At 37.1% G+C, this 66,449-nt stretch overlaps 1 protein-coding gene across 1 annotated transcript; it reads right to left on the bottom strand.

Moving 5' to 3' along the window:
• Positions 1 to 14,909: 14,909 nt before the first annotated feature.
• ATP6V1A (ATPase H+ transporting V1 subunit A) lies at positions 14,910 to 40,900 on the bottom strand (the record flags this gene model as incomplete). Its single annotated transcript, XM_084232207.1, has 14 exons — positions 14,910 to 15,002; positions 17,323 to 17,494; positions 18,762 to 18,856; positions 23,449 to 23,652; positions 26,033 to 26,096; positions 26,693 to 26,807; positions 26,907 to 27,029; positions 28,401 to 28,509; positions 29,036 to 29,198; positions 33,987 to 34,138; positions 35,817 to 35,954; positions 36,199 to 36,413; positions 38,674 to 38,802; positions 40,816 to 40,900. 14 exons carry the CDS (start codon positions 40,898 to 40,900, stop codon positions 14,910 to 14,912), a joined length of 1,857 nt encoding a protein of 618 aa, XP_084088333.1.
• Between the last annotated feature and the right edge of the window lie 25,549 nt (positions 40,901 to 66,449).

The raw sequence follows: 66,449 nt of genomic DNA, 5'->3' as shown, positions 1-66,449 counted from the left end.
GCAGACTAGAGTATAGCATTTATTCAAAATGTTTTAAATTTACTATTTGATTACTGTGCTATGTTTATGTATGAGAATATCCTTGTTTTATGAAACATACTGATATATATTATTTAGGTTTCAATGATGTATTTAGGTTTAACTCACTCCCAAATTATTCAGAAAAAGAAATTATACACAGAGAGAGAATAATATAACAAAGCAAACATGGAAATGTTTGGGGAATCTAGTAAAGGCTATCAGCCTTTGTACTGTTCTTGTAACTAAAAATTATTAGAACCAGTCAGAAAAATAAACAAAGGGAATCCAGTTGCACTAGTCTGGGTGCGTTTTGCACTTTCACAAGTACAAGCACAAAATGAACAGAATTGGATTTAGAGTTGATTTTCCCTTGGTGTATGTAGTGAAGCAAGAGAGGAGCAGGGGAGAGCAATGCATGTGCAAGTATGTGACACTTACGATTGTCCTTGGAGTACAAGAGAGGTAAGAAGCAAAGTAAATTTGCAGGAAGGTGGAGGACAATGAAAATGTAGGGTGAAAGGTATGCAAATCTGGGACCTCCCTGGTGGCCAAGGGGTTACTCTCACTGCTATCATGCTATCCCCACTGGGACCTGAGTTTGATCACATTCAGTGAGCTAACCCACATATGACCCAGCAGACCTCTCCTGTCTCACCCGCTGCTCCCCGTAGCAGTGTGTTTCAGTGGATCCGTCTGTTCTTCTCCCCACTATGTCTCGGGTGAATTATCTCACTCCAGCACTAAGTTCTTCCATGCATAAATAAACCTTTAAAAAAAAAAGTTTACAAATCTGGTTGGGGGTGAAGAGTTGCTGATGATAGAGATGACAAGTTGGAAAGATGCTTGAATATGGACAAGTTGTAACTATCATGATGAGTGTTTTGATATAAGCAAGAGGGTGGGCACTGACTAGCGTGGTAGGTAAGGTCATTAACAAAATAAGAAGCCATGCATGGGCCTCCTCTGGTGGCACAGGCGGTTGAGTGCAGCGCTGTGAAGCTGTCCTGCAGACAGCCTCTGCAGCACCGGTTCGATCCCGGCCAGCCGGCGAGTGTCCCACATGACGCAGCAGACCTCTCCTGTCTCGCCCGCTGCTCCCTCAGCAGTGTATTTCAGTCAATCTGCCTGTTCTGTTCCCCACTCTGTCTCTGGTGAATCCTCTCATCCTCCTGTGCATCTGGCCTGTAGCCCGGTTCTTTTATAAATAAATAAATCTTTAAAAAAAAAAAAAAGTCAAGCATTTAAGAAAAATCTTAGAGGATACTGAATGCTATGTCTAAATGCATCCCCTTAAACCCCATTCACATGTTAAGGCCTAAACCCCAAAGGTGGTAGTGATTGGGGGTGGAGATTTTGAGAAGTGCTCGCCTCAAGGGTGGAGCCTTCTGACCCCCATTTTTGCTAAATATCTAATCTCTGGGCCAGCTGCTCAACTATGGCGAGCCCTGTGCGTGGTAGGCCTCCCTCACTTCCCTGCCCACTGACTTCCCTAGTAAGGATTCTTGAAATGCTCAGGGACCCTGCCTCCAAATCATGACCCATGGACTCGGCTGAGTTTCTTTCCTCCTGGAAGTCGTCATCTCCTAGTGGCAACGCCATTCTTTGCTTACACAGGAATATCCTTGCTTCCTACTATGCTATTCTTTCCCTTTTTTTTCCCACCTGAGGAATATTTAATTAAGAATATTTGTGTCATGAGTCTATAAATTAAAACAAGGGATCAATGAACCCAAACGTTAGAGTAATGTTTACTTTGTGGGGTAAAGAGATGGATGCATTGGAGGAGGGACAAACAGTGCATTTCTATGTCCCTGAATAGTCTACCTAATCTAAGTAATGGGTACATACATATATATGTTTTTTTAATTGTTCTCGTAAATGTTATATATTCTTCTGTATGCATGGCACATTTTCTAGTATTTTAAGTAAATAAGACATTACTTAATTAACAAAAGTAATCCTTTTATTTAATTGTTGCTCATTGAATATAGGATTGACATAGTGTAGTTTTTATAAGAGTCAAGCGACTGGAATATATTTTTAACCTAAGTGGAAGGAGCCAATAAAGAAGAGATTAAAGCTACAGAAAGGGGTAATATTTTCTGGAAGAGGAGAATGAGACAAAACAAACTTTAGAAACCAGTAAGAGCTAAGGGTACATGTCAGGTAACATTGGGGTAAAAAGGGAGAAGTGTAAGCTGAGAGAGTTCTTAATCATTTGCTAAAGGTATTGGGTTTCTAGATTCAGGTTTCATTAAACTATGAATTATTTAAATGGGCCCTGAATCAATTTCTGAAATGGGGTGCCTTATGTTATCCAAAGTAGCACTATAGGCTATGGTGTTCAATAAATAATCATATCTAAATGTGACAGGCCATCTCTCTTATCCCTCTCCTATCCCTTTGCCTTAATGGCATCTATTAACCTCACAGTTTTAGCACTGCTATATTAAAAATGTTCTTCTCTTACAAATATATACATAAAACTTTTCTAATAGACTATTGATAGTGTAATTAAATTTAGAGATAATCAGACAAGTTGAGATAATGTTTTCCTTCACATTATATTCTTTCTGAAAATTAGGCATATTTAGAAATACATTATTTTATTGAATCTAACAGGCCACTGGGTTTTTTTGTTTGTTTGTTTGTTTTTGTTTTTTAGAAATCTCTCTAGTAATGGGTCTCCCTGGTGACCTGGGTTTAAGTCTCAGCACTACCACCACGACAGCTCTGGGCAGCCTGAGGTCCATCCCCAGCCAGGGACCTGACCCACATGGCACAGCAGACCTCTCCTGTCTGCCTGCTGCTCCCCTCAGCAGTGTATTTCAGTCAGTCTGCCTGTTCTGCTCCCCACTTGGTCTCTGGTGAATCCTCTCACCCCACCCCCACCTCTGGCCTGTAACTCAGTTCTTGTATGCATAAATAAATAAATCTTTTTTTAAAAAAAGAAATCTCTAGTGAGATCATTAGCAATTTAACAGTTGTTATTCTTGAATAAGTGTTAATTCTGACTACTAAAGATAAATGAATTGTGTTCATTGTGATTAGAACCGATGCTAAAAATATATAAACTGTAAAATATGTAGTACTTTTTGTGTAACTCTGTTAGTTGAAAAATAAAGAAAAAAACACACTAATATCAGTATATTATCTTAGACCACATCATGTTGCAATTAAAAATAAGCACAATTCGGGGGCCTCCCCGGTGGCGCAGCGGTTGAGCGCTGGGTTGCGAGGCTGCCCACGGCCTCTGCGGTGCCGGTTCGATCCCCGGCTGCTCCCCGGTCACCAGAGGAGGGTCCCACATGGCGCGCAGACCTCTCCTGCCGCCCGCTGCTCCCCTCGGCAGTGTACTTCGGTCCTTCTGCCTGCTCTGCTCCCCGCTCTGGCTCTGGTGAATTCTCTCACCCTCCCGCGCTTCTGACTGTACCCAGTGCTTGTATAAATAATAAATAAATAAATCTAAAAAAAAAAAAAAAAAAAAAAATAAGCACAATTCCTGGAAAATAGCCTCTATATGGGATTCAGATCCTAGAACAGAAGATGATGGTTAGAATATGCTCCACAGGTTTAATGGCAGGAACGGGGGAGGTCATCATGGACTAGGACATGGAACATGTGTTGAGAATAAAAACAGAGCCTCCCTGGGGAAACAAAGGATTAAGATGCAACCTATGAAGCTATCCATAGCCTCTGCAGCACTAGCTCCCTGGCCAGGCTACCAACATGGCGTAGCAGACCTCTCCTGTTTCGCCTGCTGCCCCCCTCAGCAGTGTATTTCAGTCAATCTGCCTGTTCTGTTCCCTGCTCTGTCTCTGGTGAATCCTCTCACCCACCACGCCTCTGACCTGTACCCCAGTTCTTGTATGCATAAATAAATAAATCTTTTTTAAAAAAAGAGAGAGAATAAAAACAAACTTGGATGTCTGAAGATCATTCATCCACTTTACAGTAGAGAGATGCTTACAATTATGTGAAAGAAATCAACTTCAATCTTATTTTACTTACATTACTTTGGGGGGCCTCCCTGGTGGCGCAAGGGGTTAAGTGTCTGCACTATGAAGCTATCAGCAGCCACTGTAATATGAGTTTGATCCCCACCCAGGGAGCTACCCACATGGTGCAGCAGATCTTTCCTGTCTGGCCCATTGCTCCCCTCAGCAGTGTTTTTCAGTCAGTCTGCCTGTTCTGCTCCCCACTCTCTCTCTGGTTAATCCCCTTACCTCCCTGCATCTCTGGCCTACACCACAGCTCTTGTATGCATAAATAAATAAATCTCTTTTAAAAATACATTACTTGGCCTCCCTGGTGGCGCAGGCTGTTGAGTGCCACACTGTGAAACTGTCTGCAACCTCTGAGTGCGGGTTCGATCCCAGCCTGCTGGTGAGAATCCCACATGATGAAGCAGACCTCTCCTGTCTCGCCTGCTGCTCCCCTCAGCAGTGTATTTCGTCAGTCTGCCTGTTCTGTTCCCCCCCCCCACCCCATCTCTGGTGAATCCTCTCACCCTCTTGCACATCTGGCCTGTACCCAGGTTCTTGTATAAATAAATAAATCTTTAAAATAAAAAATACATTACTTTAGATTTCTGTCATTCACGCTGAACTTAATTCTGACTAAAATAGGTAGGTAGTTTTATCATCCCTATTTTATAGATGAGAAAATTGAGAGGTTAAATTGATAGCCCAATGTCAGACAGCTAGTAAGTAATAGAGCTGGGATTGGAAACTGGACAGACTAATTTAAGAGCTTAAGCTCTTACCCAGTGTGACATTTTGTTCCTGATATTAGATAAGGGGAGTCTGCTGGAAAAGGAGCAGCTGATGACTGCTGGTAGTAGTTGGTGCAGTTTGCAGGGGATAGTGGGGGTAGTAATGACAACTATATTTTTAAGTTCTAGAAAGAAATACATATATACATATAGTCAGTTAGACATATCACGTAGCTATAATTCAGTAATTATTTTTCAAGAGCAAGTGGTCTTTCTTCTTGCTCCTATCAAATTTATGGAATAAGTTGTGGGCTAAGTTATTGAGTAAATATAACTAAGAAATTTTCAATACATAACATTTAAATCAATATTGTTTATTCCGCAACCCAATTTGCTGTAAAATGAAAGCATATTTTCCCTTCTGCTGAATATATAGATTTAATACACTGTGTTACTGTTTACAAAGTTTCTAAGAGATAAATTTAATCTTCTCATTAAAATAAATTTTGAGGATATCCTATAAATGATTCTTGTTTATGACATAGCCCACTTTTTTTTTTTTTTTTAAATAGGGAAAGAATTGTAACTGAAGTTATGACCTAATGAATGGAAGTCTCAAATAAGTTGGTCACAGAATTTGGGGTAAAATATAAGCAATGTGGTACATGCAAAAGTCCCTTTGGGAAGCTCAAGAGACAACACAAAGAAATAAAATAGCTATAGAAATATATTTGCAAGCAGCAGACCTCTCCTGTCTTACCCGCTGCTCCTTTTAGCAGTGTATTTCAATAAATTCTCCTTTTCTGTTCTCAAAAAAATATATATGTGTATGTATATATAAATATATATAATAATTGCAATTGTGTTATTTGAGCAGCTCTACATATACAATTTAATTATAGTTATCACAAAAAGCATAGTACAAGTGAACTCTCAAATTTACATGGCAATAGTTTAATCAAATATCAACAGATGTTGCTATACATTTGAAACAGGGTCTTGTCAGTGTATTCTATTTTATTTATTTAAATTTTAATTTTCCCTTTTTACTAGATAACAGTCATAAGATTGAAATGTCAACAAATTTGTTTACTATTTTTTAATTAGTCACTTCATGAAGATTTTTGCATTTGATGATGAGTTTCTAAATGAAATCAGGTCAAGATAAGGTTGATATTCTTTTAAAAATACGAAGTAAGTACTTATATTTCAACAGGCACTAAAACTATCAGCCCATCTTTTCACTTAAAGAGTTGTAAGTTACAATTTCTGTTTTGAAGACTACTGTCATGATTTTTGGTACATATTCTTATTGACTGTAATTTTCTGTAGTTAACATATCTCTTTAAAAATGGCTAATTAAAATACTTATGAGTTTGGCATCCTTACCAGGAAAATCCTTGAAATTTTGGATATGAATTATGTGTTTGCCTCTATACATTAAAATGTGTACTATTCATCTGTCTCCTAAAATCATCTTATAGACACACACAACAGTAGTGTGGGGATCCCCCATCAAGGAAATCCATGTCATCCCCCAGCCAGGATTGTAGTCAGCAGACAACTGTCAGCTGTCAGTTCTTTTTATATGTGCAGATGCTGAGAGCCACCTGATTATATGTCACAGCCTCATAGAGGACACTGAATCTGGCTGGAGTCTGAAGGTTTGTGGTAATAGGCCTGGCCAAATCAGCCTCACACATGTTAACTCTGATGAGCAATATTTGCTCCAGGGCTTCCCCATAGGAGTAACAAGGCCTTACAGATTTTTAGTTTCATTTCGATCTCCTGTATGTCCTATCCTTCTTGCCCCCAACTTCCTTTCTCAAGTGTTGATCCTTAAAGATCACTTTGTACTCCCCTCTCCATCTCAGCATCTGTTTACCAAAACCCAACTTGCAACACCATGTTTGAGGAAATGCTAACACTGCCCTAAATTTTATTTATTTATATTTTTTGGACAAGTGTCAAAAGGTCTTTAAAAGACTTGAAAATGAAGCATGCAATTTAAAAATAAAGACCATGTATATGATTTTGTGTTTAAAACAATTTGACTTTTATAAAAAGTGTCCAAATATTAGTACAATTTTTTTAAGATACATTTTAAAAATATTTTTTCTTTCTTTTTTTAATTTTGCAAAGAAGAATTGGGGTGTAGGCCAGAGGTGCCGGGGGTAAGAAGATTCACCAGAGACAGAGTGGGGAACAGAACAGGTGGATCTAAGGGGAGCAGCAGGCGAGACCAGAGAGGTCTGCTTTGCCACATGTTGAAGAATGGAACTCAAGCCTTAGCAGTGATAGTGCTGAGACTTAACCCTTAGGCCACCAGGGAGGCCCTTAGTACTTACAATTTTATTTTATTTTTTTAAAAAGATTTATTTTTTATTTATACAAGTTTAGTTGGGGTACAGGCCAGAGGCGCAGCAGGGTGAGAGGATTCACCAGAGACAGAGTGGGGAGCAGAACAGGCAGACTGACCAAAAGCACTACTGAGGGGAGCAGCGGTGCGACAGGAAAGTTCTGCCAAGCCATCTGGGATTATCCCTAGCCGGCCGGGAATCAAACCTGCACTGCAGAGGCTGCAGACAGCGTCACAGTGCTGTGCTCACCACTGCACCACAGGGGAGGCCCAGTACTTACTATTTTAAGCCATCAAGTAAATGTCTAGTTATTTGGGAGTTGTAATAATATAAGAGTTATTCAGATAATGATTTAAAATCACATAAAAATTATCTTAATGGATTAAAGAAAAAGGAATTTGGAATCTTGGGACAAATGCTGTTTTTGAAAAATGGAATTAAATTATCTTTTTATAATTATATTCACAAACAGCCTATGTATGATAGAATTCAAATATGTTGCAGAATTTTGATTCCTTTTAAAACTTTTCTACTTGTAAGAACTGGACACATTTTACTGAGTGCTGGTTCGTTCAGTAAATACCTGAAACACTGTAACAGAATCCTGTTTGAAATCCATAGTATAAAAATAATTAGCACTAAATTTCATGATTTAGGGAAACTCTGTTTCACTAGACTTTTCTGAATCTAAGTTAGTCAGAATAGATGTGAATCAGTAGAACACTGTCCAGGGTCACTATAAAGGGATCTAAGCACAGAATAAAGATCTTATATCCCCAAACTTGCCCCTATGCTAAAAATTATGTGGCATATTTGTTAAATTGATTTCTAAACCCTTTCCCTAGGATATAATATAGATTTCAATTCATCTGGTTTGGTACAGATCCTGGGAATCTGAATTATTAACCATATGTTAACATACGTGCCATATGTCTTTTTATATTCAGACAAGTTTTGGAAACAGCTAATTAAAACATGTATAGTTATTTGAAACATCAAACATACTTTTAATAGCCATCCATTGCTGCTTTGAAGGCTGTGATATGTATTCATAGAGATCTGAACACATATTTGTATGTGCTGGCTATAGCACTATTAATGTGCCAACAGCTTCTACATTGTATGTCTGTGTGGTCTAGTTAGCGTCACTCTGTTCCAAGAACAGATTATTCCCCATATCCTGATCAGCTGTCTCACAAAGTAAGTTATTGGTTGCAGAGAACTGAGAGTTCCTGAATTGAAAAATTCAAATCATGAAAAATGTTATCTTATTGTTAGGAAAAATCTAAAAGCATTTAAAAACCACTACTATACAATTTCATGGTGTAAAATTACGTTAAATAATTAGAAATCCCTAAGTGTAATCATGACTTTTGGGTAAACTTAAGTATAACTTACATATAGAAAAATGCTTGAATCATGTGTGTGAATTTTTATAAAAAATGAACATACCATGTAAGAACTGATGTTAAGAACCAAAATATTGGGCTTCCCTTGTGGCGCAAGGGTTTAAGTCTCAGCACTATGAAGCTATCAGCAGCCACTGTGGCATGAGTTCAATCCCAGGCCAGGGAACAGCAGACTGCTCCTGTTTCTCCTGCTGCTCCCCTCAGCAGTGTATCTCAGTAGATTCACCCGTTCTGCTCCCCTCCCTGTCTCTGGTGAATTCTCTCACCACCCTCCCACCTTTGGCCTACACCCCAGCTCTTGTACGCATAAATAAATAAGTCTTAAAAATAAAGAAGCAAAATATTAACAATACCCCAGAAGCCCCCAAATACCAGCCTTCTATTGTCAACACACATTTCCCCACCACGTAAAGCTGCTGTCCTCACTTCATATACCACACTAGCTTTATGCTTTTAAATTCTATGTAAGTGGAGTAGTACAACACATATTATTTTGCTTGATTTCTTCTACTAAACATTGTGAGATCCATGCAGGTTGTTGCATTAACTCTCATTTCTGTATAGTATTTCATTATGTAAATATACTACAATTTACTTATCCTTCCAAACTACCACTTAGGTAATTTTCAGTTTGGGACTACTACAAGTAGTGCTGCTATGAACATTTTAGTTTGTTTTTGGTAGATATATATGTATGTATATGCATTGTGTATAGATAGTCCTACAGAATGGGTTCCTGTGCCATTATGTAGCAGAATCCCCTCCATTTTGCAAAAAATTAAAGAAACCTTCCTATCTTAACTAACAAACAGGAATATCGTGACCTAGTGGTCTTGCTACCTAAAACACCTCTTCAAAAGACAACAAGAGAGGGTGTCTCTGGTGGCGCAACAGGTTAAGACTCAACACAGTGGAGCAATCGTAGCCACTGCTGCACAAGTTCCTGCAGTCCCCGCAGCATTAGTTCGATACCTGGCCAGGGAGCTAACCCACAAGGCACAACAGACTGCTCCTGTTTCATCCACTGCTCCCCTCAGCAGTGTATTTCAGTCAATCTGCCTATTCTGTTCCCCACTCTGTCTCAGGTGAATCTCTCACCTTCCCTCACAGCCCCCTCCCCCCACCTCTGGCCTATACCCCAGCTCTTGTATGCATAAATAAATAAAACAAATCTTTTTTAAAAAAGCAAAAGACAATGAAAGAGGACCGCTGACCACAGTCATCCAAAAAATAAGTGAGGGGCAATCAAGACCCTAAACTGAATTACCATACTAATTCTTTTTCCTTCTTTTAATTTCTAGCTACTCTTTTCTCTTCCTCCAATAGATCTTTTGAAAAAATCTACCATAAGATTCCTCCTAATTGTTACCTCCTTATTGCTGCCCAAGGGGAAACTTTGTGGGTAGTATCATAATTGTTCCCTTGAGTAGCACAAAATTATGCTTTCATCAAAATGTATCAGTTCCTCACCAACACTGGGTACTGTGTCCTGTTTTAGTTTTTCTAGTGACTGAAAAGGTGTCGTATTATAATTTTAATATGCATTTCCCCATTGACTAGAAGCTAAGCATGTTTTTCAAATATGGCCATTTTTCAAGATGCCTGTTCACATCTTAAATACACACATCTTAATCACACATCTTAATAGTTAAATAACTATTAAGATCTTTGACATTTTTGTTTTTACTTGCAGTTCTTTATATTCTGGAGACATGTCCTTTGTGAGACATTTATTATTGATATTCTTGTTCTTCCCCTATTTAAAGACTTCTATGTAATTTTGGTGAAAATGGTTATTTCTAGAATCACCTTCCTAAATTCTGTTTATCATTTCCCTTCTTAAAATGAGCAAGTTATCACATGCTCATGACCACTTTGTCTAGTCATTTCTACCCTACTTTTTCTCTGGTCATTTTATCTGACTTAGTCAATATTTCTTGGTTCTGTCTGAAAAGTATACACATGTGAACTATACACAGAATGATCAGGTGCTGTTAAAAAGGAGACAGGTCCAAAGTTAAATTACTTGTGCTAAGTCCCAGGGCATCAAACCAATTTAACAACTAAGTTAACTTCCTTTCAACCTCTCCCAGCAGTGGAATTTTTAACCAATCAGTCTGGAATTTCCTGATCAGCACTAGTCAGATAATCTGCCAGCCTGATAGGGAGCCCCTGGCTTCGCCTAAGGGAAGGTAAACTGACCTGAAACAATCCTTTCTTTTGCTAAAAACCACCGTGTCCTACCCTCTTTAGGTTCATAAGAAATCTTCCATTGTGTACAACTCCTCTGGAGTGTCTTTCTACTTGCTAAACAGGGCATTGCTCAATTCATGAAGTTTAATAGAATGGATTGGATCCTCAAATTTATCAGATTATATTTGTTTTTTTAACAGTACAGATACACAAGAAATCTGGAGGACTAAATTCCTATACTAAGTAGCTGTAAATTAGTTAGCCTTGATGGACTTCAATTTCCTCTTCAGCATTAATTAGGGAGTGGAATAATCAAAATATCCCATGGGCGCAGTGGTTGAACGCAGAGCTGCAAAGTTATCTGCAACTTCTGCAGCGAGGGTATGATCCCCAGCCAGCCAGGGAGATACCCACATGGCGCAGCAGACCTCTCCAGTCTAGCCCGCTGCTCCCCTCAGCAGTGCTTTCGGTCAGTCTGCCTGTTCTGCTCCCCACTCTGTCTCTGGTGAATCCTCTCACCCTCCTGCGCCTCTGGCCTATACGCCAGCTCTTGTATAAATAAAATAAATCTTAAAAAAAAAAAATTCCTTAATCTAGGAAACTGCATTACTTTCAGGAGCATTAAACCCCATAACCATAATTGGTGTATTCTCTACTGTTAAAAACAAAACAACCCCCCCCCCCCACAAATCTATTTTAAAGTCTCCAGCTCCTTTTACATGTGTCTTCGTCCTTGTAGTGTGATCTTTCAATTGACTGAATAGTCATTTTTTCTTGGGTACTTTAGAAGCCCTGAAGCAGTTGCTAGTAGTCTCCCCCATAAAACTTGTCATGACTGCTGTATCAGAGCATACCAGGTGGACCTCAACTATCCACACTTCAATCTCTTGGCAAAGGATTTTCTGTGGCCACCAGTGCCCAATATATCTATTTGCATATGCTGAACATTTACTCTCCCAGCCTTTTTGGAATAGCCTTCAAAGTTTGATTGGCAGGAGTTAGTTATCAATCACTGATGAAGTAACTCTAATTCCCTTGTATCCTAGATGGAAAACCAAGTACATGATCTTCACTTGCTTCCAGAACTCTCCAGCAGGATTTGTGCTCAATAGTCCAGAGGGATTTTGGGGCTTCCTTCAATTCCATCTCCATTTTCTACCCTCCCTCCCTGGTGTTTCCTAGGCTCATGTTCCAAATAAATTATCTGCACTCAAACACTTGTCTCAGAGTCAACTTTTGGGGGAACTCAAAATAAGAGGAAACTCTTAGAGCAACTTCAGTGGCATTTTGTCACACCCTACTTGGGAAAGTAAGTTCTTTCTTGTACTATTATATTGTAACAATATATTAAAAATAATAGCCTAAAAACAATAATCGGATATTACCAAATTGACTAAAAATTACCCAAACATCCTATAGTGATTAAGATCTCCTGTGAATTTTTAAGTATTTCTTTTTATAAACTTGACTGATAGTAATATAGAGTTGTTCATCCCAAAGTACTTCTTTATTTTTTGGAGATTGTTAAACATACATTTAAGTAAATAAATATTCTCTCTGTAACATGTTGCCATCTTGGATCTTAAATAATTTAACTTGAAAAATCATGAGTTACAAGGCTTTAGTTCATTTGTCAAAAACAGAGATGGGTATGACTCACTTATCTCCTTTAACTTAGAAGCATAATTTTGGAAATCATTTGATTTTTCCACTTAAGGTAATATTTAGAATGGCATGAGATTCTGTGTACTATATTTTCCAATCATAGTGTTTATCATTATAAATGTTTTACAATCTACAATGAAGACCATCGTTCAATTACATAATTTTTAGTGACAATTTATAAAGAATGGGAAAAATTTTTAAATGTAAAAGTTCATACTGAAAACAGTAAGTCAAAATGTAAAGCAGCATGTTTTCTAGTAGTTCTTTCCAGGTACACAAAAAGGAAAAATGTTAATTTAAATCCACTTTTTATTCTTTCATAGATTTTAACAATTATACACAACTTTTAACATAAAGATAGTGAAATCTCAAGGATATGAGGCAATATATATGGCCTCTACTATTCATTCTTCAGGATGGAAGGAAATTTCCAAAGGGTACAATGTGTGAGATTTAACACTGGAAAAATACATATGAAACTTATTTAACTGGCTCCACTTAGGACCAGGCACAGCACAATAAATATAGAACTGCATCATCTTTTTAAAAGATTGTTGTAATTTTACCACATTCTCACTAAAGAAATACGATCAGCGACCAGTCTGAAATTTTACAAAACAAAGGTAAAAGGGACATTTATGATGAATATCTGAGCATAGTTTCTCTAGCATCTTCACACCCATACATCAACATTCTTAAAAAGGAGTGAGAATGTACAATAAAAATTCAAAATAACAAAAAACAAACTTGGTCAAACTTTATCATATCATTCATTACTAACACAATCCTACTTTGCTGGTAGGGTCTTCAGGTAGGAACAGAAAGCTTTTGAAATTCTTTTAATTTCCACTGGTCCTAGGGCTTCTGGGTAGGAAGCCACACTGGAAGCAAACTGATTAAAGCAGCACCATTAAGTCCACATCTCAACAAATCATCGCATAATTCTTCCAATATTCTGAAAGGTTAAAAAAAGAACATGCAATCTGCAAGGGTTTAAACAAACTGTAGCTGAATTCCCTACTGATTGCATCTTTAACAGATGGTAAAGTACTTTAACAGTACTGACTGACCATAAAAGACCAAAAGAAATACATTACCTAAAAATTTAAATAACAACATATTTGAGGCATACAATAAATACTCTACTTAGGCTATTACATTTGGGTATTTGAGATCGTTAGACATGTTCATATATCCTTTCCTCTTCCCCACGAGGGAGCAATGGTGCCAGACTATTGTCTAGAAAGAGTTAATGGGAAACTGTTGCTCTCAGAGTTGTTCTGCAGTGTGCCTTCTTCCGCAAACACAGAAATTATTTTAAAACATATACTTAAGGATGAAATGATCTTTTCCCCCAGTTTCTGTTATTAGCAGATGCAAGATTTAATTTCGTCCTTGAAAACAGAATAGAAACTGTAATGTTGCTAAGGCTATAGACATTCTGAGAAATCTTTCGAGCCAATGAATCAAAAACTACATGAAGGTGCTATTTTCTGTAACTGGTAAAGTTAAAAATTTTGTCAAAAATTCGACAAAGAAACATACAAAGATGTGACACATGTCATTATCTTGTAAAAACATAATGCCAATATGGACCTAAGAATCACTACAGCCCAACTTATCCTTAAAGGTGCCAACAGTCTTCAACCACTACTAAATATCTTCTCGGTGACATTTTACTGCCCATCCCACTGCCACATGATTCTGAGAAGTTTAGGCTACTAAGATGTTTGAGGAAAAGAAAGAGGGTGTGATATGGATCAAGTTCTTGATGCTTGTTTTAAATATAATTTAAAAAAAAAAAGAATTTCCAAGTAATGGGGCAGAATAACATTCCTTGATACTGAATTTTTCCTAGTGAAATAAAACATGCTTTAATTCGATGATGTCAATCTAAATTTGACTGCCTGGTTCCTTTTTTCACTTTTTAAGAGGGTAGTGAGTCATATATCATGCTGAGTCCCACAAAGGCCTGTTTTGAAAACAGTAGGTTCCCAACAGTTTCCCATAAATATTCCTGATTTACACTGGAGGGAGTAATACATAAACATTCATGTTTAAAAAAGAAACGAAATAGTTACTTAGCAAAACGCTAAGCTACAAATAACCTTACCATGTAGATATTGAGTCATTTCACAGAGTACCTATCAAAAATGTATGGAAATCTGGCCTTCCATTCCAAATCCATTGCAAAGAGAGTACATGCAGTAGTCCTGTTTACAATTTAATGGTGATGAGGAAAGGGCAAACCAAGGACAAGGAGGGATGTCACCATACATACAAGTTTACAGTAGTGTAGCCATTGCATATCATATTTACTACATTCACCACTTCAGATAAAGGATTAGGGAGGTCCTTCAAACACGTGTACAAAGGAATGTTTGCTTTATATAAGACTTGTCAAATAAACAGGGTAACAAATGATAACACACATAGGCACTAATCTCAAAGCTGCACAATAAAGAAGCAAAGGGTTTGAGATGAGAAATTTAGGAAAATGTACACATAGGAACTTTGCTCAGGAAAAGGAGGAAAGAAATCACAGTTCTAATCTTCAAGGCTACGGAATGCATTCTGCATATCTTCAAGGAGTTGTGCGTAGTCGGCCTTGATCTTAGCCTCACCATCTTTCACTGGATCCTGAAAAAGTCATTACAGAATTCAAGTTACCTTTAGAAAAAATTTCCAGAACATGGAATTGGAAAATACTATTCTCTGGCCAACAAATACTACTACAGAAGAACACTTAATGACATTTAAAAAAAACCCAAAAAAACCACGCATGGGCCTCCCCTGGTGGTGCAGCGGTTGAGCGCTGGGCTGCGAAGCTGCCCGCAGCCTCTGCAGTGCCGGTTCAATCCCCGGCAAGGGTCCCACATGGCGCGCAGACCTCTCCTGCCGCGCCCGTTGCTCCCCTCAGCAATGTACCTCGCTCCTTCTGCCTATTCTGCTCCCGGCTCTGGCTCTGGTGAATTCTCTCACCCTCCCGCACTTCTGACTGTACCCAGTGCTTGTATAAATAAATAAATAAATAAATATTAAAAACTCTATGAAAATGGTTATCTTAAAAAAAACACACACAAAAACTGTTGTTAACTTGAAAATAATACACATGTAAATAGAAAAAAGATCTTTAATCATCAATCAGAAATCATTATTATTATATCATTACTACTTATATATTTTTCTTCTTGCTACGAGTATAAAATTTTTTAAATTAAAATTTGGATCAAATTTCTTTTTTTTTTTCCATATCCAAAAGGGCAGGTTTATTATAAAAGGAAGAGAAGAATAAAGGACACTTGCATAGACACAAAGGGGTAGAATGGGTTGCCCAGAAAGGGACAGGTTTGCTAAGAGAGGCCTACATGGTTGTAGGCAGGCGGCCTTGAGAGCTGCCTCTGCTGAGGGAGGTCAGTGGAGAGAAGCCCCGGAATGGTAAAGGGCACGGGCAGGCAAGAAGGCTGCTGCCCTGCGGAGGGACAGAGAGTTAGCAAAAAGGAACACCTACAAAGGCACAGGTTTGCAAACTGCTGTTTGTTTTTTTTTCACTCATTATACTATAAGCATTACCTCATGTCTTTGCGAAAAATTTGGTAATGTCTTCATAATATCCTTTTTTTTTTTTTAAAGATTTATTTATTTATTTATACAAGCAGTACAGTCAGAAGTGTGGGAAGTTGAGAAAATTCACCAGAGCCAGAGTGGAAAGAGAACAGACAGACTGATGAAATACACTGCTGAGGGGAGCAGCGGGTCTGTCGCGCCATGTGGGACCCTCGCCGGTGGCCGGGGATCAAACTGGTGCTGCAGAGGCTTCGGGCAGCAGCTTCGCAGCCCAGCGTTCAACCGCTGCGCCACCAGGGGAGGCCTATAATATTCTTATCATAATATACTACTGTCTATGGGAGCCTCCCTGGTGGTGCAAGGGGTTAAGCACTACACTATGAAGCAATCCACAGCCTCTGCAGCATGAGTTCGATCCCCTGCCAGCCAGGGAGAAACCCACATGGCGAGGCAGACCTCTCCTGTTCACCCACTGCTCCCCTCAGCAGTGTATTTCAGTCAATCTGCTTGTTCTGTTCACCACTCTGTCTCTGGTGGATCCTCTCATCCCCCACATCTATGGCCGGTGCCCCAGCTCTTGAATAAACCTTTAAAAAAAAAATACTACCAACTATGGTTACTCTGTATGACATTTAAGAAGTTTAATAAATATTCTTTTACACAAATCCACATCAAAAATCTCTGACTATTTCCTTGGGTTATATGTTTTGAATGGAATGACTAGGCTCAAAGGATGTGAATATTTAAAAAATTTTGATTTAAATTTTTGCATTTATTTTAATATTTATATACATTTTGTACAAACTTACTTTCAACCTGTAATGTAAACAAATGCTGTATGTTATATAAAAAAATGCACATTCAGAGAATCAGTCTCAATTTCTCAATAGATTTGTAAATACACTGGAATGTCATGACTTAGAAATAAATGCAACTGATCAAATATTGTAAAAACAACCCTACACATTCCAGTTTCTGCTGATAATGTCATTTAATTATCTGTTTATGTCTTGCATACTTCCAAAAGAATGAATGTCTGCTGAAAATTTAAAATGGCGTGTGATACAATATTTAGAAAAAGTAAACAGCAGAAGTCATATCACACTAATACAGTAGCTAGATGTTACTGGGAACCTGAGGTAAGGTAATTGCTGCTCAGCAATGATTTTAGCTCTAAATTGCCTAGCAGCTAAGACAAAAGGGAAAATGTCAGCATTTATTTCAGACGTGACGCACTAACATCACTAGAATTCCTATTTGAAGATAACTTTGAGGTTTGGTCTGGTTTTACATAATCTGAGAAAGTACGAAAATGATAAATCCAAGTTTCACACACAGGCTGGACAAAAAAACATATTTTACTTAAAAAAATTACAGTAGAAACAAAATATACCTTGAATTTCATGGAGGAAAGTTTATAGAGGATTTCCCCCATGTGCTCACGGATAATGGACCATGTGATTTTATTGTCACTCTGGGCAGTGGTTTCAACAGCTCTACGGGCCATATCATAAAATGCAATCATGTTGGAGAGCATTCCTACTGTCTTGTAGAAAGGGCAGAACCTATGGTAAATAAAAATCAAAATAATTAATGTGGTCATTTTCACCCACCCATACTAACTAATAATGAAGACACACAAGCAAATTGCAACAAGTTTCTGTTACAGATTTTTGAGACTTAGTGATTATTATATTGTCATATTTTCTGTTCATCCTACATTCTTGTAATCCGTTTGTCCAGATATCATTTTAGGAACCAAAACCAAAACTATTTTAGTTTTTTATGGAACCAAATATGACTTGAGGGAGAAAAGCAATCCTGTGATGGAAGAACTTAAATTATCAAAGTTTAAAAGAAAGGAAATTTTGGACCTCCCTGGCGGCCTAGAGGTTAAGTCTCAGTGTTATCACTGTTGCAGCCCAAGTTCGATCTCTGGCCACGGAGCTAACCCACTAAGGTTCAGCAGACCTCTCCTGTCTCGCCCACTGCTCCCTTCAGCAGTGTATTTCAGTCAGTCTGCCTGTTCTGTTCCCCACTCTGTTTCTGGTGAATCTTCTCACTCCCTGCACCTCTGGCTCACACCCCAGTTCTTATACACAATAATATATAAATAAAATCTTTTAAAAGAAATGGAAATTTTTTATAATAAAGTAAAAATCAAAATCAACAGGCAACTATAAAACAGAGACACACTACGGGGGGGAGAAGGGAGTAGGATCAAAACAAGGGGGGGTGGGAATTTTACAGGGATTATAACCAAGATGAAAATGCATACATTGTACAAAAACGAAAAATGATGTAAAAAATATATAAAATAAATATTTAAAAAAAAGAAATGGAAATTTTAAATAAACCATGGTAATAATATAGACAATAATGGCAAACAAAACAAACATGGAACAGCAGTAGCAGGGGTCAATGGGGGTGTCTAATAGGGACTTTGGTAGAAACAAGAAAAAAGGGCATCTTGGGAAACGTAGCAGGAAAGTGGCACACATTTATTTAATAAAAGAGGCATGCATAGTAGTAAGGAGGAGGGAGAAAAGCTTCTGGAGGCAATGATCCTAGGTTCTACACATTAGGCCACAATTTAATCCAGTTAAAGATGATTGGACCATGAGTGCAAAGGCCATAACTGGACAAATGAATAAAATCAAGACAAGGGGCCAAGTTAGATTACTACAAATCTGCTATAAAAATACAAAATAAACCTAGATGTTTGATCACACTATGTCTATATGAAGGGGGGGAAAAGGTTTTTAATGTGTAGGTAGCACCTTCTTCAAAACTCTATAGAAAATATTCAAATAAAAAAATAGGATATCTTACCTGTCATAAGGAGTATATCCATTTTGTTGTAGGAAATCATCCTTGATAAGTTTTGCAACCTCCAGAGTGATTTTATCTGTTTCTGCTAGTGAAGCCTGGAGGAGAAAAAAAAAATATCTTTAGCAATTTACTTCTACAATGCAGGACCAATAGCCCCACAGTTAGTTACAATCAACTAGCAAGAAGAAACCATATCATCAGCACAACTTCCATCACCTATCATTAATAAATTAACTTTGTAACTGCCTTTTGAAGTTCTTCTTTTTATCATTATAAAAAAAAGTAACTTAAAATATTCTATCTTAACCATTGAGTCGTAGTTGTTTATCTTGCAAATCTAAAATGCTACACCCATGAAATAACAGCCCTCCTTTTTGCCCTCCCTCTAATTCCTTTTCTATGAATTTGACTACTTTAGATTAGTGAAATTATACAGCATTTTTCCTATTGTGACAAACTAACTTCACTTGACATAATGTCCTGAAAGTTTAGCCATGTTGCAGCACATGTTAGAATTTCCCTTCCCTTGTAAGGTTGAATATTCTTCTGTGTGTGTGTGTGTACTCCATTTTGTTTACCCATTTCTCTAGCAAAGGACAACATTTGGATTACTTCTACCTCTTAGACACTGCAAATAATGCTGCTATGAACATAGTGCACAAATAGACATTCCTTTTTTGAAACACTTTATCCTTCACATCCTACTCTGCCATCTTATTTAAATTCTCAGTCTTAAGTTTATTTCACAGGTTCTATACAGCCCATAAACAGTTAATTTTCTCTCAATATCATGCAGTGTTAAAACTGTAAATGCAAATTAATAGCAAGCAGGCTCTTATCTATGTCTGAGTGCTATTTTATTGGTATTGCTGTTATAGAGCTTCACTCTTTAAACATCAATGCCTCAAAAGCTTTAGCAGCCTCGAGAGATAATACCATTGCACTGTTGCTAGGATCACGAGGAGTGAAGATTTCTTGGGAGCTGTGGGAAAGGGAGAGGCCCAGCAACTTAACAGCAGCCACATGTTACCTATGCTCCTGTGCTCTAAGCTCTTTAGAGATAAGGATCAAGTCTTCTATTTCCTTTCTTTCTTTTTTTAATCTTTTATGCCTAAACCCCTCTTCAACCACAAGAAATATTGAAATATTTTATGGGTATCCTTTTATTTGCATAAGCTCATGAAATAAGTGTATTTTCATTTGTACTATTATTTTTAATTATATAAAGCAGTTTTACGTGTGGTCTTCAGCACATTGTTTTTAAGATCCTTCCTTGTTGCTCTGTGTCACACAGTCTGCTGCTGCCAGCTCATTTGCACTTTGTTCCATGTACGCCCCTTCCCTATTTTTGTCGTCCATCTTTTGTCCTCAGTAAAGATACTTAGATTTTTTCTAATTCCTTGCCACCACAAACACATCCATTTAAAAGACCTGTTTGAGAATTTCTTTTGCACTGAATATTCAAAAACAGAACTGCTAGGTCACAGGGTGTACAAGCAAGTTCTCTCAGACTGCTCTCCACAGTCAGCACTAGATGACACAGCCACCAAGGGAGTACCAGCTCTCTATCACCACCTGACCGGGTGTAGGCCAGTTTTCTAATATTTGCCATTCTAACCAGTTTAACATTGTATCTCATTGTTGCAAGAGTACTTCTCCACAAGCTTATAAATCTTTTGTGTTTCCTCTTATGATCTGTCTGCTCTTTCCTTTGCCTATATTTCTGTTTGGGTTCTAATCTTCTCATTAATTTATAGTTCTTTGTACATTTAGTCCATATGTTTTAGATTTTGTGAACTTCTCCCAATAGGTCATCTGTTACCTTTATCCATGGTAGCTTTTGTTAAACAAAAAATTCTTGCTTTTTAATGAAATAAAAAAAAATTGTTGTTTGTGCATGTGGGAGTTTGTTTGTCTGTTTTCAACCCCTAAGTCAAGAAGATATTTGTTTCCTATTAACTTGAAAGTCTTACCTTTTATACTTAAACTGCTAATGTAGCTGAAGTCTGCCTTTGTATGAGATTCAGTTTTATTTTTCTCCAAATAGTAAATGGTTTTCCATCATCATTAACTGAAACAATCCACCCTCCCTCATTTGAACAGTGGTATCATCTTAACCATGTCAAAGATTCTTATATAATCTATTTCTATTCAATTCCAACAATATATTTGTTATTTCACCAATACCACATTGTTCTTATTATTATGGTTTTGTACTGATATTCAGTAAAGGAAATTCCCCTCTTTACTACTTTTAAGGCTGTGCATTCTTGTGATATCCTAGTATTTTAGAATGATTATTGATTTGCTCAAAAGTTTCCACTGGAAATTTGACTATTACCATAGTTGGTATTGCTAATAAGGAGAAATTCTGATTTTTTATACTTATTTTGGATTTAGAGCCTTCACCAAACTCTTACTAATTCTAATTGTTTCTCTGTTATTTCTGTTATTTTCTCATTATATGAACACATTTTCTATAATGATACTTTAATTTCTTCCTTTATAACTTTATTTTTTTCTTCTCTTACATCATTGATTAGGATTTCTAATCTTAGGCTGAACATAAGCAGAGATAGTAAGAAGCATTCTGATCTCATTCATGATTTTTAAATGGAATGCACTGGAAAATTTTCCATTAACTACAATGTTTTCAGTGTATTTCTTTTAACAAATCAAAGAAGGGAAGTTCCTTCCTATTCCTTGTTTGCTAAGAGATTTTTTAAAAAATCACAGGTACAATACAAAGTAAAAATCAAAATCAACAAGCAACTATAAACCAGAGACACACTACAGGGTGGGGGCGGGGGGAAGGAAGGACTAGAGTCAAAATAAGGGGATGGGGGTGCATCTGTATGGGGAATATAACCAAAATGAAAATGCATACATTGTGCAAAGATGAAAAAAGATGTAAGAATTATATAAAATAAAATATTTAAATAAAATTTTAAAAAAGGAAAAAAAAATTAAAATTTCGACAGCTGAAAATTCTTGGATGAATGGTATTCTCCCAATGCACAGCTAAGAATTATTCAGTTCTTCAATACTAAGTGCACGATACTAGGTCTGGAACATTATCTTTCAAAGTTTATTACGTGGCCATAGAAATAAGGGCAAAGACTTAGCATTGTATATCTGCATATAATCTTCACCCAATAAATAAAAGCACTGTTCATGATTTACAATAATAAAAAAAAAACACAGGTAATTAACTTCAAATATCTTTTCCATATTGGGTAAGATATTATTTTTCCATTTATTAATTACATCAATGAGTTACAATAACAGATTTTGTGTTGAATCATATGTGTATTTCTGAGATAAACTTTACTTGCTCATGATGTATCATTTTATTATTTTTCATATTCTGTAGGATCTAGTAAACTATTATTTAACTTAGGATTTTAATACCTCTATTCATAAACAAAATTAACACCAAATTTTCTATTCCTGAATTGCCTCTGTCTGGTTTTGGAGGTCTTCTATTTCTTGTTCCTCTTGTGCCACAGTCATTTATAAATAATGAGTATTTACTACATCACTAACCATCTAATAAAATCCTTTGTTGAAAAAAATTAGGAGGTGACTTTATAAGACATAATAAATAGAACCAGGTAGAGGACTCTGAGAGTCCTGACTAGCAATGTACAGTATCTAAGAAGTCATTCAATACTGGAATTTAATTTGACTACATTTAATTACAATATCCTCCTTTGAAACTTCAAGAAACAGAAAGAATAATGTAAGTCACTTGTTTCAGCTCACACAGCTGTTTAGTGGAAGAATCAGAACTAGAATCCTGACTCCTAGTCCTGGTACTCCTGCAAAAATACATGACAGTTGATCTTTAGTCTATCACCTCAAATTTGCTTAGTATTGGGTACATTCTACTTCAAGAAATAAAAGTAAACCAAGTGTTTTTTTTTTTTTCTTTTACAACAAAGCGAGGTAATGTTCAGTGTTGTAAAGGATCAAAAAATAAAGTTCCTAACAGTTTAGTTACTTCTTTTAATTAATCACTGTGAAGTATAACTCCTTGACCCTGGGCAAGTTTTGTGGCTGCTTTGACCAAAACAATAAGACAGAGTGATACAGTATCAGTTTTGGAGCCCAGACATAACAGGCTGGTAGTTTCCACTCCCTTTCTTTCTTAACATTCACTCTGAGGGTCTTGACCTCTGATGTGAAAATACCACAGAGAGACAACATCTAGCCAACCACTAGTTATTCACTTAGTCTAGCTCAGGTACCAGACATATGAGGGAAGAAAACTTTTAGATGACTCCAGCCTCAGTCACGACATAACTGCCACTTATGAGGGAGGGGCCCCTAAGCAAGAATGTGCAATTGAGCTCATCAACTCTAAAACCAAGAGCATTAAAACACTATTTAAGCCATTAAGTGCTAGAGTGGCTTGTTGTTCAATAACAGATCAAACAATAATCATCTTTCTACCTTCAATAACACTAATAAGTCTCTCAAATATGTAGATAAAAGAATAATCTAAAATTTTGTCAGTTTAAAAAATATTTAATACGCATTTTGCAAGGCAAGAATCTACATATCCAAATTTCTATCTGTCCTTAAAAATAAGTCAGTGTGAATTTGCTTGAAAAAAGATGTAAGAATTATATAAAATAAAATATTTAAATTAAAAAAAAAGTCAGTGTGGGATTTAATAACTCACTTTTCCCACAAGCTGCACAATTTCTGCCAGGTCTTCTTCTTCCTGCAAAATCTCTTTGGCTTTGGTCCTCAGAGGAACAAACTCTGTGAAGTGTTTGTCATAGTACTCATCCAAGGCACGCATGTACTTGCTGTAGCTGATAAGCCAGTTGACAGAGGGGAAATGCTTACGCTGAGCTAGTTTCTTATCTAAGCCCCAGAACACCTGATTTAAAAACAAAACACAAAGATTTAAAAAAAAATGTATTAAGGTATACATGATACTAAATACATAATTCTATAAATTTTGGCAAATTAAATTTTAGTATATACCAAGTGCAACTGAAATGTAAAAAACTTATAGTTAAAAACGTATTCCTTTCAATTTCAGGGTAGGCAGTATTTATAAATAAGATCAAACATGTTCTGAATTTCCTTAATAATGTATCAAATCTGATAAGAAAAATTAATAGAATCTTTTGAAGATTATTATAGTCCAATATAAGCAGATGAGCCAGAAAATGTCTTATTGAGATAGAATAGACACTGATTGGGCCTCGCTGGTGGCACAGACGGTTGAGCACAGCGCTGTGAAGCTGTCCACAGCCTCTGCAGTGTCAGTTTGATCCCTGCTGGCCTCGGAGCAACCCGCATGGTGAGCAGACCTCTCCTGTCTTGCCCGCTGCTCCCCTCAGCAGTGTATTTCGTCAGTCTGCCTGATCTATTCCCCCTCTGTCTCTGGTGAATCCTCTCACCCTCCTGAGCATCTGGCCTGTACCCTGGCTCTTGTATAAATAAAATAAATCTTAAAAAAAAAAAAAAAAGGAATAGACACTGATTAAAAGCCTCTAAATATTGTGACTAAATTCAGTCCCTATTATTAGGGCCTATCCAATAAGATTTGAAAGACGTTTTTCTGAAGTCACACATTCACCTATATTTTATCCATTTTTAATTTTGTTCCCCCTTTCTCTGCAATTTAAAACTGAAAAATTTAGGGCCTCCCTGGTGGCGCAAGGGGTTAAGACGCAACCTATGAAGCTATCCACAGCTTCTGCAGCATGAGTTCGATCTCCGGCCAGGTTGCTACCCACATAGAGCAGCAGACCTCTCCTGACTTGCCTGCTGTTCCCCTCTAGCAGTTTATTTCAGTCAATCTGCCAGTTCTGTTCCCCGCTCTGTCTCTGGTGAACCCTCTCACCACCACCCCCGCACTTCTGGCCTGTTACCCAGTTCCAGTATGCATAAATAAATAAATCTTTAAAAAAAAATTGAAAAAATTTAACAAAGTTTAAAGAACTTGAGAATTATAAATTTTATAAATTTAGCTCCCACAATTTTTTTTTATTATTTTATTTATTTTTTAAAAAGATTTATTTATTTATTTATACAAGCACTGGGTGCAGTCAGAAGCGCAGGAGGGTGAGAGAATTCACCAGAGCCAGAGCGGGGAACAGAACAGGCAGACTGACAAAGAAATACACTGCTGAGAGCAGTGGGCACGGCAGGAGAGGTCTGTTGCACCATGTGGGACCCTTGCTGGTGGCCAGGGATCGAACTGGTGCTACAGAGGCTGCGGGCAGCTTCGCAGCCCAGTGCTCAACCACTGCACCACCAGCGGAGGCCCCACAATTTCTTTTTACCTGATGTTGGCAGAAACATAAGCAAATATTCTGTTGTTTTCCATATGAATAATACATGTACCTAAGAATATACCAACCTTTAAAAAAAAAGAAACACTATACTCCTGATTTATTTACTTATTTTTAAAGATTTATTTTTATTTATTTATGCATACAAGAACTGAGGTATAGGCCAGAGGTGCAGGTGGTGAGAGGATTCATCAGAGACAGAGTGGGGAGCAGAATAGGCAGATCTACTGAAATACACTGCTCAGGGAGCAGTGGGCAAGACAGGAGAGGTCTGCTGTGCCATGAGGGTTAGCTCCCTGTCGGGGGATTGAACTCATGCCACAGTGGCTGGCCATGGCTTGACAGTGCTGAGACTTTGACCCCTGGGCCACCAAGGAGGATCTATAGTCCTGATTTATATACATCTTTCATTTGGGCTTCTTTTAATGGCTCAGTTAGTTAGCTAGCCACTAAAATTCATGCCTTGTCACTGGGAAGCAGCTGCTTATGCAGAAATTACATTTTCCAGTTTTACTTACATCTGGGTGTGGCTGAGAGAATGAGTGAAGTGACTGTGTCTCTGAAATTATCAGTGAATGGAAAAGAGCTGCTCTCTGATAGTATCATTTGCCTTAGACCAGAGTATTAAGGAAAATAAACTCCTACTGCATATTGACCATTATACATTTTTTGGAACTATATGTTTCAACCGTGAGGGTTATTCGAACTTAGTGTTACTCTAACATTAATAAAACTTTGCCACTTATTAAGCTTATTATAAAGCTTAATTATAAAAAGCTTATTATAAAGCTTTTTAATTATAAAAGCTTATTATAAAGAATGTTCCTAAAACAGATTTTACCATGTAAGTAAATTAAATACTTCTTAATGATTTGGATAACATTAGAACAGCTCTGTGTGTCTGTGCACGTGTGTGCGCATGTCTGAAGTTGACCACAGGAGGAAAAGATATACCTGAACAATACCAAGAGTGGCAGATGTAACCGGGTCAGAAAAATCACCACCAGGTGGAGAAACTCTAAATTTAAAATAAAAAGAAAATTATTAGAAATGCTTATGAAAAATAACTTGTATATGAAAGTCAAATTTTTTCCCTGAAAGTCCATTTTAATGTAAAAGCTTTTTATTGTAAAAACAACTTTGGAAAGAAAAGTCTCACCTAAGAACCTTAAATCAAAATCAGCACTATGTTGCAAATAAGAAAGATATCATTAAACACTCGTAGTATAGGAAATGAGACATTAAAATTACTTCTAATACTTCCAGTCAAATAGATGAAGGAGGAAAAGTCCCAAGAACTGTGTGTGGCTTTTTATTATGTAGTGATCTTCACATTGATTTTTAACACAACAGTCTTACCTTAACATGTCTATAATTTCCTAAGTGATTCCTAAATACTGTCACTTGAGTATAATAAATCTGTCAAGTCAAATCTAAAGAACCAGAACATACAGAGATCACCAAATATGTGTGTTTGAATGAGTGGCTTGGTTGACTCTGGAGTGCAAGCAAACTTAATTAAAAGCCACTGCCCTCAGAGGAAACTAAATATTTTCTCTTTAAGGTAAGTTTCTTTTTTTTCCTTTTTCAAAAGTAAACAGTTGAAGCGCTTACGCTCCTACAATGCTGACACTCCCTTCTCTTTCAGGATTTCCAAGACATTTCACTCTGCCTGCTCGCTCATAGAAAGAGGCCAGGCGGGCACCAAGATATGCAGGATATCCACTATCTGAAAAAATGAAAACAAACATTTTTAAAAGAAAGATTCTAAGCCAGTCCCCCAAATCCTACTCATTTTGCTTACATAATAAATAACATAAACACCTACCTGCAGGCATCTCAGCTAAGCGACCGGAGATTTCTCTAAGGGCCTCAGCCCATCTAGAGGTAGAATCAGCCATCATACTGACATGATAGCCCATGTCACGGAAATATTCTGACAGTGTAATTCCTAAATTGGGAAGAATATTGTAAGTTATAATCCTATAATGAATAATCTTTTTTGTCATTAACCCTAGCAAAGAAACGTCACTCTCTAATCTATCTAAACACATTGGATGAAATGATACATATACACGCCCTCAGCAAAGTACAAAATACGACACAACTTTAGAAATATATAGTTGTTGCTCTAAGAGTTCCAAAATCTATTACTCTGTTCCTTTATTTTACCAGTAAGAAAATAAAAGCTTATCTATGAAAAACAAAGTAGTTACTGGAAAATTCAGCACTTACTGTTTATTAAAATATATCTCAGAATAAAAAATGAATTCTGAAGCTCTCTAAAAATGGTCCCATTAACAAAGTCTTAAAGAAGTATTACTCACATATTATTAAGGCTTAAAAAACACAGTAATTACCACATATCAATCTCATGATGGAAATGATCCTGCCTTATACGAGTGTGGCTATGTTTTAAGTCTGTAGTAACATTCACTATGTGTATATATTAGAAATACTTGGAACATATAGATACACATGAATAAACTTCAAAGAAAGTTCACAAGCTCTTTCACCGACCTAACATCAATGCCTCAAGAAAAAAATAAAACCTCAGACAAAATCAAAAGATTAATAAATGGAAAACATATTTGCAACTCATGACAGATAAAAGGCTAATTTCAAAGAGACTTTACAAATCATTATGAAAAAGAACTACTATCCAAAAGGAAGACAGTTTTCACATGGTTAAATACATATAGGAAAGATGATAGCTCACTGTTATGAAATACAGACTGAATAAGTATCCAATAAAGCACAGATAGTAAAATGCTAATTGTCAGATCTAAGTACCAAGTACATGGGTATGCACCGATCTTTTCTCTACTTTTTGTATATTTGATAGCTATCCTAAGAAAGTATGGGAAAACTAGCATTGCTGAAGCTGTGGAGAACTCTTATCTACTATTACCCCTTTTGAACGGGGAACCAAACAAAGATGGAAGGTAATACATAAATAGATGTGATTGTCTTACTCCTTTATATCCAGCAGTCAAAATACAATAATTAAAATTTGATAAGTTATAGAGACATGGGTATATTCAAAGCAAGAAAATGGTAAAATATGTAATGAAAAAAAAATGGTAGGAGAGAAGATATACCATTTTATGATCATTTAAAAGTTTGGAGCAGCTCTATAAATGCCTTCTGCTGACAATTTCTCAAGACATAAATAGTCAAGCATTTCCAAAAAGCAACAAAATGGTTATATGTACAGAGGTATTTTGGAATGAAACAGAAGTTCTTTGGAAAATATTAAGTTGGTACTAGCTTTAAACTTAAGATCAGATGTTACCACTTTTATTCCAATTTATATACTCACCAGTATAAATAGAAGCTTCTCTTGCAGCAACAGGCATATTGGAGGTATTGGCTACCAAAGCTGTTCTCTTCATGATTGACTCTACCTTACCGTCAACTTCCATTGTAAGCTGGAGGCAAACAATCTATTAGTGATCCTCTATTTCCACATGGAGCATTTTAGTCCCCCGTTTACAACTTCATATTTAAGTCTTCTGTAATAAATGTTCCCAAAGAATATTCCCCACCACTCCCAATTCTTTCCTCTCCCTATTACCAAGTACTATAAATACAGGCATTATTTTCATTTCCTAATGAAAACCATTATTTTATGGGGGAAAAAAATTACTATAGTAACCTTGTAGATCACATTAAGCCTACGTAAAATACACATCCATAAATATTTTGCCTATTTCATCTCCTCTTCATAACTGAAAACCACCAAACTACAAAAAGAAATTCTCATGCGTTTTATTAAAAAATTACAGTCTTCCCTGAATATAAAAATTAGATCGTAAATGTAATTATTCCTTGAGATTCTTGACAAATGAGAGTATTGTTCCAGATCCAACAAAGGGCTTTGTTAATGCTAATCAAAGCTGTCTAGTGGTGTGATTTTTTTCTAGAAAATTATTTGAAAGCTCTATAAACACAGACCTCTGGGAAGTCCCGAAGGACTTCAGACATCTCATTTCCTCTTTCACCACATCCTACATAGATGATCACATCACTGTTGGAATATTTGGATAGAGACTGTGAGATCACAGTCTTTCCACAGCCAAAAGCCCCAGGGATTGCAGTTGTTCCTCCCTGTACACATCTAAACAAGAAAACAAAGTGTGGATTACATGAGTTGATAATAAATACTAATAAATTAGATTAGTGACACACAAAATACAACTTAAAGAACTCTGAAATATTTTCATCTCTACATATTAACTCACAAAGATAATACACAGATGTAGATATAAATTGCTTCCCTGCTTGGTACCTAAAGTAGTATGCCTTTTATTATCAATCATCTCTATCTTTCATAGCTGAAAAGCAAAAGTACATGGGTACATGGGTAGGAGGAATATGAAAATAATAAGAAAATAGTACTAATATTTTGAAAGCTTTTATAAATTAGCACATGAAAAGACAATATAGGAATTAAAGCTAAAAGAAAAAAAGATAAACAACTTTAAAAAGTTGTCTCTTGAGGTAAAAAATAAGAACTAAAAAAGTTACAACTTGCTATAAAGGTTAATGAACAAAGATATTCACAAAGGTGTTAAATTAATCCCATTTTACCCATTCAGTAATTATTTACAAAATACCCCCAGGGTTCTAAAAACTGTTTGGAGATGCTGGAGAGACAGCAGTGAGTAAGAGAGCCATGTTTTCTATACTCACAGAGCTCACATTCCAGTGAGCTAAAGTGCAGAGAGTCAGCTAGTACTTACAGCACCATTTAGCAGTCACCTTCAAACTTTCCCTAAAAAGTGGCAGTGGAGTGAAATACCCTTAAGGGCTGAGGAAAGTCAGTACTGCAGTATGTGTGTGTTTGCACTCACACACTAAGTGTGTTAGGGGTGGAGTGGGAGGGGAGGTTCTAAACAGGAGAAATGGGATGAGAAACAACGCATAATTAATAATGATTTTTTCAATATAAAACAAACATGCATTAAAATTTTTTCGCCCCTAAACCTTTCAGTGACTTTGAATAAACTAAGAAGGCACATCCATTTATCCTATGGTTTGCATACGCTTTCAAATCACTTTTAACCTGCCTGGGGAGAGAAGGCAGAGTGGGTGTGGGCCCAGTTTGGGAATTCAATGATACAATTTGAAAAGTGATGTCATAGGGAAGGACTGCGAGATATTGTGGGAGTACACAGGAAGGCGGGTAGAGTCTAATCTACTGGAGTAGGTTAGGGCATTCTTTTTTTTTTAATGAAAGAATGCTTTATTATGGATTCAATTTATTTATCAATTATTCATGCACTGGCTCCTGATGCATACAATTTAAACCTTTTATGGATCTTCAGAATTTTTAAAAAAACAACTGTTTATTGGGGTAAGCCATTTTCCTGAAGAAGCTAAGACTTGAAATAGAAATTAGCCAGAAAAAAATAAATACATTCTAGAGGGACAACATGCACAAAGGGGCAAGAGGGAGCCTTACTTGAGGAATTAAAAATCATTCAGTGTGCCTGGAACATGGCATAAAGGAAGTAGTTGGCCAGTCGAATACATGAAACAAATGGAAGGCAAGTAATGACTAGATCTGGATGGCTTTGTATGGAGTTGGGAATCAAGCAAAACAGTTCAGGACCAGATAAGTGTTTTAAGATCTATTTTTTTTTTAAAGAGGCATGTATTTATTTATTTGTTTGTTTGTTTGTACATGCACTGGGTACAGTCAGAAGCGCGGGAGGGTGAGAGAATTCACCAGAGCCAGAGCAGGGAGCAGAGCAGGCAGAAGGACCGAAGTACACTGCTGAGGGGAGCAGCGGGTGGCAGGAGAGGTCTGCGCGCCATGTGGGACCCTCCTCAGGTGGCCGGGGAGCAGCCGGGGATCGAATCGGCGCCGCAGATGCCGCGGGCAGCTTCGCAACCCAGCGCTCAACCGCTGCGCGCCACCGGGGAGGCCCCCAGATAAGTGTTTTAAATGGATCACTATATAATATGGACAGCCATTAGAAAGAAGGTAAGACTGAATGTAGAGAATTTGTTTAAATAAGACTTGCAGAAATTAGGGTAAAATTCTTAAATTAAGGTCATGGATTAGGGATGAGAGACATAGACAAAAAAATATTTAGGAAACAGGATAAAAATACTTGTCCAATAATTAGATGTGGAGGATAAAAAATACCCATGAGAGAATTATAGATATTAGGTTGGGCATTTATTTACTGTAAAAATAATAGGGACATTTGTTGAGAAAGGCACAAAGAAAGATGAGCAGGTTTCAAGAAAGAGAGTAGTGATTTAAGATGATGATTTTAGTTTTGAATATAGTGGCTTTTAAAGGATCTGTAGGATAGTCAAATGGAGAGGCGTAATCAGAAGTGGATAAAAGAGTCTAGAACTCAGAAGTGATCTGGGATAAAGATTTAGATTCAGGAGTTATCACATTTAGATGAATACTGAAGTCATGAGAGTGGATTAAGTCATCCACAGGGAGTAAGATAAAGAATTGAAGAGAGGGGCCTCCTGTTGGCACAAGGGATTAAGTCTCAGCACTATCAAACTATTGCCAGCAACTGCAACATGAGTTCAATCCCCAGCCAGAGAGCTAACCCACATGGCTCAGCAGACCTCTCCTGTCTTACCTGCAGTTCCCCTCAGCAGTTTATTTCAGTAGATCTTCCTGATCTGCTCCCCACTGTCCTTGGTGAATTCTCTCACCACCACCCACCCCCCCATGCCTACACCCCGGTTCCTCTATGCATAAATAAATAAAAATAAATCTTTTTAAAAAATATTTTTTCCCACCCACTGACTTCTACTTCCTTTTTTTTTTTTTTAAAGATTTATTTTTTTATATAAGAGCTGGAGGTATAGGCCAGAGGCGTAGAAGGGTGAGAGGATTTACCAGAGACAAAGTGGGGAGCAGAACAGGCAGATCTACTGAAATATACTGCTGAGGGGAGCAGCGGGTGTGATAGGAGAGGCCTGCCAAGCCATGTGGGACTCTCCCTGACTGGCTGATAATCGAACCCACACTGCAGAGGCTGCGGACAGCTTCACAGCACAGCGCTCAACCCGCTGTGCCACTGGGGAGGCCCTAAAAATAAATCTTTAAAAAAAAAAAAAAAAAAGAAGAAGAAGAAAAAGTCCTAGAAGAGGGAAAACTCTAATAGCAAAATTCAGGGGAAAGGAACCTATAAGAGAGAATAAACTGGCAGACAGAAGCTAACAGGAAAAACAAAAGGATTGTTTCAATGAAGGAGTAGAAAGCAAAACCCAAAATTGTAGGAATTAAGGAAATACTAAAACTTTTTATTGAATTATAGGTCTAGGAGTGTCTGATGATGTTAGTGAGAGGAGTGAGGAAATGAGAGCAGAGTACACTGAATTAGACTGGGAAAAGTAGAAGCAGCTAATTTACTGTATCAGGAAGTTTGGCTGTGAAGATGAGGAGAAAATAGTAGAAGGTAGAAAGAGGAAAAAGGTAGAGGGTAGACTTTGTTTCATTAGATGGAAGATAAAGGAAGATATCTTACACAAGGGGGTGTTTGAGGAGATGTGAAGTGAGAGATAAGCTCCAGAAAGAGGAAGTAAAGAAGGGATGAATGGGAATATTTACCGTGGCAGCAAATCTATGGCAAAAATGAAGAGTTACAAATCTTATGGTCTCTGATTTCTCAGTGAAGGATCAAACATGACTATTTGTTGAGAATGAGGGGAAAAGAGAGGACTTGAAGATCTGAGGTGAGTAAAGAGGTTTGAAATAGCTGCCAAGGGAAGAAAAATGATAATTAGGAAGATACAGAAGGACTGCTACACAATAGTGAAGTTAACTACCCATTTTTGCCCTGGATTTTTTGTTTTCTCTGCAGCTTGTATATAGATTTGGGAGGAGATGGCTGGACTGATTCATAGTTGGGATTTTGCTAAGAAGGTATGACAGAAAACAAAGAAAAAATTTAGTTTGTAAGAGTGATAGACTATGGAGTCTAAGCTGGATAGTGAAGGATATAGAAACAGGAGACATTGATTAATAAGAAAGAAGTTTCAAAAGATTGAAGATCTTGATGAGAATAGTGAGAATAACTCAGTAGACATGAAGAGTAAGAGGCTATATTAAGAGTGGGACATATAAGGGCTGGTGGCGAGAGACTGAGGAAATTATTATATCATAGCTTCAGTCTTTTCTATGAATGAAATGACAAGGTCATTTGTTAACATTAAAGCAGCATATGGTGAAATCTAAGATTTAAAGAAAAAGGAGGTTTCTAGACGGTAAAGAAAATGAAAAACAGCAGACAATAAATCAAGAAAAACATAGTGAGCCCAGCTGATTTCAGAAACCATCAATTAAAGTGATATCAATCTACAAAAATTATTTTCATGTGAATTTTCTTTTGGAACTTTTTTTTCAATTTAGAAATAATGCTTTCCTTTTACAATTGTGAAAAAGTAAATCTTCAATGATTTGACTATAATAAGCAGTGGCAGGGTCTCCCTGGTGGCGCAAGGAGTTGAGTCCCAGTACTATCAAGCTATCGGCAGCCACTGCAGCATGAGTTCGAACCCCAGTCAGGGAGCTAACCCACACAGCACAGCAGATCTCTCTTATCTTGCTTGCTGCTCCCCTCAGCAGTGTATTTCAGTAAATCTTCCTGTTCTACTTCCCACTCTGTCTCTGATGACTCTTCTCACTCCCTTGCACCTCTGGCCTATACCCCAGCTCTTGTATGCAGAAATAAATAAAAAATAAATCTTAAAAAAAAAAAAAAGCAGTGGCAATATAACACATATTCAATATACAATTAATTCACTATATCTCTAAATAACATTTATTACAGGATTAGGACATAAAAATTTAACTATAAAAAGTGGACCTGTAAGCACATATAATAACTACAAAGGAAAACCATAGAGCCCAGCTCAAACTTACGGAAAAAGAGCATCCAGGACTCTCTGGCCAGTCAACAAAGGATGATTGGCTGGTAGCTTCTCAGTGACAGGCCGAACTTGACGTACAGGCCAAACTTGGACCATGCTGAACTTCTCTTTTACACCTTCAAATTCAAGCTCCAAGACAACATCCTATAAAAATACAGCAGGATTTAAAATACTATCAAATTTATAAACATTTTTTTCTTTTAAAAATCTGAGTAATCCTGGATTCTTCTTGGGGATCGGGAGGTGGAATGTGGAAACAGGGAGGGAGAATATACTTTTTATGAAAAATCATTATTTGCAATCCTATCTTTTTAAATTATATATATTTATTATTTTTTAATTTTTTTCAAACAGTTTAGTCATTTTTGAGAAGAAGGTCTTTCAAGTAATAGAGGAATAGTTAAATAAATTACATGGATATGTGCGGGGAAAAGTCACAAAGGATGCAGAAACTTCTCCTGGGATTAAGGAAGAGAGAAGTTAAGTATTCCTGACTTATTTTCTATTCTTTGTTTTGTTTATTATAATGCTCTTATACTGCTTTAATGAATACTTACCTATTAAGAACCCTAAAATATTTAATAAAGTCAAATATTTTTATACATTAAAAAAGCAAAAAGGCAATGAGTACATTTAGGACAGAACATTTCACAATTCTAAAATACACACACCTACAGAAATATGTAATTTTGTTGACAGAGGAATCTAAATTACCTGCTTCAGGGTGGTTCATCCATACAGCGAGTGAGTCTAAGCTATTGAGCAAGACTAGCTGACAGCCCAGAATCCCAGAGTTTTTTAACATTGACATGATAGTACATTAGCTGCAGCTGTTCAACATAATGATTTGATATTTGTTTTGTTTTGTTATATTTGTGCTTACATAGGGTCTCCCTGGTGGCATAGGTAGTTGAGCACAGCACTGTGAGGCTGTCTGCAGCCTTTGCAATGCCGGTTCGATCCCCACCTGCCAAGGAGCAACCCACATGGCTTGGCAGATCTTTTCTGTCTCACTCACTGCTCCCCTTAGCAGTGTATTTCAGTCAGTCTGCCTGTTCTGTTCCCGGGTCTGTCTCTGGTGAATCCTCTCACCCTCCCATATATCTGGCCTGTACCCTGGTTCTTGTGTAAATAAATCAATCTTTTAAAAAAAATGATTGTGTTTACATAGAAGAACTGGGGTGTAGGTCAGAGGTGCGGGGGGTGAGAGGATTCACCAGAGACAGAGTGGGGAGCAGAACAGGCAGATTTATTAAAATACACTGCTAAGGGGAGCAGTGGGCGAGACAGGAGAGGTCTGCTGTGCCATGTGGGTTAGCTCCCTGGCTGGGGATCGAAGTCAGGCTGTTAGAGGTGATAGTGCTGAGACTTAACCCCAAGGCCACCGTGAGGCCCCCAAGATTTGATATTTATATATATTATGAAATTATCGCTACAACATGTCAATAACATCTGTTACCATAATTGTAAATTTTTTTTTCTTGTGGTGAGGACTTTTAATAGGTACTAGGTATTCTCTCAGCTACTTTATAATATACAATATTATAACCATAGTCACCATGTTGTACATTATATCTCCACAACTAATTTATTTTATAAGTAGAAATTTGTACCTTTTGACTCCCTTCACCCATTTGTCTACCTTAAATACCCGCCTAATCCCAATCTGGCAACCACCAATGTGTCATAGACATGAGATCATATGCTATTTGTCTTTATTTCATAATGCCCCCAATTGCAGTCAATGTTGCTAATACAATGTTGTTCATTTATTATGGTTGGTTAATATTTCATTGTGAGATAAAGTTTATGTGATACTTACAGAGGTATCATAATTCCCAGGTGGTGCAATATAAGTCACAGTTCCTCTGTTTCGTGGGGGTAACATGATTTTGTGTTTGATGAGCGAGTTCTCAATGACAGTTCCATATATATCTCCACCAGTGATATGACTACCAACCTAGAAAAGAATTTTGTTTTCAATGTTCAAATAAACATTGAACACCCTTGATATTATCATTTAAATCATTTGCCTCACTTATCAATAAAACATATTAGTTCTACAATCCTACTTGCAGATTTAAGGAAAAAGGAAAAATTTAAATCATGCTTCTGCATTCTATTTTTAATTGGACTACAACAGTCAATAAACATCCATTTTACATTCTTTACCAACTTTAGAAATTCCCGGTTAAAAGACATACCCGTAGGCTTTTGCAAGGTGTAAAATCCCACTTGATATCTCTGCTAAGAGCAGACACATTTACTCCTCTAGGAATGTAGATACTTTGAGTCTGACTGCTGATATCCGATAAAGGTCTTTGAATACCATCAAAAATGGCTCCCATAATGCCAGGACCAAGTTCTACGGAGAGGGGTTTACCAGTGCGAAGTACAGGATCTCCAACAGACACACCAGCTAGAGACAGTAGTTGAGGAAAACTCACTGTGAAAATTTATAGTTACTATAAAAAGGAAATAGTAGAATTTGGACAGGGAAATCATTAAGATGCTAAATAGAGATTATCAATTTTCTCCATTCACAGCATCCTTTGTTTTTTAGTAAAATTCTCAAAGTGCCCTAGGACAAAAGATATGCCTAACAATTCCATTTATTAAATAGTTATATCCAAACAACTTAATATATGTATCCTAACATCTGAGTAGCACTTTGAAGGAAAAATAAATATAAATTGCACAAAAAATATTTTAATTTCATTCTTAAATAACCTCAATCTTAAAAATGGGAATTGTGTGCCTGTCAGCATTGTACAATTTTCAAAACTTGGATTCAGAACGAAAACCCGTTCCACATCATTTTTATAGGGTACTTGCTTTATTGCTTAGCAATTGCCAAAAAATCAGCTTTGTAAAAATATGACATCATTGACAAAAGGGTAGTACAGGTGATTAATAAAATTGCTACTATCTCAAACTAGTAGTTTGTGGTATCTGACTAGATGTCTAATATTCTTGTGTTAATCTCAAAAACTTAAAATACCTTGCAGCACCATAAAAATCTGCTGCAAATTCCCAGAGGGTCTTGGTGAACACTTTGGGAACCAAAGCATTAAAAAAAGAAAAAGAGAAGCAAAGACTCGCCTTAATATATAGTTTCAATTATAAAATGGACTAAATAGTCCCCTAAAAAAGGATATTAGTACCTGAACAATAAATTAAAATCTTAAGAACTGCTTTTGAAAAGGAAAAGAATAAAACATGTAAATAAGCACACTGAGAAATATGTGAGAAGTATGCTCTCCCAAACTTGTTGAAATCAGCACAACTCTTACTGACAGCAATTTAGCAATGTGATTCAAAATTAAAAATGCATAAACCTTGGCCAAAGAATCCAACTTCTATGAATTCATATTAGTTATACTTTAATGGTGTCAGTAAAAAAATTGAAACCAAAATTTCTATTGAGAGAAAAATAAATTATGATATATTCATATTACAGAATTCTACATTGCTACGAAAATAGCATCTTCCATAATTGTTCTAGAATGATCTCCAAAATAGTCTCATTTTCAATATCTGATTATAAAAATTTTCAAACATACAGCATACTTGAAAGAATTTTACACTGAACTCGCCAATCTCTGCTAGAGCCTACCAATTACATTTTACCATATCACTTATCTATCCTTTTTCCACAGAATGTAACTTGTTAAGTGGAAAAATGGGAAGATGCAAAATAGTCCATATAATATGTTATCTCTCTGGAAAAAAGGGAATAAACTACATATTTATTTTGTTACATATGCAGTTAACAAACTACTAGGATATATAATAAAAGGAATTAGTCAAAGTGGCTGTACAAGTGTTTTGAAAATTGGCCAGTAACAGATGACAAAGATGGAGTGGTCCTTGCATAACTTAATATTTTGAAGATAGAAAAGTCCTTTTGATTAGTTATGATTTCACAGCCACAAAGATTTGGAATTTTATTTAAATTTTTCAGATGATTTTGTTTTGAACAAGGGCTCCAGTACTCATAGAGAACAATTACCTGCATGAATACATTTTAGTACGGCAAATAAAGTGTACTAAATAAATCTTAGAGAATTAATGCTGATCTTGGAAATCTAAGTCAAATACATAAATGAAGCAAAAAAAAAGAGGTAGTTTCTCTTCACAAGGTGTAATGGTTCACCTTTTAAATTTTCATAGAAAATTGGAAATAAATGCTATGTGTAAAAGTCAAAACATGGTAATCAAACATACAGTAAAGATCCCTAGTGCTACAGTTATAATGTAACACATCACACAGGACTATTTATTATCATTAGAGTGGTAACTGATTTATTTGTGGATTTAACTATTTTAAACAGAAATCACAATTGAATCATTTTAACCATATAAATCAGTGTTGTTATTCTGTATATGCTTTCTTCTAAAATGCAGGTGTTTCTCTGAAGAAAAATTCTAGTTGTTCCCTCCTAGTTTGTGAACTAATGAGATACAAAGGCCAAAGAAAGATTAGATGGTAATACTAACTTCTTAAAATTTTATAAGCACCAATTCCTAGCATCTTTCTTCAATATATTCCCAACAAAGCAAGTTTCTTCACAACATTTGTACTCCTGATACCATGGTTGTTGTTGCTTCTATTTTTGTCATAAATTCTTAAATTTTGAGTTGTAGGGAGATGCAAGAAATCGAACCAAAAAGGATACAAGTTTCTTCATACACCTGGATGGTAGCCATGTCACCCTCCAAACGGATAATCTCTCCAACCAACTCACTGTGGCCCACTCTCACCAGCTCATACATGGCAGCCCCTGCCATGTTGCAGGCTGTGACCACTGAAAAGTACAAATGAGTATTTTGATGACTTACAACTCTGTGAATAGTTAGATAATTAAAATATCCAATAAATCCAATAACACATCTCTCTTTTATATCATAGGAGAAATAAATGCCCATGATGAACAGATATGTGGTTTCTCAAAAATGATGTTTTTTAGCATCTTTTTTAGTATGATATAGAGGGTAAACAAAATAAATTTGTGAGACTAAAGATTATCCATTTATATAATACACATGAAAACTATTTTCAAAAACTTTTAAGTTCTAGATGGCAAACTCTTATCCAGTAGAACTGCAGCACTTTTTGATCAATACATATTGCTATAAGACATGGAATAATGAGCTTTGGAACAAGTATCAGTTTGCTGTATTGTCACAATTCCTCTGAGAGATAAATATCTAAAACACCTTTACTTTCTAACAATTTATACCAATGGTTCACATGATCCTTCTAGGATATGGACCTTTCTGAAGAGTTGTTGATAGCTAGATATAGAAAAACTCACATATGCATCTAAAAGTTTTTTTCTTAGGCCATAAGGATGTTTATAACCAGTCACCCTTACTGGAAGAGGTCCTCATTAAGAATCCCTATTTCCCTCAAATACTGAACCAGAATTTGTACTTAGTGTTGTAGAGCACATTACCTAATAAACAAAAATTACTTTTCTGGCAGGGAGGAACGGTTACATATTTTCAGATATATGTAGGAATAAATCTATTTTTAGTTTCTAGTCTTCAGTATTAATGATATTCAAGTGTAAACTATTGCAGTATTAATATATAACCTGTTAGGACAATAAAGATAAATTTCATAAAGATTTACCTCTATACTTGCTATGTGAGAAAATTAAGATATTAAAATACCAAAGACAACTAAAATTTTAACTCATATTACATAAACTCATTTCTCTATTATTTTACAAAGTACTTAAGAAATATAAATAGGTTCCAGGAGCAATATGTTGAAAAAATATTTTTACCCAAACACTTTTGATGGTGCTCTTTTGTCTTTTCCCTAATAGTTTTTACATTGTAACCTGTCTTTTCTAAAAATTCTGATAATCATCAAGGGGAAAAGTATTTCTCTGAATGCCAAGAGATTAAAAACAGTGAAATGTATGATTTGTTGATGTATAGTTTGTGAATGAGTTCAAGGTCAAACACCAAGCCCTAAGCAGTGGAAGTTTTTGAGGGGAGAAATAAAAGGAACAGTAACTAACAGCCTTCATTCAGATAAACACCAAAATCAGGGTAATCACTTCTACTATGATATAGAACATGAGTTTATAAAAGGACGTAATATGAATTTTCATGGCACTAAGAATTATAAATCAATGAGAAGTTTTTTTTTAACCCTAGGAAGCTGTGAACCACATTTTTTAAAGGCAGTTGCAAAGTAACAAAAACAGTAGTGTGAGATTGATTATTTAAAATACAGTGCCCCGAATTTTGGCAGAATGAACATCAAGTTTAATACTACTTTCCATTATCAGCATCATGTCTTAGGACTTCTTTCCTCTAAATAGTTAGTTATATGGTATAGGAAATAAACATTCAGAAAGATTTATCTATGCAAAGAGCCAAGGTTGATATTGCTAAGAAGTAATCTGAAAACAATTATTAAAGCTCAAGCCAAATTAAAGGATATTTACTGAGTACCTTTTATTTGTAAAGTATTGCATACTAAAAGCTATAAACTTTAGTTTTTCTATTCAGATTTCATTAAAAATTATGATGTAGAGGTAAAAATGCACAGTGATTAAATATTTGCATAGTAAACAGGACATAAAAAAATGAGTACCTCAGTAATAATCAAATTTAGATGGCAAATCCTAGGTACACCTTTATGATGGGGATATTTCCTCTAACTTAGAATGGCTATGATATCTTTTAAAGACAGATAGAATTGATGCAGGTGAGTCTATGTATTTCTATATAAAACATCTTGAAAAGACATTACTCAAAGGTGAGAAACTTTATTATTGAAACTATTATATATTACTTACCAGGTCCTGAGACCCCATGCACATAACCAAATGTGCTTTCTTTATCTTCATCAGCTATTTTGGGTAGCTTGGAGAAATCCATCATGTTAATTTACCTATGATAAAAAAAATTAAATAGTTGCAAAAAATTAAATAATCACTACTCTAAAGCAAAACAATCAAATACAGGTAATCAACTCTCATCTGTTGCATATAATTGAGTTATGCCCACTTCTTTTTTTTTCTGATTTGTTTGTTTGTTTGTTTGTTTATTTATTTATTTATACAAGCACTGGGTACAGTCAGAAGCACAGGAGGGTGAGAGAATTCACCAGAGCCAGAGCAGGGAACAGAACAGGCAGACTGACAAAATACACTGCTGAGGGGAGCAGCAGGCATGGCAGAGGTCTGTCACGCCATGTGGGACACTCGCCAGCGGCCAGGGATCAAACCAGCGCTGCAGAGGCTGCGGGCAGCTTCGCAGCCCAGCGCTCAACTGCTGTGCCACCAGGGGAGGCCCAACCACTTCTATAAAGTAAAATATAAAATTCTTAAAATTTGGTTAAATGGACCTCAGAGCTGGATGCTCTCCAGCATCATATATCCCTAGGTAGAGTATAAATAGAACACACTAAGGAGTCTAATAAACAATGTGAATGAAGTCTCTACAAACCTTGCCCTCCCTACTTCCTCTCTCTGACCTCCTCCATATTCTTTTCCCCTTAACGTTCTTCATATATATACTGAACTCGGCTCTGCCATTGCTCAAATACACATACACATTCTGCCTCAGGCTCTGTTTACTTGTAGTTTCCCCTGCCTGGAACTGAATTTATGTTTATTGAGTTCCTACCAAGAAATAGACAGTGTTTAACTTAGGGAATAAAAATTGGGTATTTTAAATAAAATAAAAGCACTTTTACTGGTTTTAAACATTTGTATGGTAAGGCAAAATTACTTAAGTGCTCAAAATGACAACCCATTGGGAGCTGAGGGGAAACTGATGAGGAGTGGACAAAGTGTTAACCAATGTGAATGAAAGTAAGTTTTGAGGCTGGCTGAATTTAATCCATTTCAGTCCAGAAAGAACTACCTCCAAAAAGGGAAACCAAACCCTGAGCCCTGGGGATTAATTCAGCAAGGAAACAGGAGTGCTTTCCAGTCTTTCTAGAGGCACTGAAGGATCATTACAGAATCATATACTCCATGGAAAACAAGTTGTTGTCCATTAACTAAGATATCAAAGAATTGGGGCAGGGAGCATAATGATGACATTGCTAAGAGTGCAGTTCTGCTTTGATGTACTGAATGGATTCCTGAACCCAATTCCATTGTAAGTAATAAATATATGGAGGCTGGGCCTCCCCTGTGGCGCAGTGGTTGAGCGCTGGGTTGCAAGGCTGCCTGCAGCCTCTGCAGCACCGGTTCGATTCCCGGCCACTGGGCGAGGGTCCCACATGGTGCGCAGACCTCTCCTGCCGCCCGCTGCTCCCCTCAGCAGTGTACTTCGTCACTCTGCCTGTTCTGTTCCCCTCTCCGGCTCTGGTGAATTCTCTCACCCTCCCGTGCTTCTGACTGTACCCAGTGCTTGTATAAATGTATAAATAAATAAATAAATCCCTAAAAATAAATAAATAAATAAATAAATATATGGAGGCTACTCCACACCAACAAGTAATTCTCCAGCAGGGTGTCTAACTGGAAAGAACATCAGATTCCACACTTAAAGGGATCAGTGTTCCAAGACTATCACCCACTTTAGAGGCCAGTATTAAGCCCAGACTGCCACCTGTGTTTCTCACTTTTTTTTTTTTTGGTCACCTGTATTTCTGACTGACTGATTATAAATGGAGATTCCTATAACCTCCTCTTGGTTCTATTAATTTTCTACAATTGCTCACAGAACTCAGAAACATTGCATTTCCTGGATTACTGGTTTATCATAAAGGGATATAACTCAGGACCTCCATGGTGGCACAGGTGGTTGAGCGCAGCGCTATGAAGCTGTCCACAGCCTCTGCAGTGTCAGTTCGATCCCTGCTGGCCTCAGAGCAACCCACATGGCATGGCAGACCTCTCCTGTCTTGCCCACTGCTCCCCTCAGCAGTGTATTTCAGTCTGTGTGTTCTGTTTCCTGCTCTGTCTCTGGTGAATCCTCTCACCTTCCTGCACATCTGGCCTGTATCCCGGTTCTTGTATATATGAAATAAATCTTAAAAAAAAAAAAAAAAAGATATAACTCAGGAATAGCCAGGTGGAAGAGGTGTCTAGGGCAGGTCTGTGGGAAAGGGTGCAGAGCTCTCAGGCTCACTCCAGTGGAGCCATTCAGCAATTCAGAAACTGTCTTAACTATGTCCTTTTGGATTTTTATGGAAGTGCCCTTAACCAAGGCCATAGATAAAATCATTGGCCTTAGGTGAAACATAGTCCCTCTCCCTTCCCTAGAGGGGTGTGGGGGGGGGGGGAAGGGGAGGACTGGGGAGGTGGGATAGGAAAATCCCAATTCTCAAATCACAAGGCTGGTTCTCCAGGCAACCAACCCCAATCCTTAGGTGCTTCCAAAAGTTACCTCTTTCACATGACAAAGGACACCTTTATCACTATCAACACTGCAAATTCCAAGGGTTTAAGGAACTAAGAGTCTGAAAACTTGGAAAAACAAATATATATGAGAAATATATTTTGGTCTTCTGAGTGACTAGATACATATTTTTCTTATAAATCACAATATTTACATGTACTCAGTACCATCACAAGGGCAATGGTGGAACAAGCTACAGGGAAGAATTAAGTGATTAAAAAAACAGGCAAGAGTGAAAAAAAAGATTAAAGTCATATGGAGATATGAGACCTTACAAGCGAATAGCATATGATCAAAGGGGCAAGAAAAATACCCAGAACTTAGAAATGATATTAGCGATAAGGTAAAGAATACATCAAGTTGATAGTTTATTAATAAAGATGAAGGTATGGCATAAGTAACTGGAAAAAATGTAATTGAATTAGAAATAAAATCACTCAGTACTGCAGTCACAAATGTTAAAAAAGAAGATAAGTATTCTGATGTTCTCCACAGGGAAATTAAATTGGAAGAAGGAGAAACTGGTTCACCAAGATTTTTAGCTTCCAAAAGATGCACTAGAAGTGGCTGGTGAGTAAACAGGTATGGAACTGCAAAAAATAGAAAATAAAAATGCAAACAAGATTTTCTAGACATTATTTAGATAATGTAGGGAAAAAAAATTTACATTTATGTTGGTAGTGGGGAGGGCAAAGTCTTCAAAAAAGTAGTGAACAAGTAAATAAGGTCAAATATTATTCTTCAGAAAATCAAAAATTTTCAGTCAGAAGAGAACTTGATAATCATAACTAACTTCCCCCTCAAATACCCGCACTTGCTCCTAGCATTTGTGATACATGGTCATCTGCCTCTCAAAGGGGAAACAGCATGAGATCTTGAGTCAGCAGACTTGGGATACATCCTGGTCATACCAGTGACATGCTGGAGGAGTTCTTGAACAATTCAAAATCTCTGAATTTCACTTGAAATACAGGAATAATGCTCTACTCTAGAGTTGTGATTAAAACCTACTCTAGAGTTGTGATTAAATTATGAATTTGTTTAAATGTTCCTTGTGAAATGTAAAATGCTTACAAAAATGTCATCAGTAACAGTACTATTTAAATAGAGCCTCAATTAGGAAAAAGTCATCCCTTTTTTAGAACTCCCCACTTGTATGCAACCTAAATTTACTTCCCCACAACTTCTACTCTCTGGTCCTATTTCTTCCAGTTAGTATAGCCACAAGCAAATTCTCTGCAGTGCTTTTACTGCCCCTCAAAAGATAATCTTTCTCAGATCTTTATTCCCAGGGCTATTCTTTTCTAGAGGTATTTCATATCCATGTTTCTTCTAAAACAGAGCAAACAAAATTAAAAACACAGTATTCTAGGGCCGCCCTGGTGGTGCAGCGGTTGAGCGCTGGGTTGCGAAGCTGCCCGCCGCCTCTGCGGTGCCGGTTCGATCCCCGGCTGCTCCCCAGACATCAGAGGAGGGTCCCACATGGCGCGCAGAACTCTCCTGCCACACCCACTGCTCCCCTCAGCAGTGTACTTTGGTCCTTCTGCCTGCTCTGCTTCCCGCTCTGGCTCTGGTGAATTCTCTCACTCTCCCGCGCTTCTGACTGTACCCAGTGCATGTAAAAAACAAACAAACAAACAACAACTAAATAAATAAATAAATAAATAAAATAAAATAAATGCCTCTATTAAAAAAAAACAAAAAACACAGTATTCTAGATGTTCCATGAGTACTTTAGCATTCTGGATACTCCTTTCTATTGAGACAGAAACCAAGGTTTTTAGTTAGACAGTTTGAATTTCTAAAATTGTGTTCTTGGGCAAATCAAATTCTTTATCCTTTTGAGTCTCAGTTTCATCTATGAAATGCAGTGGGGTAGTACTGAGGCAACTAATAAGCTTAACAGAAAAGCAACATTGGTTAACTACTAATTGTATTCTGCTAATGTAACCTAAGATTTCCTAAGTTTTAAAAAGTACCTAATGTATTATTTCCTGTTACTTGAACCTAATCTAGTTAGAGACTTGGCTGGTTTGTTTTTGTCTTTTTTCCCCTAGCTATTATGTATAGTTTATCATAAGTTTATTTTCTAAAACTAGATTTTTGCTTTTTAAGCATTGGTTATATGCCAGGTGCTGTACCACTGTACCATAGGTAGAAAATATAATGTAGTAAGACACAATCTCTCCTCCAAGGAGTTTCTGACCTGGTGGGATAAAAAGACAAATAAGTGTTTACAATAAAATGACACATGAGCTCTTCTGGGAATAGTAACAGCTGATTTTGAAGAGCATAAAGCAAAGGCATCTAACCTAGGCTTGGGCAAGACAGGATGGACTGAGACGAGGCTAAGCTGAGGCTTAAAAGATGAACATGGAGGCATTAAGCATAGAGCAGAGCTCATCAGTACAAATCTCCTGGGATACACAAAGGTGTTTAGAGAATTCATGAGACAATGACAGGGTCTGTTACAAGTTTCAAAATAATTATTTACACACTATCTCTTTAAAACAATGAGAGCCTCTAAATATATGAACAATGAATAGTGGAAATCAAAAGCTTTGTGGATTTATCACTCAGCTGAGTAATCTTAGCCATTGTGGGAACAAACGATTCTATAATTTTTAACCTTTTTTTTTAAAGGCATAAATTCTTTAATTTTTGCCAAAGACAGCCAGGTCTTAGAACTAGTAATATCAAACTAATAAGAAAATGAAATCTAACTGATAATACTACAAATTAACTTGGAGATGCTTTACACCAAATCCACAAATCTGCATTCCTTTGCTCTGATTAATAATCTTATATAGCAAATCAAGACAATCCTACTTTTTAAAAATCCAATGTGAAGAGGAGAAAAATATGATGATTATGAGTAATTTAGCCTTTTCTACTCCATTGTTTTACATGCATAGAAGTGGTTGCAAATATGTCCCCAAAACAGCTCTTACCACATCTTTCAGAATGAAATAAGAAAATGATGAAAATGCCAGTTTTCACATGAAAGAAGAAACTCCAAGCACTTCTGATATCTTAATTCAGAGGAATTCTAATCTTGGCTCCAGCAAATTGAACCTTTACACTCACTGTGTTTCTGGCCCAAATGTTTTTCCTCATTCCTGTGAAATAATCCCTCTCTTCCCATGGTCATTCTCAATTCTCTTAACCTGCTCTTCCTCATAGCATTAAAACTACCTGAAAGAATATAAATTTTCTGCTTAATTTGCTTATTTACTACCTATTATCAATCCTAGAATGCAAGTTTCATAAAGGCAAAGAACATAAGCACTCAGTGACTAGTTACTCAATAATTTCATACTCCTAATACCACTTCCACCTTATAAGTGAGGAAACTAAAAAATGGAGATTTATGAAACTTTGCTCAAGATCACAAAACCAGTAAGTAGGAAGGTGGGATTTGAATTTAGGCCTATACTCTTTAAGCACTGCACTCTGTCTCCTAAATTAACAATCATATAAGGTACAGAAGACAATAGTCTCTGCCTTAATAGAGCAGTTTCATCACACTAGACAAGAGAATAGGCACCCTTCAAGGAAGGACACGGGGGTGTGATTAGTGGATAGCCAACTGCTATCAGTCCTTCAGGGCCAGTCTCAGATACAGAGAGAGATCTGGCCCACATTTACACCCTTCACAGGTCAACCTGTACCTAGTGACCAGCAGAGCAGATATATAAAGGCCCAGCCACAGCAGGAGCTATGGGATAGTCCCACAAGCAATCCTCACTGAAGATCTCCCCACTGGCTTCAGTGAGGTTTTGTCAGCTGTGCATTGCTGCTGCTTCTTCATCTGCCCAATTCTGCTTCGCTCCCTTCCTCTCACATGTTGATTCCTAGCAAACACCTTATACACCAGATTCTCTTGACATCTGTTGCCAGAAATCCAAATTACTCAAATAATGAACAAGCTGAATAATTACTTCCTGGAAAACTGAAATGTAAGAATCACACTTGAACCAATATAATTTTTAGCCTGTTTTTGTAAGTCATTTTGTGAAATGGGGTTAGGAATACAAAAGCGCGTTAGGAAAGCAAGACTTTTATTGCAAAGCCTCAAGGGAAGTTAAAGAACAGACAGGAGCGGTGAGGCACAAGCAAAGTCTCAGTTTCTACCAAGGAACTTGCTTCTTGTCCTTCAATATAGGCACACCAATAGCAGTTACAGAAAAGAAGTCCCAGTTCACAAGAGTTTACTTAACTTCTAAAGTACCATTTTCTGACAGGATTGAAAATGCTTTCCTAGGTCCAACATTTCAGACTCTGAAATTAAGAAGTTAGTTCTTAACAGGTATGCACTTTGAGAAATTTCCAAGGTAATAGGATCTCTGACACATTAAAATTTGCAATTACACTGATACAGGAATTCTGTTACACTTGTCAAGATTTTCACCAAAGCACCCCAAGTGCTGAGAAACAAGTAAACACTGAATAAACAACCCCCCTCAAGCGCCATTCCAGAATCTTTTTTTTTTTTTAAGATTTATTTATTTATACAAGCACTGGGTACAGTCAGAAGTGCAGGAGGGTGAGAGAATTCACCAGAGCCAGAGTGGGGAACAGAACAGGCAGAAGGACCGAAGTACACTGCTGAGGGGAGCAGCGGGTGGCAGGAGAGGTCTGCGCGCCATGTGGGACCCTCCTCCAGTGGCTGGGGAGCAGCCGGGGATCGAACCGGTGCTGCAGAGGTGCGAGCAGCTTCGCAACCCAGCGCTCAACTGCTGCGCCACCAGGGAGGCCCCTTTTCCAGAATCTTGACAATCTACTATAGCAAGGCAATTTCCTTGTTCTTTGTAAATCCTCTTAAACCAAAATAAGTTTTGCTTTCTACTTCATCTCATATCTGCTTTATAAGAAAAATATCAAAAAGGGATCTTACAAATAAAAACAAAATGATTCATTAGATATATCTATTAACTTAACCACTAAATTCAACTAAACATATAATAGCAGTTTGCTAAGCATGGTTATACAACATACTAATTTATATCCACCAATAACTCTTCATTGTTATCTATGAAAATACTCAACTAAAATCTTCTGCTTCCCTCCTAGATGCTTATTCCTCTAAGTGAAAAAGCAAACATCTAAAGATGTTAGAAAAGCAATCTCCTAAGACAGTCAAACTTTCAATAACCAAGTTATATTTAAATTAGATAATAAAGTGAAAGTTAATCTTAAATATCCCTAAGGTCAAACTATCATGATATAATTTAGTGCTACATCAAGTTTTATATTCTTATTTTATATTTAATAACTCATTCTTAATACAATGTAGAGCTCTTCTTGTATTCTCAATCATTTAAAATATAAAAACACGATACCTACTTTAAATAAAATTGATCTCATGAAAATTCTTATAAAAATCAACTCAATGATTATAAAAGAAAATTGCCTATGACTGAAACCCACTTTAAGAATAAAAAAAAGAATTATAACTCGGATTCCTAAAGTTACAAATTGTAGGTCTTTTTTCCTTCCATATTTGTGAAAAATTAAGGAAAAAAAAATCCTGCTATAGAATGGGAAAAATCCAGAAAGTTGGCTTAAACAGCCATCTGATCTAATGAGTCATCGGTCTCTCCCCCACATGCTGCAGAACACTGCAGTGACAAACAACACCAGAGGCCCACTTCTTTTTCTTCCATTTTACAAGGTCCACTCCAAATCAAAATTTATTAATAATGTGCTATACCTGGTAATTTCACTATTCCAGAAATAATTATTTTACTACTAGTTTTGGGTAATATAGCTGTTGGGGACAAGGGTGGGTATAAAAGCTAAACACTAAAGTCCCAAAACTATTTATTTACATGCAAAAATCTGGGGGTATATCACAGGTACTTAAGTATTTGAATCTAACACCTGAAAAAGTATACTGCAGTCGACTGATTAAAGACTATCTTTGGAAATAATAGATTTTTTTAAAGATGAAGAAGAATCTAGTTGATTACAATCCAATACTTATTTTTATGCAGTTTATCTTCTTAGAGAGAGGCACCATAAATCTGTAGAGTACTGGGCGTCCCCAGTGGCCAGAGGGTTAAGCACAGCGCTGTGAACCTGTCCGCAGTCTCTGCAGTGGGGGTTTGATTCCCGGCCAGACAGGGAGATACCCACATGGCGCAGCAGACCTCTCCTGTCTTGCCTGCTGCTCCCCTCAGCAGTGGATTGAGGTTCATCTGCCTGTTCTGCTCCCCATTCTGTCTCTGGTGAATCTTCTTACCCTCCTGCGCCTCTGATCTGTACCCCAGTTCTTGTATAAAAATAAATCTTTTTAAAAAAAAATCTGTTGAGTATTTTTATGCTTGGTCAAAGAGTTAGAAACTACTTAGAGTTCCTGCCAATAACATCATATTTATATAGTACTAAATTGTTTTGTGAAGCATTTTCCTAATCACTTCATTTAATCTATCTACCTAGTATCCCTAGTAGGAAGGCAAACTATTGAATATGACTAAGCAGCTCATTCTTTTCCTTGCCAACAAATTCCTAACTTGGTTCAAATTCTAATAAATCCATTAAGGTAATTCCAGTTCATTTGCTAATGGCTAGTTTGGAAATGAACATGTAATGATGTTCTGATAGATTAAGCAAAATCTGCCGGAAAATTCTGGGAAAGACTATTTGCTCTTTTATAAGATACAAGCAAAGAGAAACATTCTTTTTTCCCTTGGGATGTGATCATCTGCATGGGATGTGCAGCCATAGTAGGGTGATAAAGAAGTTAATCCAAGCAGACAGGCTACCTTGTAAAGAATGGCAAGACAAAAAGACAGAAAGCATCTGGGTCCATGTTGCCTTTACTGGTTCACTAAATTAAAATATAAGATGAGAGAATTTCAAAAATGCTTTTCATATGTATACATATTTTCATAGTGCTATTTTAAAAAAATAATGCATAGGTCAACCAGTTAAGAATAAATGCAAACATAGGTCACTACTTAAAATAGTTTACAGGGCCTCCCTGGTAGCACTGGAGTTAAGTCTCAGCACTATCACAGCTGTGGCCTCAGTCTGATCCCCAGCCAGGGACCTGACCAGGGCAGACCTCTCCTATCTCTCCTGCAGCTCCCCTCAGCAGTGTATCTCAGTAGATCTGCCTGTTCTGGTCCCCACTCCGCTCTGGTGAATCTTCTCACCCCTAGCACCTCTGGCTAACATCCCAGCTCTTGCAGGCATAAATAAATAAAAAATAAATCTTAAAAGAAAATGGTTTACAGGGACTCCCTGGTGGCGCAGGCTGTTGAGTGTAGCACTATGAAGCTGTCCACAGCCTCTGCAGTGCTGTTTGATTCGCCACCGGCAGTAGAGATGCCCACATGGTGCAGCAGACCTTTCCTGTCTCGCCTGCTGCTTCCCTCAGCAGTATATTTCAGTCAGTCTGCCTGTTCTGTTCCCTGCTCTGTCTCTAGTGAATCCTCTCACCCTCCCACACATCTGGCCTGTACCCCGGTTCTTGCATAAATAAATAAATCTTTTAAAAATTGGTTTACAAAAACTACCTAGACAGACTACAAGAAAATATACAGACAAAACTGGAAATCAGAGTAAAGACATACAGAAACACAATTTTACACATTGCTATTCATAAGCATCTTTTTAAAAAAGATTTATTTTTTATTTATTTATGCATACAAGAACTGGGATGTAAACCATAGTTTATAAACACCTAATAATTTTCCTACTGGGTATCTAGACAGTGTCCCATTTTTTGTTGCTGCTGTATTTTTTTTACATTTTATTTATTTTAATTTACTGACGAGGTGAAATCAAGATAAAGCAACCAACCCCATATTGTGAATACCATATCTGATGTCTCACCTGAGCAATTTTTTCCTTAGCAAATTCTCTTTTGAGAGACTCCTTAACCTCTATGGCCTCTACAATGTGAAGAAATACTCTACACAAGCACTCCAATGGCTATTTGGCTTTGGATGGGTTTTCTCAGATAAACTGCCTGTGAAGTTAAGCTTAGCAAGTGGAAAAAAAAAAAAAAAAAAGCCAACAGTCATGCATGAGAATTACCTCTTTTCAAAAGTAGTCAACCAGAAGTTTTACAACTACTTATTATAAAGCTACTGCTCAAAATACTTAGAAACTTCTCTTTTAAAACTGCTATATCAGATTGTTTCACTTATATGTGGAATACAGAGAAATTGAACCAAGGGCCAGAGAAAGATAAAACTTGCAAGTTGACCATACCTATGAGGCTTCCAGCAGGTGAGAGGGAGGGAGAGAAATCAAAACAGGAAAGGGAAAAGCACAGGGACTATGATGATGGTTTACAGGTGCTATGGTGGTAGAAGAACTACAGGGACTACACCTGAGTGGGGAAATCACATATTGTAAAAAACTGAACAAATATGTAAGAAAATAAATCTAATTATTAAAAAACTCTGCCATATCACCATATCATTTAAAAATTGCCACATTACCAATATCACTCTTTGAATGTTGATTAATGAAAAAAAATGTGGTTGCTTTACCAAAACAAACCAAACACAAAAATGGTATTTCAAGCATCCAAACTGGACAAATATAAGCAATGTATGTATTTGAAGTGGATGTATGAATGTACAGACCTCCAAGAGTCAGCATCGATTGTGTTGCAGTGAAAATGCTATTTCTTTTATATTAAGAGGATGTTTATATATTTAAACGGGTCTTTCCTATCACTTATCTAGAAGAGAAGATTCACAAACTGCAAAGGCATAGTAGGCCCAATGTTTAAAAAGTGTGACCATAAATAGGTTTATCTCCAAGTCGGAAATTCATGAAATCTCTGCAATGAAAATATGACCTAAGGCATAAAACGAGAACAAAAGAATACTGCCTAATACAAGTGGAAAAAAAATCACAACATGGATTTAAAGATAGGACTTTAGTCAAAAGTTCACAGATATTTTCAATTGAGAGCACAAGATATCCTCACTTTTAATGGTTTGCCTGGTATTTTATGATTAACAACAAGGGTTTATTTAACTAAATTGGCTATGGGTACAGGAGAAGGACTTAATCACAGATGGAGGATTTCAATAGTATAATTTGCTAAGGAATTAACTTCCAATTCCCTGGCATGTGCTTAACATTGTTCCTTTATAGCACTTGCCCCTAGTATAATAAAAATCTGTGCACGAGTTGTTCAGTGTTAAGACTGCAAATGCCAGGAAAACAGAGAGGACTTCTGTGTGTTCACTGAATACTCATGTTACATAGTAAAGCACCTTGACACACTGTAGGTAATTATTATATAGTGCTCAGTGACAGTACAGGCAAAGGTGTGGGAAACAGGTAACTCTCATTCACTAAGTGAAAACTGATATACCCCCTTTAAAGTTCACTGAATACTCATTTTGGCCTAATATCCTAATCATATTGGAATATGATTTGGCAGATTCTTAAATAGTTAAACATACCAGCCAGTCATTCTACTCCTTGGGACTTATCCATGAGAAATGAAGGTGTATGTCCAAATACAGACTTTTATATAGATGCTCATAGCAGTTTTATTCATAATAACAGGAGAAAAAATGGAAATACAACCCAAATACTCATTAGTAAGTTCTGGATAAACAAATTGTGGTATATCCATATAATAGAAAAGCAATAAAAATAAATGAATCATTGAAACATATAACAATCTACAAGAATCTAAAAGTAATTATGCTAAGTAAAAGGCAGACCGAAAAGAAAACAGTTCCATTTATATAAAATTCCAGAAAATGCAAACTAACCTAGTCACAGAAAAACAGATCAGTGTTTGCTTGGTAACGGGCAGAGGAGAAGCACGGAAGATTCATGAAGAAGCACATGGAAACATGTTTTAATATGTTCACTATTGATTATAGTGAAGGTTTCTAGGGTATCTATACATTCATCAAAACATCAGACTGAATGTTTCAACTATCTGCAAGTATGTCAATTTTATCTCAATAAAACTATTTTTTCAAAGGACAAAATATTGGTAACACAACTACTCTTAAGGGCATAATGCTTACACAGACCACATCATATTCACTTCTGTTTTACTTGTTAGCTAAAAGTTACTAGGCTACGTGGCCTATGAGGCTGGTAAAGGAAACTTAAACTAGGAGCATCGCAGGGGGAAGAATTGAAAACAACCAAACAGGTTTTTGTCTGTTTGTTTAGAATGAATTCATATGGCTCCAGATAAGGCTGTGTGGGCACTCTCTTGTCAAGTTCAACAAACCCTAGGAATTTCCAGTCTCCTAGCAGATCAGGAGTATAGAAGCCAGCTATGCCTCTAAAGAACTTACCCATTTATATTTTTATAACATGGCTTGATGCCAGTAACTTGGGCTGGGATTTAAGAAAATCCTAATTCAATCCACAGAAGGGTTTTGTCTTTCAAGATTCCAACTAAGCACTAATATTCTGGATGTCAAAGTTGCTATGGTTCAGTGATTAATTTGGAAGGTAGAAAAAGGGAGAGTTATTGTCTTGTTCTATACTGCTCTAATTTGAGGAAGAACTAGTCTACACTAAATAATGTAGAGCCTACCTCTCTCCCTATTTTTTAAGTACTTCCTTCACTCTCTTATCCAACAGCATCTTGGGTGAGGATGAGATCATATTAACACACACACACCCCCCACACACTAAACAATAGCAGGCACTATAAGCAGATTCTATATTTTAAGTGTCTGCTTTGAATCATATTCAAAAGTGTGATATCTGTCAGACTGTTTTAAGAATTAATCATAAGAGGTATTTTTTTCCTTCCTTGAAACAAATGAAATAGAGGACACAGAACATAATTTAAAGCAACTTGTGAATTTTGCAACTCATCTGAATAAAGCCCCTTAGACTGTCTAAATCTGTATTACCTAACACTAGTACTTACAACTTACTGAAAGTTCATTTTGCAAATGAAAAGGTATAGCTATTCCAACATTTTCAAGCTATTATATTCTCACTGCTTATATTGTCAATCTCCTTCCCTATTCATAGGAAATTCTTTATGTAATTATTTTGGTACATAAAATCAGCAACTCTCAGTTAATGACAATTGCACCACTTTACCCTAATATACATTCAAACATCAACTGACAGAATTTCAATGTATAAATCACACAGAGAATATACTAAGTTCTAACTGGAAAGCTTACCAGAGGGAGAATATACCAAGTTCTATCTGGAAAGCTTACCAAGGAATTCAAATGTTAGGCCTTAATTATACTGATGTTGTTACACTGATTAGATATGTGGTAACCTATTGCTATCACATGATGGTAAGTCACACATAATTCAGGAATGCTACAAATGCTCAGTTATTCAGCTTCCCAAAGGTTCAAATTAGAGGGCACATTTCTGTCAAATACTGACAAAAAACATGAACTTCAGTGGCCCTCTGTATTAGAGAACTTGGCAATACCCACCAAAATTAAAAATGTACATATCCTTTGCATAGCTCTTCCATTTTTATGAATATATTTTATGTGTACAAAATGTTCTATTTTCAAAATATTTATTACAGCACTATTTCTTATAGAAAAGATTGGACTGTCCATAAGTAAAACTACCAAACTTGTGGTAGCGTAAGAGACTGCATACTCAAAGGTATTAAGATAGTGATCACTGGTTAAGAAATTACCTGGGTTCAAATCCCCAGTCCTATTTCTTAGGAGTTGAATGCCTAATTTGCCTCATTTGTTACAAGGGGATGAAAGCAATATCTATTTTACAAGGTTGTTATCAGGTTTCTGTGAGTTAAGACATCTAAAGTATTAAGAAAAGCCTAGAGTAGAAATAAACACTCAAGAAATGTTACATATGGCTATGATGGTACATTAATACAATAGAATACTAAATTTTATATAATTTATGTATGTATAATAATAAATTATACATGTATAAATATACACACACATATATAGATGAGATAGCTTTAACTGTATCAATGGGTAAAGGCCTCCAATATAACAATGCTAGGTGAAAAAATGTAGAATTCAAAATAATAAGAAGAGATGCTACCTCTGTGAACAAATACATGGGAAAAAAGAATAGAGATTGAAAGGGGGAAACACACTCACACATATGAATATATACTTTTTACTGTACTTGTACATGTGCTGTCTATGTAACTTACTTAAAAATATTTTTTAATGATTCAATGAGTGCTAAAACAAGAAATAAAAATCCAAGTTAATTGTATAATCCCTCACTGAATCATTACGTATACTATATATACCCAGCAGAGTATGTTCATTGCAAAAATAAAAACACGTAACATAGAAAAGTAAAAATCACCTGAAATGCCCATCCAACCACTCTGAGATAACCACTAAACATGGTGATTCTTTCTGCAATTCATCTTAAACAGACATGCGCAAACATGTAGTCTTCCATGCAAGTTACTGTGGATATCCTGCCTTTTATCTTTCTATTTCTTCTTTCACACTTCTTTCTTCCAATGTTGACAACTATGTAAGCACATATAAAACTCAGGATGATTTTCAATTGTTGTATGATAATTGGATCTCATATATCTGTTTCTCAAAAATTTTGCTGTTCTCACCAAAGATACATGAAGGAAATGTTTTCAGGATCTCTTTGGAAATCTTCTTAACTCATCAGTATAGATTTAACTCCCACTTTTTAATGACTTCAAAAACATACCATCACCTGACACAGGAGCCAAATTTATATAACAATACCCCTATTGACAGGCACTCCCTTTGTTCCCAGGTTTTTGCTACTATAAACACTGCAGCAATCAATGTTCATATAAACACTTGCTTACTCACCCGTGCTTTTATTTCTAAGAAAAAGATTCCATAGAGTGGAATATGAATAGATACCGTCGACTAAAAACCCTATAAGAATCCATATCCCCACTAGCATCTTATGAGAACACAGCCCTGCTAATAGTAAGCTTACCACTTAATTTTTGCTAGTCAGCAAAAAATATTTCCATGTTTGGATTTCTTGAAGTTTTAGTTAGATGTTTTACCTATGTGTCTATTGTGTGGAGCTTTAAAAAATATATTGTTTTTATAAATGTTAACTCTATTTGTTATACATATTGCAAACATTTTTAAAAGGCTGTCTTTTGTCCTTTATTTTTGACTTTGAAAAATTCTTTATTTCTATGCAATCTCAGATGCCTGGGTTTTTTTTTGGATTTTTTAAAAGGTTTTTAGTTTTCCTATCTCAGTTTAAAAAGTCATCACTACATCTAGATAGTATGCCTAAAGAAAATTTATAAGATAATATTTTAAATGTTTTGTTTACATTTAAGCTTTTCATTCATCTGCAATTGGTTTTTGTTTATGCCGAAAGTATTGGATAAATTTTATTTTTCTAAAAACAGACAAGTTGTGTCAAAAGTTATGCATATATATCTCTTTCCCCCCATTGGATTAAAATATTACTTTGTCATATATTAAATTCCTTTATAAATTGGGATTTTCTCCTGCTTTTAAAAATTTTGCTGCGCTTATATAAGTCGTAAAATATATCTGCACCTATAAAACTTAGTAACTTATTCAGTTATCTGGATAAGTCAAAATATTTTCAGATAGCATTAAGATTCAAACCTGAAAATTTTGTTGTATGAGGCAGTCATAATAGTGATACAAAGAAAGCAACAAAAATCTTATGTTAAATTTGAATATACCTGTGAAATAGCATAAATTTTTACAAAATGATTAACCAACGTCGTAAAATTTATTAAATAGCTAACAATGAACAAATAAAGGAGTTCACATAAGCTATTAGATAATTTTATTCACAGAGTGACTAATTTTAAAGGTAGTTTTAATAGCTTCAGGTAAAAATAAAGATCCTATCACTATAAAGATACACATTTATTCAACTCTTTCTAAATATACCTAACATATATATGCATACACATTATATATATATATTAAATAAACTTATATATATAAATACTTATATGAGCCAGTCTCTTTATTTCACAATAAGAAAAAAGGGAAATAGTAAAACAAGGTCTCTACAGGAAGAAATTAAGTGGAAAACATTCTCACTGACCACAATTCATTTTACTATATTCATTTACTTGAATTAAAAGGAAATATTCAGGGCCTCCCCGGTGGCGCAGTGGTTGAGCGCTGGGTTGCGAAGCTACCCGCAGCCTCTGCAGTGCCGGTTCGATCCCCGGCTGCTCCCCGGCCACCGGAGGAGGGTCCCACATGGCGCGCAGACCTCTCCTGCCGCCCCCTGCTCCCCTCAGCAGTGTACTTCGGTCCTTCTGCCTGCTCTGCTCCCTGCTCTGGCTCTGGTGAATTCTCTCACCCTCCCGCATTTCTGACTGTACCCAGTGCTTGTATAAACAAAACAAACAAACAAACAAATAAATAAATAAACATACCTCTATAAAATAAAAAAAAAAAAAGGAAATATTCAATAATCTCCTAAAAAATTCTTTCCTTAGAACAAATGAGTAATAATCTTTTTCAGGACTAAGGTGAAACACGAACTCATGATAGCTATACTTCAACTACTGTTTAATTTACTAATATTTTCCAATATCAAACTATTTTCCAATATCAAACTAATCTCGGTGAGTCATCAAGAGGAAAATTTTATTCTAGTTTATGTGTCCATTGTATTCTTTACATTCCAATTTCTAGAGGATTAAAAATATAAAAACATTTAGATAAAAGGTAAAAATTTTAAGCATAAGCATAAACTCAAAAGTCTCTAGATCTGCACAATTTTAATAAATATCTATAATTCACTTTTAGGACAAAAATTTAGAAATGAAAGATCTTATATTAATTCTAAATATTACTGATCATGAGCTTGGGAAAATCCTTATACAGTAAATACTAGGTCACTGCTGTTGCTAAAAGAACATATTACGTGCTGATATCGCTCAGTTTCTATTAAAAAAAATTAGTTTAGAATCTTTGCTGGAAGAACACTTTTCTTGTTCTTCTATTTTTTTGTGTAGTCTCATTTCAAATTCTATTCTTTTCTGCATACCCTAAACCTGCTGCTCAGTTTTATGGAATGCCTACATCTCCTTTAGAAATTTAGTATATAAACTCAAACTAAATATCAATAAAATGAAAAAAGAAGCTTACAAAGTATGTACTAGACATGTATCCTCTGCATTTATGAATAGTACATATGTGATATATTTAAACATGAGGAAACCTAATCTTAGATTAATTAAACTCTCCAAGGTGATACAGCTAGTAAGTTGCAGAAGTTGAACCCAGATCTATATGATAAGCTATTCTCCTAAAGGCTGCACTTTATTGCTCGACATTTACATACCATTAGTTTAAAAAATATTTTCACACAGATTATTTAGGGTTTATCTCACTTGAATTCACAACAACCTTGAGACAAATTCTAAGCCTTCACCCCCAACTTTACTTACAAGATCATATATCTAATGTGGTAGAGATTTAATGAGGATCCTTTGACTTTTAGTCCAGTGTTGCATCACACTGTAGCTTTTACAATCATTTTTTTCATTAAGTGTAACTCACAACTATTTCCTTCTCTTTCCTATATTGTTGATAACCACACTTATCAGCAAATACATATTTTGGGAAAATAAGTTGGTTACTGCATTAATGACGCTCACCTATAGTTTATGTCTATTCTATTGACCATGATTTGAATGGTTATTATTACTGATCTATATTTCAAAACTAGTAAATACCTAGTGAACTGTAGAAGGAGTCACATTCTATGAGAGCTTTAAAATAGTTTAATCTCTTTGTCCAACTGTCAAACACTTATTTAACAAATAATTTACTGAGTATCTATCAGGTACTTTAGAATCCTAGTGATACAACAAAAGAGAAGAGACACTGTCCTTGAACTCCTAGGAGCTTGATAGTTCACCAAGGAACAGGCCAGCAAATAGCAATTAAAAACAACATGCTGGAAGTAAAAATAGAGGAACAGAAAATATTCTGTAATAGTCCTAGAACAGAATGGCTAGTTGTGCCCATAGGGGAAGAACTCATTCTTGGTGGTGCCATAAAGGCAGTGAAGTATAAGAAAGACCTTACAGTCAGCCCACAGGAGTTGTCAGGGGTCCTACCATAAAAAACCCTTGTGTGTCATTTATACTGGATTACATTAATGAATGATAAAATTTCTACATGTAATACTCAAAAACTAGTAACTAGTCTCAGAAATGGCTTCCAAGCTTCAAATCCTCTGTATGTGTGTGTGTGTGTGTGTGTGTGTGTGAGAGAGAGAGAGAGAGAGAGAGAGAGAGAGAGAATTCTATGTCAAAGCTCTTTCTCACATTCAACTTGTGTAGCAATTTAGCCACTAATTCCTGCTGCTAATCTTCCCAGATTTCTTCAGTGGTCTGTTATTGCTTTCATAAGTTCCCTAAAATTGGGAGAACTGCAAACTAAAACTGCAGACTCATTCAACCATTTTTATATTGACATTTCCCCCTCTAATAATTAATGCTTTTAGTTGGCTTTCTCTTTCTCACGTTGGTCTTACCCAGATAGGACTGGTTTGGACTTCCAAGGCCCTTAAAGAATGTCACATTATTTGGTGGAATGTCACCTGGGCAATGAAGCAACACTGCTATGTTTTTCTCTTCCCTGGAGATCAGGAAATCTTACTCTGGAGCAAATTAATGGAGAAAACTATAATATATCAAGCATGGCCACAAAAACTTACCAATAAATTAGTACTATTGTGCAATATAGGGCATAAGTACAAAATCCTGAAACTGTAGATCCACAATGGTGATCTTCTCTATTAGTTAGGGAAAGCAAGAAAGATCTTTAAAGGATACATTTTCTAGCAAAGAACATTAATAAGCTAGTTTTGAATTTAGCTTTAAAATGTCTTATAAAATTGCTCTTCTGGAATTTCAACTGTTTGCTCCTCTTGACAAAAAAGTTTATTGTAGAGAATATGGGAAGATACAGAAAAACAAAAATAAATTAGTAACATTTGCCATTCAAAGACAACGATTCCATCCACTTCATTTTTCAACAGTTTTTTAATAGGTTCTTCAATCACATTGGATAGAAAACTAAGATTTAACCGAGAATATTTTTCAGGTTGAGAAAAAGCGTAACTTAGAATTTTAAAAATCAAATCTGCAGTTTCTGTTAGGCTTTTCAATTTAAAAGAAGCAAGGAATTTTCCGAGTTTGCAATATAAATAAAAGAGTTTAACCCCAAACTGAAAACATTCCTCCATAAAGCACATTGTTTGGGATCAAAACATTGGTTACTACATTATATATGCAACAGGAGCACACTAGGTTGAACAAATACCTAAGCAAAATAATTTCTGTATTTTCACAAAATACTATTCATCAAAATCTGAAGAGGTCATTTCGAGTTTTACAAATGGGGAAAGCTAAGGAGGGCTACAACTGCTCCTTAATGTAAATTCACCACTGGTCAAGGAATTGATTGGGAGTGGCAATTAAGTAGGATTTTAGGGAGACATGGCAAGAGAGGCTGTCAGAGACAGAAAATATGGTCAACAGTATCTTCTTGAACCTCCTTACCTTTAAATTTACGATCAAAATACATCTGCTTGTATTTCCAGCCCAATTAGTTTCTGAAGGATTATGTCCCTTTCAGGGAAACCTAGTCACTTTTCTATAAGCTGCTCTGGGTTCCCTGCTGATCACGACACACAACACCATTTTTCAACGCCTCCCCATTCAATTTAGACTGTCGCATTACCAACACCTACTGTTTTAAAGCTAGTATATCTTCAGTTTAACTGTCCTCTACCTTTCTGGACCATAAAATCAGAGAAGAGAAAGGAAAAGGCCTTTTACCATTACAGTCCCATTTCAAAACATGAGAACACCTACAGAACGCCTCCCGCAGGGATGTCAGATACTCAATACTGAGAGCACATTCGGAAGCAAGCTTTACAGTGACTCCGCAATGAGGGCCACATCAGTGGCATTCCCTCCCAAGCCTGTCTCACCGGAGACGCCTCTGCCTTCAGGGTTTTTCCTACCTCCCCGGCCCCAGGCTGAAGGTGGAGGGCCTCAGCCACAGAAAGGACTTTGGGGAATGGGACTTAAGAGACTACGAGGGAACCCCAAGGAGTGGTTGAAGTAATGCCCACTACCCAAAACCCCAAAGACTCCGAATAAGGAACTACAATGGCTGCATTCCTCCCCCACCCCGAAAAAAATGGAAATCTCTTTCCCTAGGTCGGCTGGTGTGTGGGGGGGAGTGGGGTGGGGGGACCAAGGTAGGGAGGCAGGGGTGAGGCGAACTGGAGGAATGAAATGAACTCCTGTCGGTGCAATATGACAGTGGGGAGGAACCCCCGGACAGCGGAGGCCGCCGTTCACATTCCCGCTTGTCTTCCTCCTTCCACCCCTTCTCCTAGCCCCACCAGTGGCCAGTTACCGGTCGCCGCTCACCTGCCGGGGCGCGAGGTGCAGAAACTGTAGCGATCACAGACCCAGAGGCTCTGTCACTGCGGGAGGGGAAGTCTTCAGCTGCAGAGGGGGGCGGGCCTAGACACTCACGTGACCACAAGCCCCGCCCCACCGACCCCAGCCCGGCGCGCCGCATCTCGGGGGTCTATGTTTTTGCAGATCATTTGAATATTAATTTTCTTGCGATTAAAAAAAAAAACCCACACATTTTCACAATGATTATATTGTGAAGTGCATTGTAGAAGGCGTGGGTGGCCCGGGTTAAAGTGCATTGCTAAGGAAGTGACGTTCACGCCGGAGACCGGAAATGGCGAAGGAGTTCCGTCCTCCCGGGGCCCTCCGGTAAAATCCCAGGTTTAACAGTTCGGGGCAATCACGTGAGACCAAAATTTGAGACGCGCTAAATGGAAATCAAGTTACCCAGCCAATTATGAATTATGCTTTTTTGTTTCAAAAGCACTCAGTTCGTTATATTTCAAAGAACCAGCTTCTTGAAATCCAATTAGGAGACAGGAGCGTTTGAAGGTCATTCAGGAGACTATCCACTTAGAAAAAACAGGGTCAGGCAAGATCGAGTTTATTAAAATGGAAAAGAAGAAGGAGGCGTGGAAAAATCCGGATTTTACCGCCAGGGCCTACCGGGCAAGCCCCACAAATGATGTAAGAAATGGGAGGAGGAACATGACGCTGGAGGGCACGGCCCAGTAGAAAGATGGAGGTCCCGAAGTGAAGGGGGAAGGGTGCGCGCGGTCAGCAGTGCGCCTGCGCACGGGGCGGCCGCCGCGCCGGCGCACAGAGGGGGCGGGGTGAAAGGTCACAGCGCAGCGGCGGGTCTGGCTGGCGGCGGCGGCGGCGGCAGCGGCGGGCGGGAGCCGAGTGTCCCGTGCGCACGTGTGGCAAAGCGGCGGCACCAGCGCGGCGGCGGAGATACCTCCGCCCCCTCGGGAGACGCAGGGCCGCGCTCGACTCTCGCGGCCTCGGCCACCCGCTCAGCTCCCAGCCCTAGGCGAGGAGGCCGGCGAGTGGGGTTGAGTGGCCCGAGCAGAGGGCGCGGAGAGCTGAGGGCGGCGACGACGGCGGCGTTGATCTCGGCGGTAACGACGGCCGCGGCAGGCGGGGAAGATGAAAGGGTGAGGAAGGGCAGCCGGGAAGGGCCGGCGGCGGGAAGAGACGCCGGGTGAAGACCCGGCGGAGCGAGATTGCTGAGATTTTCTGCTCCCTCGCTCACGGAGGGGGGCGGAGGCTGGGCTCGAGCTGTTGGCGGGCTGAGGGGCCGAGAGAGACCGGACCCGGGGAACCAGGATTTCGGCCTGGAGGACGACGGTGGGTGAAGGGAAAGTAGCCGCCGAGTGGATCAGCAGAGGAAAGCTCTCCTGAGGCGCTTGGGGCCTTACTCGGGAGCGAACGGCTGAGGCACCCCCGGCCCGACTCCTGGCGGAGCGGCTTGGCTGTCCTCGTCCGATCCAGGCTCAACCCTGGGACTTGGGAAGGCGGTCTTGGACATCGTTCGTTTCTGTTCACATTTGGGGGCCGTGCAGGACGTTCTGGAGGGAGAAGAAATTGGAATAAAGAGCATAGAGATGAGTAGTAAGGGCTAGTGACTCAACTGGATTTGGGTTGGGTCAGAGTAAGTGGAGGAGGGGTGGAGAGCGTGAGCGCTGTGAGATTTGGGGTGCCAAGTGTTTAAGGAAGTGGTGTTGATCAGTAGGTGGAGCTATTGCCTCAGTAGGTTACTATTGCCCCTGTTTACTCAGGGGGTCTTGCATACTGGGAAGCTTGTCTCAGGTGTTTGGCAAAGTTAGTATCTTGCCTTTCACTCCTTCCAACTTGGATAAAATAGAGAGTTATTTCGGTTCGGTTATTATTTCCATTTAGTTAAGATGTCACCTTTTGGTTAAGGTATAAATTGTTGGAATATGAATTTCACGACGTGGGTTTTTTTTTTTAATATTGCCATCTTGGAACTACCCTTTTCTTTCCTTAGAGAAAGAAATGGATTTTTCTCAGTCTTAAATGCTTTTTGAGATGCCTGAGCTTCTTCTCTTAGAGTAAGTAAGTTAAAGAATTGTGATTTTTGCGTTCGTGAAGCCTTTCAAATTGTTCAGCAACCCTTTTGAAAGGGAAGAAATAAAAGTCAGTCTTTGAAATAGTCTCCTAGTGCCTAAAACGAGGATCTAAATATTATCTCCTTGCGTATGTGTGTTATTTTAGGTCATAGAAGACCTAAAGGTCTGTTTCTTTACTCTTAACGTGATTCCTTATTCCGATTTTGCTTTAAATAGTGGAAATTCATCCTAATGTTGAATTACATATTTTGTATTAAATTTTGGAAATCATGACGAAATCCTCATAGTACCTGTATTATTTCATATAAAATTCTAAAGTGTTTCAACCAAGGTACTAAGTGAGGGATATGGAAAATACTTTCTGCTTTTGAATCATGATCTAAGAAATTTGGCTCTTTTATATATGAACCAATATAATTTGGCAAGATTTTTCTGTTTTTTTCTGATAGACTCCTTGAGTATGGATGCTCTAACTTTTTGCATTCTTATTTGCACTCAATAGTTATTTATCCTGGTATGTTAAAGTAATAAAAATGAGACTGAAGAATTCCCAGTTTTGAAACTACATAAATTTCCAAAAGAGGATCTTTAAGAAATTATTCTGGATGTTTAGATCCAAAATCTTTGGTGTTGCTTAGTCTTGCTCTAGGGTGTAATATTCTTTGTTACCCAACTTTGCGATAGAACTGGCCAGAAAGAGTATCTAGGCAAATTTGGAGGATATTTTGTAGTTTTTAAACCTGTACATTATGCAAGCAACTTTGCCCAAAATGAATAATTCTTTTTTTAAAAAAAGATGATGTGATTATATCAATTGTTGGTTTGTTTTTTTTTTTTAAGATTTATTTATTTGTTTGTTTGTTTATGCAAGCACTGGGTACAGTCAGAAGCGCTGGAGGGTGAGAGAATTCACCAGAGTCAGAGCGGGGAACAGAACAGGCAGACCGACGAAATACACTGCTGAGGGGAGCAGGGGGCGGCAGAAGAGGTCTGCGTGACTTGTGGGACCCACGTCTGGTGGCCAGGGATCGAACTGGCGCTGCAAAGGCTGTGGGCAGCTTCGCAGCCCAGCGCTCCACCACTGCGCCACCGGGGAGGCCCCAAAATGAATAATTCTTAAATCCTATTGCTGCATATAATTTGTGGCTTAGAATGTGTTCTTAACCGGAAAACTTTTAAAATGATTTTATAGGAATAATGCCTTTCAACTTTCCCAGTAAATCCCATCCAGATAAGATGGGACTTTTAATTTTTTTTTTCCGCTTATAAATCTTGTAAAGGCTCTGAACAAATGAAGACGATTATTTAAAAGATTTTAAGGTCCTGAGTGAAAAGTCTGGTTGGTCACCATGCACAATGTTGTCAGTGTTGTTGTATTTAAATATTTACATAATGCCTATATAGCCTGTCATTTTTAAACTACTGTCTTGTTTTTCTTTAGTTTTTATTGTAAGAAACAATGAGGCATTGTATTGGCATGTATTTGTTTTATCTTCACAATTTTCAGTTATTAGCTATTGCATGTATTTATATGCATGATGTAAAAATTTGAGGTCTACTATGGATAGTAGACTGTACTGAGGAACTGGTTTGTATGAACCAGGTACATTGTAGGTGGAATTTGTGGATGGGAAGTTGATTTACCTTTTAATCCTCTCTAAGGAAGTTGATGTTCAAACAAAAAGGTATGCCATAGACAGTCATGACTGAGGTGGCAATTAATTAGTCAATATAATAGAAAGTAAAACTGAAGCCATTTACCCTTCACTTGTAGTAAAGAGGTATAAATTAGTTCTAATGAAAATGCCTTTAACAAGATGTTAACACGTGTAAACAAAGTTAAGATGGGAAAATAGACAGGAATAACAAATATAGTGTATTGTAATTTATTAATTGAAATGTTAAAATACCAAATTCCCCAGGCTAATGAATCTGTGTTGAAAAACTCAAATTAATTAACCCAAACATCCTGTGGAATGGGAAGGGGCACATAGGATTTCTCTGAAGTGTTAAAAATATTCTGTATCTTTACACTTGGGTATTGATAACATAGATAAATACATATGAAAAAATTGAGCTGTAGACAAGATTTGTGTTCTTTATAGTATGTAACCACGTGGGTCGTTTGTTTGGTTGTTCAGATAACTGTTTTAGTCAAGGAAAAAACAACCACCAGTTAGACTTAGAGCTTGGGAAATTTTGTTAAACCTGTAGTTCATCCTCTTTGCCACTATGAAGCCGATAATTTGAGAGATGTATCTCAATACTACTAGACTTTAACAAATATTTTTGTAATGTTCCCTTTTTCCGTTATGATAAATTAATATAAAATATAACCTACCTGATACTCAAAAACAAAACCAAACCACATATTATGCCCTAACTAATATATAAGGGAAAACGGGGAAAGTAAACTTTCCTTTAAGGTAAATTCTAGTATGTAGACCATACTGAATATATGGTACCAACTATATAAAAAGTCACAAGATGATTAGATGTTTTCCATCTATCTGTAAGTAGAATCATTATATAATTTATAATGTATATCTGCTACCAGTGCAGATGTATGCATTTTTCTGTATTTGTTATC

Source organism: Talpa europaea, assembly GCF_964194135.1.
Source record: "Talpa europaea genome assembly, chromosome: 4".
NCBI classification, from domain to species: domain Eukaryota; kingdom Metazoa; phylum Chordata; class Mammalia; order Eulipotyphla; family Talpidae; genus Talpa; species Talpa europaea.
Note: the sequence above shows the minus strand (reverse complement) of the source record. Positions and strands in the feature narration are given on the sequence as shown.